Source organism: Carassius auratus, chromosome 27, assembly GCF_003368295.1.
Source record: "Carassius auratus strain Wakin chromosome 27, ASM336829v1, whole genome shotgun sequence".
Lineage (NCBI taxonomy): Eukaryota > Metazoa > Chordata > Actinopteri > Cypriniformes > Cyprinidae > Carassius > Carassius auratus.
The window spans coordinates 80,757-152,845 of record NC_039269.1 but is presented as its reverse complement, the minus strand read 5'-3'; the positions used below and the strand labels follow the sequence as shown (position 1 = coordinate 152,845).

At 39.0% G+C, this 72,089-nt stretch overlaps 1 protein-coding gene across 4 annotated transcripts; it reads right to left on the bottom strand.

Annotated features, from left to right (window-relative positions):
* Positions 1–13,108: 13,108 nt before the first annotated feature.
* epha4a (eph receptor A4a) lies at positions 13,109–50,544 on the bottom strand. Of its 4 annotated transcripts, none has more exons than XM_026205003.1 (18): positions 50,311–50,544; positions 48,962–49,029; positions 45,458–46,121; positions 30,486–30,641; positions 26,743–27,078; positions 24,939–25,063; positions 23,738–23,897; positions 23,178–23,289; positions 21,076–21,134; positions 20,704–20,841; positions 20,362–20,547; positions 17,489–17,550; positions 17,165–17,374; positions 16,738–16,914; positions 16,464–16,657; positions 15,762–15,920; positions 14,522–15,413; positions 13,109–14,161 (listed from the first exon to the last, which is right to left on the bottom strand). In XM_026205003.1, the coding sequence occupies exons 1-17, from the start codon at positions 50,408–50,410 to the stop codon at positions 15,299–15,301; spliced, it is 3,021 nt and encodes a 1,006-aa protein (XP_026060788.1). In that variant the 5' UTR covers positions 50,411–50,544; the 3' UTR covers positions 13,109–14,161; positions 14,522–15,298. The 4 variants fall into 4 exon arrangements, with proteins under 4 accessions (XP_026060788.1, XP_026060790.1, XP_026060789.1 ...); XM_026205005.1 differs by having other exon boundaries at positions 16,738–16,887; positions 50,311–50,543; XM_026205004.1 differs by having other exon boundaries at positions 20,704–20,817; positions 50,311–50,543.
* Between the last annotated feature and the right edge of the window lie 21,545 nt (positions 50,545–72,089).

The following is a 72,089-nucleotide window of genomic DNA, read 5'->3' as shown; positions in this document are numbered from 1 at the left end:
TTCCCGCCGATCTTTGTCTGAAACATTCATTCATTCATTGGTTCATTCAGAGAGCTGCAATCAGGCAGAAAATCAAGCTTAAAGAGAGGGGGTGCCAGTGCAGACATAGGGTTTCCTTCCCAAACCTAATCCACTTTTTGTTGCAGGCTACTAAATTGCATTCCTGTAGGCGAGGAGAATGGAGTGGGACTTTGGACTGGGTGATGCAGGGGCTGAAAAGACTGAGATATGGGAGTCGTTAGTTACACTGGTGGCAGGAGATGTCTCCTGACAGCAGCTGTTAGGACATGCCAGCTCTGTAATGCTGTTTGAAATAGTAAGAGTCACTGCTTTTCTCCTCGGCTAGGAAATGAATCACCTCGAGACATTCTCAGCTTCAAGATACAGAACGCATACCAACAACAACAAGTTGGATATTGAAAAAGGATAAAAGACAGTCTTGTACACTAAGTGGATGTATGCATACTCATGTATGTGAAATTTATAGAATAACTGGTGTTACCAATCTAAATCCTACTTATGAATGGTGATAGACAGACAGACAGACAGACAGACAGACAGACAGACAGACAGACAGACAGATAGATAGATAGATAGATAGATAGATAGATAGATAGATAGATAGATAGATAGATAGATAGATAGATAGATAGATAGATAGATAGATAGATAGATAGATAGATAGGAAGCAATCTGTGATGGTTTGTGCTCTTTGAAACTGGACATTGTCTGCAGTGTTTCAAGACAGTTCCTAATTCTGTATTCAGTCTGTGTGGGAGATACATTAGGGACAGGGTCGGCTCTAATCATTATTGTCACGACTCTCTTTTCCATTAGTCAATGCTTACGTCCACACGCGCACCACATACACAGACACCAGGCCGCACAAGACTGATTGAAGCTGGGCGCAGTACGTTAATGAATGCATGCACAGCGAATACAAATAAGGTTCCTGCTAAAGTTGATCTAAACTACAAATAAACAGCATAGATATACAGCAGCGCAACTGAGGACAATCTCAGCAGTGGTCAAATTATTTAGATTTTCTCAAGGAAGCAACACTATGGTTGGAGACATGGCCTAGGGGTTAGCCTACAGTCATTTTTAGGTTGTACTTTAGGACATCAGTTGAATTATTGCTTTTTTTTTTTTTCTTTTGGGAAATATAGCACAATTACAGAGCTATAACATTATAAATTTGAAACAATGTCATACAAAGTGTTTGAGTTCATAGAGAAATCTCTTACTTTTGATTGTAGAGTATCTTGATCAATCATAGATTTGAAACACTTTTGAGATCTCTTTTGAAAATCTAGACGAGGCAATTGTGTGATTGCCAGGGCATTTCAGGGAAAATGGAAACAATTGAATGATAAGTGTTTGAGTTCATATAGAAAAATCTGACATTTGATTGAAGATTCTGGTACCTTGACAAATCTGAGCTTTGCAAATATAGAGAAGACACTTTTGTGATTACCAGGGTGTGATTTTGATTGTAGATTTTCAAAGTAGACTTTTCTTGATAAATCTGAGCTTGAAATGTTGCAATATTGTTTTTAAAAATCTTTTTTGAAAAACAGTCGTGTGGTTCCCAGGGTGTTTTGAGAAACTGGAAAGAATTACTTTAAATATTTCATTTCATATAGAAATATCAGACTTTTGATTGTAGACTTTTCGAAAAAAAAAAAAAAAAAAAAACAATTGTGTGATTAACAGGGTATTTTTCTCAGGAGACAAATCCGAGAAAATCTCCATTAATTCAAGAATCAAACAGGGACCCCAGCCAACAACCCCCAACTGACCACCACCTCCACCTCTAGAACTGGCTTGCGCAAAGGCTGACACCTTAAGCCTTAGGACTCATGCAGGCAATGTGGGTCCTCACTATAATTCCCTGACCTCTCTATACTGCAGCAAAAAACCCACATCAAAGTCTTCATGGAGAGTTGAGTTTTGGAGTTATAATCTGATGGACAGTGACTCCCTGCTACAGATGACCTGCTGCACAGGGCCAATGAGATGCTGTTTCAGGCCAAGAAAAACAGAGCGAATCTCGACACAGAAAGACTATCCTTGCCGACCTGTGAGCTGAACTCATCAACTCTCAGCTACCAGCCTTGGATGAATGAAATCAGACCCCTGCAGCCCTCAGCAGGAGTTTTATCAGTGGTTGGCCGAAGGTCCACACACGCACACACACATTCCGAGATCAGCCTGCGCAAAGCTGCCTGTTATCTTCAACCATTTAGCTACGTCCTCTTTTTCATTGCCATTGTCTTTGACACCACTCTCTGTGTAAAAGAGCCATTCATTTCAGCCTCAGCTTTGTTCTTCCATTCCCCCGTCTCTTTCACTTTGTCCAGGTCTTCGTTCATTCCCGTGGCCTTTTCTTTTTACATCCCTCTGTCTGTTCTTTTTCACACCCCTTCCATTTTTTCATGTTATTTTGAGTTCCTATCGAGGGCAAAGTGTGTGTCAAAAGGGATGATTTTACCTCCGATAGCACAGGGGGAATAATTGTGGCAGGCAGAGGCAGAGAAAGAGAACAAGATCTGTAATCTGTTTTCCTTGGATCAGAACTTTATGAATACTCACAGGGCTTAGTGAGCTGGCGAGATGCATAACGCAGATACTTCCTGCTGTCCCCAAACTGGACCGCCCGCAGGCTAACAAACCTTCTCTGATTCACACACACATAGTACGCTGCAGTCCTGACACACACACCACACCAGCTCCTCTTAAATTCCCTCGACTTCCGCCTGCACAGATCAGCACAGTGTTTGTTTAGCATGAGAGAAGAGAGCTCTGCCTGCTGACTAGCTTATGCAAATACACCAAGCAAAGAATATTAAAACCCAAAGATTTATTTTTTACACTACCCCAAAACTTTCCATAGAAACAAAATAGATCCGTTTTACTTTTAATATGCATTTGCTATTAGATGCATCTCATTCCGAACAAAAACAAAAATATTTTTTCTGCATTTCTTTAAATAATTGTTTTAAATAATTCACTTTTATAGTGAGTGAAAAATGTTTCTTGTGAAGAATATTCATTCTCTTCTATTGTGGTTGTAATATGAATAATAAGAATTTACTTGGGACATACTGTATTTGCTATTAATGAAATCTGTAAGCCTTTTTTATTTTCATATTACTAATGTTGTCATGTGGACTGTTTGTTTGGGCATGCAAATGTAGAGTTTCTGATATTTTAAAATCTGAGTGTGTCTCATAAATTTTGCAATTTTTTTATCATTATTATGTATCATTTAGTAACATATTAATAAATGTTAATTTCCAAGTTTGGGTTCATTTTAAGCAAGAAATACAAAAAAAAAAAAAAAATTAATTAATAGTTGTGTTAAACAACCCAGAAGGCTGGAAACATTTAACCCAACCACTGGGGATACAAAATGTAACTATGTGACTGTTTTTGTAGAGGTCTCTGTTTTCAAATTTTGGTCTTTCTCAATTCTGTTTTGTAACACATTTTCACAATCCAATTACAATACATTTTCTATAGGCAAAATCAAATCTTAACCTCAATTTCTTTGAATGTCCTTTTCAAAAATATGACACATTATAGAATGAAAATGGGCTGTGAACACAGTTTCACATCGACCTGAAGAACACCTAGTCCAGCAATACTGGACTCTGAATCAGCGTGTAACAAGCTGTTGTGGTGTGATGAGAATCCAAATTAAATTCCATTTTCCAGCAGAGAAATTATCCAGCCCCTTGTCTCTATTACGATGGTTGACCTTTTTGGCCATGTGGCCACTTTAAGAGATTTGAGGTTATGAATTTTGAATTGCATCGATCAAAGCAACATCACTCATCATGAAATCATTCTTTCTCTCCATCTCCCTTCACACTCCCACTCTCCGACAGCTGATAACACGGGTGATGATTAGCCGTGGCGAGTGGCAGCAGAAGGTCACATGTCCGAGTGCGGCTTCCTGTTTCTCCCGCGCACTCGCAGATGGTGGTGATTAGGGCGAGCAGGACCGTGTGCGACAGCGGAGATGGATCAGGGACAGAAGAGGAGATAAATAAACCGGGCTGTCTGCGTCCTGATGCTGTCAGCAAACCCACAACAACCGATCTATCAGCACACAGAGAGAGAAAGAGAGAGAGAAGTGAAGATAAATGCAGAAAGGGAGAGAGAGGAAAAGTGTGAGAGACTGGTGGGTGGAGGAGGAACAACCGAAACAGTAACAACCATTGGAAGGAAAGAAAATCACAAATGAGATCTCAATTGTATCTGCTAGACAGTAATACATTTAGAACAAATTAAAACTTGTCTACTGAAATTGAAACCTGCAGATGGGTGGTCACAAAATGTCTATGAACTGTATCATCACATGATGACAATATGGCGAATGCATCATGTCCATATACATTTGACTGTTCTATATAAAACATGCTTTTCATTTCATTTTTTAAAATAATTATCTACCCACAGATTATGAAATTTTAGACTGTTTGTCTATGTTTAAGATTCAATAAATACAACTGGCTTACAAAGGTTATTCGCAAATGTGTGGCACGAGTCCTAAAAGTGAAGCCAGAATGTTTTAATGGGACATCAAATTATCTTCAAATACATTTTTCCCAAAGATGGTTTCTGTCATTTTAGGTAGTTCTTATTGTGTTGATTTATGTTTAAGTGTTTGTTTTCCTAAGTTTGCTTTTAGGTAGTTATTTGATGCTATAAAAACGGCGTTGTGATGTCATGATTGTGATCTTTTGATTGGGTCTGTGGGAGTTTGGGCAGGACTTTGATTCCGCGGCTCCACCTCACAACACTATTGTGCAGAGTCTGGCTCCAAACTAATCTCTACTGTGCAGGCTCAGGCTCCAAATGACGTCATTTTCTCAAGATGGCAGCAGCCATCATGTTTTGGCTTCAATTTTTAATAATGGAAGGAAGTGGAGACGGGTAGTCGATCTTATTTTTACAGTCTATGGTTATTCACATGAGAATCGAATTTGGTCGCTTTGTACAGTTTGTTAGTGGTTTATGAAAAAATAAAAATAAATGCCAGCATATAGAAGTGATAGTTCGGGAGTATGCTTTGGAGGAAGAATCCGCGTACAGGAAATGTTAGTACTACTCTGGAATTAATGGCAGCTTTCATTGGCTAAGGCCCGCCCATGAGGCCGTTTGACTGACATGTCAAACAACCAATCACAGTTTGTTTCGTTCATTGTCATTTTTTTACATACTTTTGAAAATCCCGCGTTTAGTTGATCCTGATAAGCGCTCATCATCACACAATGGCTTTCTTCTTTCATGAAGGAGTTTGGCGCAGTGGTATCTTTGTTTCCAGGCAGAATGTTAAAGAATGTGACACATTAGTCTCGAGGGACATCCTGTAGAATTTAACCAATCCGATGACGACTTCGATACTCCTGAAGTGCTTCCACTTTTGTGTCCCTTATGCATCAGACGTTTAGCCAACGTCTAAACGTTAGTTGGCGTGACGTCTGAGGCTGAGACTAAGAAAACATTAACATGTAAATCATTCTGTATTTTCTTCATCTAAGCAATTAAATGTTCTACTTGGAAAATAGGATTATGAACAAATCATGCATTAGAAACATGTGAGCAGATAAAAATATTTCTTAAAATTCTGTCCTGCAGGACTTGTACCGAACTTATTTGGTAGTTAGAGGGGAAGAGCATGGGAGAACTAGGAGAGCACAGAGAAACCTCCAGCCATGAAGAAGACTCAAAGAGCATAGAAATTAAAAAATGAGGATATTTATATCACATATTGGAGTTAGTCGGAGCCCGGGGGACACTGACTGAAGAGCAGAAGTCTGGAGTAAAGTGGGAAAGATGAATGCGGGGGAGGGGTATGAACATACATTGCAAGATAATAAATTTTAGAGGAAGATAACATTATTAAAGAATGGTCAGGGAAGATAATGGAGCAAGGAAAGCACAAACACAAAGAAGCAGCCTTTAGGTTTCAGTCGTAGCTGGCGATGGTTAATTCTGTCTTCATTTTGTATGCATAATCTGTTCCTGCTCTAAAATGGAGAGCAGTACTCCTCAGCAACTTTCGTTTGATGATGGAAAGTAATAGAACTCTGCAGACTCAATTGGTCCATTCATCATTCAACAACACAACGCGTGCAGATTTCTCCCTCCCGACCAAATTCAGCCTAGCTCAGTCAATGGGAGGTAGATTGGTATTCACTCACGGATGTTATCTTATCAGTAACCTTGAATGTGGAATCAATTTGTTTTGTGCGGGCAGGGCTGGTGAATATTTATGCCAGTTTTGGAGCGAGGCAATTGGCTCCATATTATCTCTGTTACCTGCACCGAATGGGAATGTCAATGATGTACTCCAAATAAAGCGTCCTCCTTGTAAACAATGGCCTTATCTCTGCATTTTCATGGTCAATTGTGCAGTCGGGGCCATGTCGTTTTGATACAGCTGACACGATGACAGAACTGTGATATTGGCAGTTATTTCTTCTGAAACAAATGACAAGTGTTCTTAATGTGAAGTGTTTTATCTGTATAAATAAGTAAAAAGCAGTGGGAAGATAATTAGCGGTCAAATGGATAACACAACTGGATTTTAAATTTGATGTGTTGATTGTTATTCTATAAGAATTATTTTTATTTTTTTTTCACACTGATTAAATAGAGAGCAAATTGTGACTTCATGACAAATAAGATCTCAAAAAATAACATGCTGGTCTTTGAGCAGGGAGGTTTGAGATCAGATCTCAAAAATATGTCAAATTGCATAGAGCTATCAAAAAGTACTCCCATGAACAAATTATTATTTATTTTTTTTATCTCAATGTATGTCAGTGATAGTATGATTTATTTTTACTTTTAATCAATGCATCTAAGAACCATTGATACTACAAAGAAACAACTGTTCTCCTGAGCTTTGAAAGAGCAACCTTACAACAATGAAATGTTCCTTTGGGATGTGGTCATCTTTTATTCGGTGTATGTGTGTGTGTGTGTGTGTGTGTGCTGTTTTGGCTGCCGTTTTGTCACCTGCTCATAAATGTCTGGTAGCAGATTGAAGTCACTGTAGCAGAATACCGTGTGCATTTGTTTCAGTCCAACCTGGGTGAGATCATTACCTGAGGCGCTACGCTACCTCCTTCAACCCTCTCTCTCCTGCAGGTTGTTGTAATGCAGCAGATGGCTTCCCTCCACCGCTGAACGTTTCAACAGAACGGCTCACAGCATCCCTCTATGTCCCACTCTCCCTCATGCTCTTCGCCTTTCTCTCTCTCTCCCTCCATTTGCCCCCTGTCCCCGCAGTCAGAAATGGACACCGGCCAGACCACTGCAGACGAGCGGAGCGTCCTCTTTTGCTCACTTTGGAAGACGGATTTCAACAAAAACACGGGATGGAAATACCATTTGATTGCAGCGTGTGTGTTTTGGTCGAGAGATGTTTCACATGCTAGAGATAATGAGGACGGTCTGTGCTTTACTTCTTCCAAAGTTGTGGGTAATTCATATATGTTTTTCCTTTTGTATAGAGTTCAACTATAAATCCCTTTTCATAAGCTCCAGAAGTTAACAAAGAAATAGTTTTGTAGATATACTAAAGCCCGCCTCAGGCGAACCTGAAAGCCTCAGAAAAGTAATGTGTTTGCACTCGGCGCAGGGGACTTTTGGCATGGCGGTCTGTATGAATTGTCCTGTGGTGCACATGCAAACCGAGGCACTAAGCTCATGGCCTTGTCCAAACATTTCCCTCACTCTCTTTGGCTCTTAGTATTTATCCCTCGCTCCATCACTATCTCTATCTCTCGTTTCTGATGAATCACACAAGTGTTCTCTATATCACACTTTGTGGTTGAAAAGGTTCCAGGGCTTTGTTGCATTATAGAGATGGATCTGTTGAACTTTTCCTAAGTTGAGGATTTCAAGATTGCTGGCATAAGCCAAACCCCCGCTTGCGTCTGATTTATACTGCTGTGTTTTTCTAACACAATCTCATAAATACTTATTACTGGACAGAGAAGAAATTAAGCGGACTGCTTTTTGGCCGCAGTGGTGTCTGCACCGTTTTAGCCTGATAGAAAACCAAACTTCATTTGGCGTGTGGTTGAGGATGCTGTGTTGTCAACACTGTAGAAAATGGCTGCCTATCAGAACCTCATGTTGGACTAACAGCATTTTTAGGGCAAGTGCATCTCAAATACTTTTAAATCTGTTGCTTGTGTTTAGTGTAGTAACTCAACATCAGTCCCTAGAGAGAAAGTCAACTGCCATGTTCCAAAACCAAAAGTGAACTATAGACAGTATTTTATTCATAGAAATGGCTTTATAAAGTCTTGTCCAAACTGTAGGCAGTATGACTATTCTACCTTTTGAAGACACTTTCTTTTCAAAGGGGAACATTATGTATTCAGTAAATTAGCTAATCTTAAAATGGTGGACAACATGGGGGGGGGGGGGGGGGGGGCTGATTAAACTAATAAGGTATTAGTAAACAGAGTTTAATTGATAAAAAATAGACTACTGACCAACATTGAAGTATTTGTGTGTTTAGAATATTGTTAGCTTAGCAACATGCTAATGGTAAACAAACAGACAATTTTTTTACAGACTGAGATGAAACTTTCTCCCAAAAAATAACATAAACCTAGCAAAGGGTTTAAATTTTTTATAAGCATACGTTTGTAACACTGTACCCTGGTAAACTGCAAAAAACTAGTGAACACTTCTGCAGATGGGTTTCAACTTTCTCTCTTTTGGCTGCCATAATTCATCTTCTTATTCATTTATTTTGGAAAAGGGATAGGAAACACATGGAGAAAACCAAAAAAAAAAACTAATAATAATAATAATTGCTGTTGGAGCAAATGGGAATGCAAATGTGGTCTCCCATGTATAGAAATTTACCCAGTTTACATTTTCATTACAAGCCTAGAAATGTGAAAAATGTTCATTAGTCTCTCTCATGTTTTAACACTATATTTGTGATGTGCAGAGATGCTGTTTATGTAAGTGTTCCAAATCAGAGGATCCATTTCAGTAAGTATGCTATGTAGAAGACAGACAACTAGGCAACTTACTAGGTTTTGAAAAAGAGCTTGTATGTGTTAAACCTAGAGAAAGCTCGGTCATATCAATCAAAAATCCTCAAGAGAGTGGCAAATGAAGAGTAAAAGTGCAAAAGAGTGAGCAATGAAAACACTCACTACATACAACACGATGACAGTGGAGAGACAGTGGGAAAGGAAAATAAATTGAAGATTTTAATTGCATTGAACCCCCCTGCTCTCTCTCTCTCTATCTCTCTCTCCATTAGATGTGTGGTTCCGGTAAAAGCCTGTGGGTGAGTATGACACTGTTAAGCAAACCTCATTACCTTTGTCATCTCTTTCTCATTAATCATGCAGGGCTGTATGAAGCTCACCACAGCATGTGCACACAGCCAAAGTCAATCACTCACTCTTATACACCTCACATATTAATAGGCATGAAATGTCGATAATGTATTGAACGCAATCCAGCATCAAGTGATAAGTTAAAATCAGCTTCATATATTTAGAAGGAGGATGAGCAAAGGTCACATTTGAAATCTCTGCACTGCAAAATTGTTTTTCAACAGGCTACAAATATTAAATAAAATACAATGGCCAAGAGAGCTCAACACAGTGCAACTGATGAAAACACATGCAAATAGTAATAAAACACTAGCAAAAAAAAAAAAAAAATATTAATCAGTTAAACAACATGTACAGCACTCACAGCACATCCAAATATTATGTGGCAAATACTCACAATGCGACCAAATACATAAACGTGCTGCAATTACTGTACAACAGACCACAACAGAAATGTGTCAAGGTGACCCCAACAAGTTACATATTTACAGTTCATTGTCTGTATTTTGACAGATTATTTAGGCTAATAATATCCAAACGAATAAAGGATAATACAAACAGTATGCTAAATAAAAAAATTAGGGCCGGGACTTTAACGCGTTAATTGAGATTAATTAATTACACAAAAAATAACGCGTTAACTAAGATTCATTAATTATAGAAAAAAAATTCCCGCATCTTTAATAACTTATTTTTGCACCGCGGAACGTTTCTCACTGGATGAGTTTTGGCGGACCGATTATACTGGAGCACCAACTAGCGTTCGCACATCACCGCAGCACATGATCGAACCTCAAGTATCACCTCAACGCAAAACATATAGCAGCTAGCGTGGACTTTACACTTTATGTTGAATTATCTATTATTTTGTTGGTGCAACAGTTTTTATTGAACTCTTTATTGTTTTGGCCAAGGTTGTTGAGAGTTGGACTTAGTATGTTATGGCCTCTGAAGCAACAGAGAGATGTTTTCTAATAGTCAGTGTTTCCAATGTTCTGAATGTATTTGACAGTATTGTGTTTTACTTAAAAAAACACTTTACAGAAGGTTCCAGCACCTATAAGCTTCCTGAATTTCTGAAATGTACCATTTCTAAACTGTTTCTAAATATACTATTGCTACACTTCATGGCAAAAATTGCACTGGTCTGCTAGACTTGGTTGAACAAAAATAAACAATATTTTGTTGCTTAAGCTTATGTATTCAGTCATTATTCAATGGTATACTATAAATCCATGTGAAAAAAAATTACTTCTCACTGTTCTCAGGTCAAATATTTATATGCGATTAAAATGCGATTAATTTTGATTAATTAATTACAAAGCCTCTAATTAATTAGATACATTTTTTTAATCGAGTCCCGGCCCTAAAAAAAATAAACAAACTGACAACACCAGCGAGTAGACACTGAACAAAGCATGTCACAGTCAGGTTCGTCACTTGTTGTATTCCCTTGAAACATTTCTGTTGCTGTCTGTGAATTGCATTTCTCTCTTTCTGTTTTTTATTTAATTTAATTTTCTTAGTTGCCTTGAATTTACAGCTCATTCCTGTTCAGTTCCGTTGTGTGTTTGCAGTACTTGCTTTTCTTAATTTTCTGATGTTTTTTTTTTCTTCTCTGCAAAAAACAAGATCAAAATACCTGAATAAGAAAATTAAAATAATAACAAAAATTGAATTTTTAATATGTTTTTGTAGTGACGTCATGAAATGCCACCTTTATCTAGAGCCAGAGAGATTCCTTCAGTTCAGAGGGAGGTCAAATCAACGGTATTCACACACACACAAGACTTCTGTTTGTTTAGGGATTAATGGACCATGGTCTCATACAATTTAAGCCAGATTATGGAAATGCAAAATGCAAAAGCTCCCACCAACCGTTTGTCAAGAGCTGAAAGGATCTCTTTTGATAACTTATTATTTAACCCCAACAGCCATGGGCAATATGGGTTATATTTTCTGGGTTGTGTTACCTCAATCTTGAACACAGCAAGAAATAAAAAAAATCAGTGTATCAAACACTAAATATAATACATTTTTTTTTTCATTACATTTTTTTTTTCTGTTAAGTGTTAAAACATCTGCCAGAGCCACAGTCTTTTTTTTTTTTTACCTGAAAAACAAGACAAAGGTACTTAAGTGACCCTTCCCCCTTCTTTCTTCCTTTCTTTCTTTCTTTCTTTAGTAGCGGCAACTCAAGACATTTTCTATGCTTGTCTTGGATAGGATGAGATGAAAGCCAGGGAATGAGTTCAATTGCTGCTGCTGCTCCGAATTTCGATTGTTAATATTTTCCTTGTTCAACTATTTTTCTTCTTTCTTTTCTAAAAAGCCATGTGCTGTAAATTGCTGAAAAGAACTGATAAAGTGGCTATTGAAAAATACTGATATCTAGCTGATAAAAAGACGCCAGTACTACAATACAGATATCTCACACAGGACAGATACAGGACACTAGAACAGATTCATATACCTGGCGTATGTCCTGATGGTCCAGATTGTTCTGTACCAAGGCTTAAGGATTAAAACATGGATTCAGGGTTGGTTTTGTTGCATGACTCTCTTAAGACTGAAGGTTGTAAGCTGTTTCTGGGTCCTCAGACAATACTTTGTCCTTCACCACCCTCTTAGGGTCTAAGTCCTGGTCCACGCCGTTTCTGTTAAACCTCATTAAGAGCTATCAAAACATTCTAGTTCCTGTTCTCTCTCTCTGTTCCTGCTCTCATCCTGCTGGAATGCTGTTTCTTTTCCTCATTACATATCAACCAGATTCAGGCTGGTGAGTCTTTCCTGAGCAAAGTTTAAACTTCTTTTCTTTTTGCTCCATCCTTCCTTTTTTTCAGGGTGACGGGCGTCTAAATACATGCATAATGAATGCATCTCTCATTAGAATGATTGTCAGAGGAAAAACATTGCTTGGCTCACGGCAGGGTTTTCTGGGATTCTAAAATTACGTTTTCTCCTCGTCCCCTCCCTCCTTTATTTATCAAAGGCTTTCCACAATCAGCCCTCATCGCGACTGGGACGGCTGTGGGAAACAGATGTTTACTGATTAAGCAGGCGTACCGTGCCAAAGCGGCTGTATTACAGCCCATTCAAAGTACAGAAAGGACAGGAAAAAAAAGTTTAAAGAAAAAAAAGGAAGGGGAGAAGAAAAAAAAAGAAAGGCTGACGAAACGCAGGCGCTCATGGGCAGCCCCCTCTTCAGCCGCCGCTTCAACCATAATATGGTTTGATTGTTGAAATTGTTCTTCTAAGGAGAATTTTCTCTTTTTCTCTCTCTCTCTCTCTTATTTTGGATACGCTTTTAATGTGTTGGTTATCCCTGCCAAGCCGCTTTTACTCAGAATCATAGTTTACACAAACACTCACTTCAAGCTCAGGCTGAAAGAGACGAGGAGAGGAATGATCGGTGAAAAGGAGAAGAGAAACTCAAAGTAATCTGAATGCTACTGGCAAGGCCAACAAACCTGTTTATACCACCACATTAGAACATTTAGTTTCAACTGCAGCCAGAATGCAATAAAAAATATGTGACCAGCATTGGAGCCAACTGTCCGATCTCACCCTCAGCTGCCACTTTATGTGGAAATAAACACAGGATCTGTTTCTCTCCATGTGAGAATACCTCATCAGACGGCCAATTCAAGTACCTTTCCAGCAATCCGTTTTGGGGAATTAGTGGAATTAGCCACATAAATCACTTTAGACATTAATTACAACGCACTCGGCAATCATTTATTTCTCTCATAGCTCTATTTTACAATTTACAAACTAGATAAAAAAGACCATAAATAAATGACATGTTTCATGTACCTAATTTCATCAAATAAAAAAAAATGGAAGAGAAGGAAAACGATGACACAATTATGCACAACATTAAACTTAAAATGTCTAGATCTGCTGGGAAAAATGTGATTTGTTAGTGTCCCTTCCAGAATAAACTACATTAGGAGACTTGGCACGGTACATTCTATTGGATTTCTCTCCTCTCACATTCATTGCATATTCCAAACAGGTCCTAAACAGGTAAGGAGGGAATATTGAAAGATGAAACGGGAAGAAAGTCTCTTAGATTGGATGGATGGATGTGGTTGATATGAAACAGAGCACACTTGAAATCTTCAACTTTTTTTTTTTTTTTTTTACCTTTTTATAAACATTCCTGTAATAAGTTTATTTTAGGTACAAACAACGTGCTTCTTCTTGCAGTCCACATTCAGACTATTCAAATTAGCGTTGAAATCTTTTAGGTTGGAGTCAAACGACCCAAATAAATGTGGTGTTTTTTTTAGTTACAACCTCCGGCATTGGTACGAAGCGAACAACAGCAGTGGCTTAGTGAATATAGCAAACAACTCCAGTATGTCGGCCTCCAGAGAGTAGCCACAAAGTTCTGCAGTCTTAGCACACATCATGTGCTTTTGTCCTTTGTGTATGCGCCTCAAAACAAACCGTCATCCTTCAAAGAAAACAGCAACACGCTGCACTGGAAACGGAGAGTTTTTCCTGTCAAGAGTGAGACCAAATGAAAATGTTCATTATATCTCTCATTGAATCTCTTAGGAGACAACCGAAGGGCCTTCAACCGCTCCTCTGGTTGTTTGTCATGTTTTCAGTCTGCCGATGTGGAAGCGTTCAGCATTTGCTGGGAATCATGGGAATTGAAGTCCTTTGTCCCAGTGTCAAGTAAAAGTAGTTATTGAAACTGCAATGGATGCGAGTCTGAGCAGCAAATATCGCTGCGGAGCAGATGTGTGAAGGTGAGTCTGTGGAGGGAGAGAGAGAGAGAGAAAAAGAAAATGATTATGATTCTGGGATTCAAAGCGCGTTCTGTAAACAGAGCAGGACAAACAAACGCAGCATTAATTGAAGTAATCCACAGAGTATGGAAACTGAAATTGCTCTGTTTGCTCTGTTGCTGGGGAACATGGGAAAACAACATTTCCCATTTTGGGCTAAGTTTTCATTTTGAGCTCATCCCATCAAACGGCACCAGTATATATCCCTTGTATTCATCTGTACTGGTTCTAATCCCAACTAATGAGCGGATAAATAACTACAGGGGATGGAGAGGAAGTAGAGCAGATCCTATAAACATTGGGTTGGACTTGTTACTTTGTGCTTACCTTAGCTCAGCCCTGTTGGAACTTCCAGCAAGGGAGACATGTGTTGATTTCACGGCTCGCCGAAGGTCTCCGGAGACAGAGAGGCGAGGAGAGAGAGGGCATTGATGGAGCGGGGGGAAACCGTGGAGAGCGAGGTGCAGAGAGAAAGATGTAAACTGAGGGCCGATTTTTCTTTTCCAACACAGGCCAAGTGAAGTGGTGTGGAGAATTGTGGAGTGGAGACAGATATTCCATTCTGAGGATGGGGAGACCTGGAGACCTTCCAGAGCTGGTCTTCCATTGTGGACGTTGGGAAGATGAATGCCTCTCCGTAATCTCCGGAACAAAAGCGTTAAAGAGTGCATAAAATCTTTATCTCCGACGCCTCCATTTGGAGCGGAAAAATTCCACCAGGTGCCGCTCACTCAAGTAACCGTGAAATGGCAGGAGCGGACAGAAAAAAAATAATCCAGTACTATTTATACATTTACTTACAGGCACATACATACAAAAATCAAATAAACGAACAAAGAAACTCCTTCGTTGTTTCATTGAAATGAAAAGCTTCCTACAATCATATCCAGAGCATCATTACAGCGCAGGGCGATCCTCTTGACTGGACGACAGGGATGGCGTTATTGAAAGAAAAGTGCTGTATCGTTCCTCTGAAATCTGTTTTTTTATTTTTTCAAAATTTAATTTAAAGTGCATGGATGAGGTAAATGGATTTTCTTAGAACCAAAATAAAAAAGGAAGTCCAAAGTATGTTTCGAGTTTGTGTGTTCTGATCCCATGGGCTCAGACAGGAACCATCCTGTCTTGCATTTGTTGCATCTGGGACAGCATTCCCTGCGCGCTGTTGAGGATCTTATCCTGATGTGCGGCAGAGGAGATCCCTATCCTCGCCATGTCTCTGTTCCAACGAGACACAAAGACAGAAGTGATGAGAACATGTTAGATTTTTTTTTTTTTTATCCCTCTCTCCTCATTTGCTTTTAACATGAAATCTAAGAACTCGATCCTGGCTGAACATTTGAATGCCAAAGTAGAAGTTCTCAATGCTTCGTTGGCATCTACACAGGGGTTTTGCACGGAAATGTGACTACTGAACCCATACGTCAGGATGTGTGTCCCAGAGCGCTGATTTAAGAACTGGGTTTCTTTCTCTTGTGTTAGTCAAAAGCCCTCTCAAAGCCAACATACACACATTACACGTCTCCTAACACCTTAAGAATGCCCAGTTTTTGTTCACGTGACTCACTCTTGTGTCATGTGGACCACGGCCTCTGGTGTGGTGTAGCCAGCAGCGGTGAAGTTGTCTCTGTAACGTTCCATGTTTATGGCTTGCAGCCAGTCGGCAACTGATCCCAGGGTAGATGTGAATTCTGGGCTGCTGGGCTCCAGGAGGGTGGTGTTGGGTCTACAAACAGAGAAAAGACTTGGTTAGGAGCCCCAAGAGCTTGGGCTAGCTCTGTGTTGCCCACTTTGAACAACATATAAAAGAACTATAAAAGATTTTATAGCCGTGAGCATCACTTTATTGGAACACTTTTATATAACACTGCAAGTCATGCATGTAACATGCACTTATGTGCCACAGCTAAAAAGTATTTACACCAATTTATCACCGGTAAAAAAAGAGACTGGAACCAAGAACATGACTTATATGAGAAGAGACATGCCCATTCAGACTGAGCTAAGATTTTAAGACAAGTGGATTTTAAAATGAGCAAATATATATATATATATATATATATATATATATATATATATATATATATATATATATATATGGAGATTGCATTAAAATTACATTAAAATATGAAATGTTTATCATATCAATGTGTAAAATAATGAATGGAAAGGTATAAGACAAGGGAAAAAATTGCACCAGAACTGTGATTGGTGCCCTTCAAAAAATAGGTGCTAGTTGCACCTTGGTTTATGTGGCTAATTTTATTACCTGGCTATCTCTCCTCCTGTCCTTTTCAGGCTGTTGGGGTTGCGGATGAGTTTGTCCAGCATGTTGACAATTTGGCTGAATTTTGGCCTTTCGGCACGCTCTTTCTGCCAGCAATCCAGCATCAGCTGGTGCAAAGAAACTGGGCAGTCCATGGGAGGAGGCAGTCTATAGCCTTCCTCAATTGCCTTTATAACCTGAAGCAAAGAAAGATCCAAATGGTGTTAAACGACAGTCGAAAATGGATACACTGAAGCTCACTTCATCCAACACTTACATCCTGGTTACTCATGTCCCAGTATGGCCGTTCTCCATATGACATCACTTCCCACATGACTATGCCATAACTCCATACATCAGAGGCGGAGGTAAACTTCCTGTATGTAATGGCTTCTGGAGCGGTCCAGCGAATAGGTATCTTGCCTCCCTGTGATTGATAGGTTCCTGTTATTTCCTTTCAAAAGAGATAGCAAACACATGCATGGAGGTTAATCACACACACGCATGCACATACACTCACACACACACACAAACATGCGCTCGGCACTCAATTTTGGGGTTAGTTTGCTAATTTCTATTACACTAGAAAATATACTAGCACTTCATGTAAGCACAAGCGGGTTAAATGCTGAAGATAATTGGTTAAAGCTTGTGTTAGGGCTGCAAACGCAAGGCTGCAAACAAATAATATGCATCAAACTTACCCTAGTAGTGTAAGCAGCATCTGGATCTTCCTCCAAAACTCGAGACATGCCAAAGTCAGACACTTTACACACAAGGTTACTGTTAACCAGGATGTTGCGTGCAGCCAGGTCACGGTGGACGTAGCTCATGTCAGATAGATACTTCATTCCTGAAGCGATTCCACGCAGGATGCCAACCAGCTGAATTACAGTAAACCGCCCATCGTTCTTCTATAAAAGAACAACATGTAGAGTTAAATGATGTTTAAGCCAATACAGTACGCAAGAGCACTAAATGAATGGGTCGAAAAGATGTGCTTGAAATACAACACAAACAAAACCCACCCTGAGAAAGGCATCGAGGGATCCATTCTCCATGTATTCAGTGATGATCATAACTGGCTTACCTGTGCAGAGAGAGAAAGAAAAAAGAACATGTAAGTGAAAAGTGACTGTAGAGACATTGATAATGTTACAAAACAATTATATTTCATATAAAAGCTGTTCTTTAGAATTTTCTATATATTTAGAAATTTAAAAAAAAGAACGCAACACTGTTTGCACAAAAGTAATAAGCAGCACAACTGTTGCTCAAATATTGAGGACCAAATCAACATATATATAATTTAAAATGCTAAACTATATATATGTTGGACCTTTAACATATGAAAGCATTTCATTTGCTTAAACTTAATTTCCGCTTGAATTTCCAAATTGGAAATCCAACTTCCATTGAACAGAATGAAGCAAGCAAATCTTTTGTAGCTATATAATAGCCCTTGACTGGCTGCAGTTTGTCCTATATAGAACCAATCAGAGTTTGTAGAGTTTGTCTAGGTCCTGAACCAGTTATCCGCTTAAATCATCTGTCTCAAAGAGCAAAAACAGTCAAACAGTGACTGAAAACTTTAAGTGTACTGAAAAATGCATAGATTTCATGTTTTTTTTTTTTTACCGTGTGCACTCAAGGCACTCTGCACACATCAGCACATTTGAATGACACTTCGCAATCAAGCTCTAAAGTATCCGTCTGCTAGCCCCTCCCCTTTTCTCACCCCCCCTCCCCACTCTTCCTTTTCACTCCTATTTGCGAGTGGGATTTCTGTGTGGGTTTGTTTACTGAATGCAGCCGTTGCTGGAGGCTATCAGGGCTGGATTCCCACATTACCTGCCAGTCAGTACCGAGACAAGGCAATGCTATGGCAACGCAGGCCCCTCTCACGGAGCCGAAAGGAAGAAGCGCATGGGCTTCACAAAAGAGGACAATGGTACACACACACACACGCACACACACCTACACACAGCCACTTACAAACGCATACGCACATACGAGCTTCACCTCAGAGGAATCATTTCAGTGTTCTAGCGGTGCCTTCATTATGCAAATACAATCTTGCATTTAATGCCAGCGCATAAAAGACTGTGCCCACCAAGCCCGTCTGTGAATGCGTTCTGCGGAGACGGCTGGCATCCTGCTTCTCTCGCGCTCTCTGAGGCTTAGGGGCATTTTGTCTTTATTTATTTAGGACAATTTCTAGATCATTAGTAATTTATTTAACAGGTTTAATTGGCCCGGTTGGAGGCGTAGGCTACGAGAGGGCTGCCATTGTCTGTTTGCAATAACAGTTATCCTGAAGACACTACTTCTGCCATGCTGAGGATTATGGGAGAAGGGCTGCTTATAACAAACAGCACTCCAAAGCTTTAAACCAGTCCTTTTAAAGGAAAAAAGTTCTGATCACTATTGTTTCATACATTTTCAAAATAAAATAAACTAAAATAAAATAAAATAAAATTGTTTAATTCAGTTTGCTCCGGTTAATGTGCATGTATAGCACAAACAAACTCAAAATGGCAGATGGCTCATGTAATGCATACTTCAATTCCTAGGATCGCCATTTTAAAAAACTATTTTATGTATTTTTACATGAGTGGTCTCTCTCTTGCTCCTTTGGTCTCGGTTTCATTCTTTTTCACTTTCTCTCTCTGTAACCCATCTGCTGGCATCGTCTTCACTAATACATCAGAGATGATGGGGATTTGCCAGGGCTGTCTGGAGAAGCGATGTGACTCGGTGGGATTGTGGGATTGTTACATGTCTGCAGAAGGCCATGCCTATGAATGCAGCTCTCTTCCATGCAGTCTACCAAAACAAACTCCAAAAAAAACACACACATCTTCATCTTTGTGTTTCTCCAGAGCTCCCGAGCTGCCAGACAGCACAAAAGCCATCAGCGTCAGAAGACACTAAGGGTGTTCTTCAGTCCAGCTGTCAAATGCAAAGCCATCTAATGCAAATCCCAACTCCACGATTACACACACACACACACACACCAGGTCCTCCTCATATTTGTTATGCACAGTGAGGTCTGGCCACAACTACACCCTGGAGGTTTCTTAAACACACATATGAGAGAGTCAACTTTCAATCAATAACAAGTTATTAAAAGGTTTGTTGTCAGGTCTGCCAGCCAGCCAAGATTCCGTTCTAGTAAAGGGAAGGGTGCATTACAAAAGACAGGGTTGATTTTCATCAAATTAAGAAATGGAGAGTACGTCATTTCTTCAGTGTGGTTATAAAATGCATTTAAGATGCAAACAGGAGGCAGACAGCAACAGTAAAAAAAAAAAGATGGCTAAAAGTCAAAGCAAAAGTCAAAAACCTAAAGAAATGAAAACCATCAGCTCTACAGCAGAGCTTCAATGGGTGGCCAAATAAGCTGGCAACACAGCAAGCAATACTTTTCTTAATAAGTATTTTTGCATTGTTTTTCAAGTAAAATATGTAAACATATCAGGTGTTTGGCATACAACAAAATGGTTGTTAAAAGTTATGTAAGAAGCAAAACCACATACAACTTTATTACGCATTATTTTGAGGTAATAAAATAATTACTATGAATAATAGTCTTATTTCTTGTTTTAAAGCATAGATCCTTTCAATTTAATGAAGTTCATGCTTTAAAGAAGAAATAATGAACAATAAACAAAGAGAATTTAATTTAATTAAACAAAATGTGACAAAAATCATCATGCATCATCACTTTGTAAAAAGACTTTTCATGAAAGATGTCTGTAGAATCAACCCAGCTTGGATTGTGAGATCAGCAAGGTCACGATTTTCAAATGACATGCAAAACCAGAACAAATCTGTTTGAAAGGATGTGGTCACAGAAAACGAGCAGCTTGTTCATATGAAAAACACTCAAAAGACTCACATTTGGTGACAACTCCCTCAAGTCGGATGATATTGGGGTGGTCGAACTGGCCCATGATGCTGGCCTCGCTCAAAAAGTCCCGCCTTTGCTTGTCTGTGTATCCTGCTTTGAGGGTTTTTATGGCTACGCAGATCTCACGCTTTCCAGGCATTTTGAGACGACCGCTGCACACCTCCCCGAATTCTCCTTTAAATGGAAAAAAAGAATCAGAAATGTCTGTGGTAAATAAAGACCCATGAGATATCCCCTGATCGGTGGGCTAACATTTCACTGTAACAGTTGAGGTCTAGCTACACTCAGTCTGAGACAGACGGAAAGGAAAACAGCAGGTCGTTTGCTCACCAATGCCGATGACCTTTTCAATCTTGATGCAGGAGGCGTCGATTTCTTTAGCGAATTCACGGACTGCTTGGTTGGGGTCCTCATAGGTGAAGGGGTCCACATAGATCCGAACCCCTGTGGAGAGACGGAGAGAGGTGCCTACATGTTAGGAGGTTGAAAGAAGAGGAGGCGAGGTTAGTTGGCAGACAGAAAAAAAATGAATATCCAACAACTGTTTTCCATTCTCCTCCCTTTCTTGTTGGCTTGTCTGTCTTCTACCACATTGAGAGCATTCAAAGTTCTCTTCTTTTTTACTACTTTAACTTTAAGAGGATACATGCATATTAGAGAATGTGGCATTGTGTATATGTGTTTACATGGCTGCAGCATTACCTGGATGTAAATGTCTCTCCTCGTCAGAATCCTGTTTGGCTTTGCTGTATTTGCTTCTCCTGTTAACAGAGAGTTGAGAGGGATTTTAAATCACATAAAAAAGAGAAATTACAAATAAGTGAAAAAAAGTGTGATTGTTGCAAAAGTCAGATGGGTAAAGCATTAATTTTTACATAAATTATGACTTTTAACTATTAAAACTCATCCTTACACATGCTTTTCACCTTCAAGGCTAGTGATGAGAATATGTATATATTACATAAAATAAAAAAAGACTAACTGGCACGTGTGAGACATGGTGGGCTGGTACATGAAGGAACATGCTGTTCCAAGTCATTAAACCAGGTCAAAGTTTTCAATAACCTTTTAACCTTTTCTTTAAACGTGGGGCTGTAAAAATCTGTAACGCTAATCAGGCTGCACATAGAGAGAGTACACCATATCAAAGTAGAAAGAAGGTTTGTTCACGAACCAAGTCCACTGGCCTTTCATCTGAAATCATTTAGAGATTTACAGATAGAGAACAAACAGGAAGGAGGTAAAGAGATTGACAGATGAGTAAACACACACTCATCAAGTAGCCAAAATGGCAACAAAATCCCATTTGAAACCACTCCAGCTCTTCCCCTAAAAACATCTCGCCTCATCTGTCCACAATGACATAAAGGAGCTAGTATTCACAAACTTCAAAGTTACCATTTCACCCAATCACCTGCTGACCCCTTAGGGCCAACCACTGAACCCTCGGCATGGGTGCAGGGAACAGAAGAGAAGCAATGGAACGGATAACAACCCCACCCACAATGCTGCCCTAGCCCAAGACTCCCTGCTGGGGCTAGGGTCACCTGCCTGTATATAGAGAGTGGGGGCTCAGCCGGGAATGCACAACTGCTGTTACTGTTTTTCTAGTGCATTCTGGTGTTGACAAAGGTCCCCAAAGGTTTCAGGACTAATGAAGTAAGAACAGGCTAGAGGAAGGGAGAAGGGCATATCCACAGGTAGAACAGGAGGAAAGGGCCAGGTTTTAACGCCTGAGCGCTTTGCAGAAGCTGGAAATAGCTCTGCCTGCAGGGGGCCATGACTTCGTAGGAGGAGGCCCTGCCATTAGCCTGAACGGTCGGTACACGTTTATTTTAGGAACAAGAAGATTATCAGGTGTGCTATCCAAGTACCGAAGCGAGGAACCCAAGGTTTTGTGCAAGGCTGTAACCCCCCTCCTCGCTTCCATAATCGAGCGTTTGCTGTCCCCTCAAGGTAGAGAAGAACGGGCAAAAGGTGAGAGCTACTTGGGATCTGTAGTCTTGTCTCCCGTTGAAGGGCTCCACTGAGGAAGTGCTTAATGGCTGCTTGGCCAAAACAAAAGCCCCATTCATTAGCTTGGATTGTTATTTTCACCCTGAATGAGCGTGATGCTTCTCTTCAGGGACTTTGAAAATGCAGAGATGATTATCTCAGCTGATAATGATACAATGTCACTCTCACCCTGGTCTTGGGAAACTACGATCGGACACAAAAGGAGGAGGCCTCATGAAAGGGAAATGTAGTTGATTATAACCGTAGTGGAATAGGAGCATAGCTGGCTGAGAGTTTTGCAAGAAAAAGTTGTTTGATTAAGGCAAAGCAACCATGTCATTTTGCCTGTGGGAGTATGACAGCCGCTCTGATTGAGTACAGTACACAGACGTACACGTATGCGCACATATGCTGTCCTGCCGTGTGTCTCGGCTCTCTTGGGAATGGTATGTGTTCCCTACGGATTTCAACACACACGGCACAGAGACCCGTAGAAGCACAGCGGAGACTAATCAGGCAGAGCTGCCAGTGGCCTGTCACAATACTACTAGCTACACCACAGGGAAAAAGAGAGTGAGAGAGCGGGAAAGAGAAGGAGGAAGGGCCGTGAGAACTAGACTGATGGACAGGTAGAGAAAGGGGAAGACAGCAGGAGAACAACAGATAGAAAGACTGATATAGGATGACAGACAGGGTGAGGGAGAGGTGACGGAGATGCCCACAGGGACAAGGGGAAAGACGGAGGAATGCTTCCAGATTCAGACAGTATCTGTGAGACGACTGACACCCAGTTGGGTCTGTTGGCTTACCTGCGGCTGATGATGAAGACTCCGATGAAGATGAGCAACAGAATCACACTGCCGATCACAGACACCAACAGAACGGTGGAATTAGCGCCATCTCCGATGATGGGAGAGGGAACTGAAAGTAAAAACAACATTAAAGTTAACATTAAAGTTAACTGAAAGTAAAAACAACTTTAAAGTTAATCTCGTATGCATAATTTTCATTTAAATTGTCAGATTAAATTTGTCAGCCATTTTGAATTTGCATAAAAGAGCTTTGTTTCATCAGTGAGGAACAAATCCAGTTTTGATGCTGAAATGACCTAGTATCAAAGCTCCAAACATTCCACTCATTACAGAGTTTACTTTAAAGTGCCTTTAAAAATACCAGTGACTTTGTAGTGAGCAAACAAAGAAACTATCGTAAAGAAAAGGAAAACATACATAAAGGCTATAATTATGTTACTTTAGAGAAATAGTTTCCGGATGAATGGTTGATCCACCCTAAAACTCAACACGAGTCTCTAATTTTGGGAACAAAGACTTGCTATTGTCGGTTCAGTAACACGCACGTGGAAACCTACCTGAATTGGTCATAAACTCGAAGGGGGCGCTGAAGTCTCCATAGCCAGCGGCAGTGCGGGCACGCACATGAAACACATAAGAGGTGAGCGGGCTCAGGCCTTTGATCTCGGCACTTCGGGACGAGGTCTTCATTATGCGATAGCTGCGCTCGTTTTGATCCTGATTGGATGAGAGGAACAGGAAATGTTGAACCAACTTGTGGAATTGGTCATTAGGATTGTTTTATTTGGAATCAAACCATAATAAAACAAAAAAGGAAGAGAAATTTGTTTAATGTCTGACACAGAAACTACAGCCAGGCTTTTGTAGGGAAAACCACAACCTCGTTGTACAAAAACAAGGTTGCCATCTTTGTTTTCGCTCGCTCCCTTGGGTGTTACCTGAATTTGCTTGTTCAAGATTCCCTTGTTTCATCTCTAGATCCAAACCACTTAAACAATGTCAAGTTTGAACCAAAACAAGCAAAGGAGCTAAGTTTAATTGTTTTCTTTTTTTTAAGATGTCCCCTAATGTTTGAGTTGTAATTGTTGGATCTCAAAACAAGAACATTTGTATCTTGGTCTTGTGTGTGTGTCAGTGGGTGTTTGCAATGGAAAACCTCAGAGTGTAAGCGAAAAGAATCTGACCACTGCTGCAATCTGTAATCAGTCAGCCAGAAGAAGACGCAGCGGGAGCAGAGAGAGGAGAATGCTGTTATCCTCTCTGTATCCCAACGGCCTGTATGCTTCACCCTAGGTCTCTACATCCACCCCATGCTGTTCTGACCTGCTGGTTCACCAAACTCCTGCTGCGAATGTGAGTGAATCTGGTCTAGCCATGAACTAAAATGCAGCTCTCTGGTTTGATGTACCTGACATCATACGGCTCATGTTAAGAACTTAAATGAAAGCTTCACCTTGATTGCTACATCTTAATCTGCAGTTTCAAAGAAATATCTCTCCTCCATTTATAGTTCCTGTCAAGTGATGTCACTAGGCCTAATCCTGAACTATATTTTCCAAAATATGTCCCTTATCTCATGCTATCAGGATGGGAAACCTCTCAAAAACATGCAAAATTAAATGTTTCCAACCAGCATGGTACTTCTGGCAAAGCAGGTTGACCAAGCCTCATGGGGCTGCATACCCATATTCAAAACACAACATACTGTATACAAAACATACAAAATATTGGAAACTGCTTTTCCATGAATCTTCTCACCTTCTCGTAGTACTTGACCTCATACTCAAGAATGACCCCATTGGGTCTCTCAGGCTGTTGCCATGCCAAAGACACAGCGTGTCTGGTGATGTCCTTGGCCTGGATGGTGGTTACTGGAGAGGGAGCTGGAGGAGGAGAAAAACACAAAGAGAAAAAACTTACTATTGCTAGGAGAACCACCCATCTGTTTCAAAGAAACATAAACATGTTAGTGCTATAAAGCAATGATGAAGTATGATATTAAATATATTTGTGTTGTCATACTGAGAAAACCTAAAAATGAACTAAACACAGAAGAGAGTAAGCAGCCTGCGTCAGCTCATATTCTCAAAAATGGCACTACGGTGATGTAGGGAGAGACAGAGAAGATGAATTGTTGAATAAAGTCGTTATTTTTTATTTTATTTGTTTTGTACAAAAAGTATTCTTGTCACTTCATAGCATCACGGTTGAACCTCCAATGGCAGGTGGGCTATTCTGATGATGCTTTTCTTACTTTTCGGGACCTTGACATTTTGTACTTGACCGTCACAATCCTCCTGGTTTTCACCAAAAATATCTTAAATTGTTTACCGAAGATAAACAAAGCTTTTATGTGTTTGGAACGAAATGGGGGTGAGTGATTTATGTCAAATTTTTCATTTTGGGGTGGAGTATCCCTTTAATTCCACTTCGCTACTACAGAAGGTCCACTGATATAGTCATCTAGGGAGCACATGCTTATCTGTAATCTTTGGGGTTTTAGCAATGACTCTCTACAGTTATGAAAGGGGAAGCCAGACCATGAAAAAATCTTGGCTCAATTCCTCAGGGCAAACAGAAATTATAATTAAAAAACAGATCAGTGATTCATATTTATTTATTAGCTTGATTTTTACATTCTCTGACAAAAATCAAGACAACTTGCTGCTATGCAACTTCACTTTTCCTTCCTTTTTATTTGTTTGATTAGTTAGGTTGCTTTTGGGAGTTAATATGTTATATGTTTGTTATGTTGGCCTTAACCTCTCCTGAAGTTCTGTTTGCTTCCTTGTGTTCAATAAATTTTCTTCTGTTTTGCATCGATTATGCTGTTGTGTGTGAGTCAGTAGAAGGGGAAAGCTCCCTCCTTTTCTCCACCACTTTCTGTATTACTCCTTCCCATCCCTAGACTGGGCAGGTATGTAATAAATTGAAGTGGCTGCAAAAGCAACATTAGGTGGTTACTAGGGCAGCTGGTAGGACATTCTGGTGGTGGCTAGAAACAGCAAAAATATTAATACTGATATGGCCTTTAGCAAACACTAATAGGTAAACACAAATAGGTGTTTCAGTGCTATATATTCACCAAGACAATGATGGTGGGAAAGACTCTAGAAAGACCCCACTCCTGGGTGCCCTACATACAAAATCCCAAAGCCAGACAAAAAGTCAATTCCTGTCTCATGCTTTCTCAAGAACCCGAAATTAAACACCTTGTAAAAGTTAATAGTCCACTCAGCGCAAACAAATGTGAACAGCCAACAAATGCACATATGCGCAATCTGACCCGACATGTGGTTTAAAGTCATAAAAATCCATTCTGACAGACACCGACAAGGAGTAATTAGAAATTTCTCTGTGGTGATATAAGACAGAACGCTCTCACAGACGGGAAGCTGATTACAGACTTGATGACTGTGTTCTGTATCATATTGTGGTGACAAATTCAACACATCAGCCTGTGACCAGATCACATGACGACATCAGCCTGGTATTTACTGTAGTCATAATAGTAGGAATTTCATGTTCAAAAGTCATTTCTGAACATAAACCACACACTTACCCGCTTGGTTGGTGGTGACCGTCACAGACACCGCCTGTTCTGGTCCGGGACTCTGCTTGGAGACCCCATTGACTGCCCAGATCTCAAAGGTGTAGTTGGTGTGAGCCTGCAGGTCATTTATGGATACCCGGGTGGTGCGTAGACCCAGCTGCTGAGGCGAAAAATGGATGCCGTTGCCGCAGGGCTGACAGCGCTGACCGTCAGAGCTGCACCGCTTGCATATGACGTTGTAAGCGAGGTCCTGCCTGCCACCGGAGGATGCTGGTGCAGTCCACTCCAGATTCACAGAGGTCTCGTTCACATTAGAAATAAGATGCAGAGGAGCAGATGGGGGCTCTACGAAAAACAATTTTGGGAAAAGAAACAAAGTTTAGAAACACTATGACAAAATATGCACATGATTTATGTTTCATTTCCGCAACAGTTATGTCTGGAAGTATTGGAACAAACGAAACAGGATTATGACTGTGGCAGAGATTGATCTCAAAATACACCCTTGGCAAGGAATCTTCAATGGCAAACAAATACAACCCCCCCCCCCCCAACACACACACAAACACACACTCTTTTATTGCCACTGCAGGCAGATGATGTTACAGCCTATGTCGGATACAAGCCTGTTTGTGTGCTTGTGTGTATTTGTGTACATTTGCACAGTTTTTCTCTGTGGTGTTTTGTTTTCACAAACTAGGCATTGCTGAATTTTAAGATAATTACAATTATGACAAACCAGCACCACAGGTGACGCAGTGCTAGCTGTGCAAAAAGGAAATACACTCAACCCACGAGAGAGTGAGAGAAAAAGAAAGAGAGAGAAAATGATTACATCTCCATAATTGAGCAACTTGCTGATAGGGATCTGATGAGTGCTAATTCGGTCGCCCTCATTGCCATTTCTGGTTTAGAAATGACGTTCTCATCGTAAATATGGTTCTCTAAATCAGCAATTCCAGGTTGACTTTCTCACAAATGTTTGCCCGAAGGAACATTTTATTGCTCAGAGGTTGCTCTTTTATTGCTCAGGTGACTTAAATGAGCTCTCAGTTATGTTATATTCAAGTGTGAGCTTGAATACAGATTGCATATAGATTTTTGTTCTAAAATCCCTTAGGAGAAATAAACATAGAAAGAAGTGATAGAATTGTTAACAAATTGTAGTGTTAGATTATTGTATTGTTATATTATAGCTATATTATTCGAAAATGAATCTGGATTTGTGAAACCTGGATGTGAAATGTATAAAATCAGATCGAAATCTCAAATCTTGACAACCTAAGAAAATGTTGAGATCTCTATTCAAACTCCAGATTATGCGAGGTTGTTAGCGTCTTTATTATCCTGATGAAATCTGAGAATGATCTTTTCAATGTGGAAGCAAGTTATTTCCTGTGACTGTATGAGACTTCCGATTTATTAGCTGCAATAGGTAAATAACTAAAAGAATAACAAAGATCAGTTAACATTAAAATGAATTATGCCACAAACTAGTGTGTTTTTGATTATGATAATTAAAATAATAGCATACTAGTTTGCAATAAAAAGAAACATGACAGACTGTTTTTGCACTGAAAACCTTACAAGTCTCCACATGGGTCTGATTTAAATCGAAGTCTTGTTCAACTCACACAGCTGATAAAGCCATTTTTAGTTGGCATATTTAGCTGCCACTTTGTTAAAAATGACTAATTTCACTTTTTAAAAGATCTCATTTGAGATTTTTCATTCCTATGTATAGCCTCAAGTACCACACGTTTAACATCAAACTCGAAGAAGTGAGTGAAGAGGACAAACCTTCAAACAGGATGTGTCCCATTATCTCTCCTTGAGGTCTCTCATATGGCAAAGCTATCTTCAAATATCTCCATATCCTCCAAATCATTTAAACACTTCAAACACATATCTGACCAAGGTCTGGATCAGATTGAATTCCCCTTGGCTGTGCTTTAAGTGTAAATGGTCTTTAAACTCTGTTTAACCTGTATTAAGTATGTGGCTGCTGTACCCACCCGGCAGAGTGGGGTGAACCAAGCACGCTCCCACGGTGGCTCGGTGCCACACGCTCTGTGATTGACAGGAGCTGATTAAGTCGACTGGCTTCACTGCATTTTAATACGATAAGGTGAGAGAGAAGCTCAGCACGGCAAGCGTAATGGGGTCGTTTCTTTCGTGCCTCTTCACTGTCTGTCTCCCCACTTTTTTGCATTTCACCTTTTTTCCCTCCCTTGCTACCTAGCTCCTTTTTATCTCATTTTTTTTTACATGTGCCTTTAGCGAATTGGCTGTTGAGTATGTGACGGGTGCTTCTGGGTGAACGACAGACGGCGATATGAAAGAGAGCTCCAATTAAAGAGGAGATAGAAGCAAGAAAGACAATTCGATACGTAAAATGCACATCTGGACGTCCGATAGGTTCATAAGAGCCCTTTCCCCCCACCTGCCTTCCCTGATCATTCAGATCTGGAAAACCTATTAAATCTGACACTGTGAACACATCTGGTCTGAATGCCTCTCTGCCCTTTTCCTAGAGATCTTTAATAAATTGATCACGTAATTTTTTTTTTTTATCACACTGGCTTGAGGGTGTTTATGTGTGTCTGCAAAAACCTGAGTGATTTGTATGTGAGAAAGAGCATTTCATGAATGACGTGTGTGTTCGTTTTTTAAGATTAACCCTGTCATCTTTGCTCAGAGCTGTGACACGTCGACTGTTGGTGCTTCAATGCAGATCTCTATTTAACAAGCAGAACACTGTTATCAAGTCTATGACTCACCTCAGGGTCTGACATATATCTATCTTTACTCATCATGACAGGGCTCCTCCCAACTCACTGCTACACACACACATTTTCAGTCAGTCACCAAAGTTTTTGATTAGGCAACGCGTGAATAAAAAAAAAGACACAAAATAACATCCGCTGCAATTAAATGTCCAATAATTTGTCACTGTCAAGCATGTTTTTTGTCTTAAACTTTGGTAAGTAGCCTTTTGGAAAACAGCTCCACTGGTGTGTGAAGTGAACAGCTGTAGTCTAACACGAATCCAGGCGGTGCTGGTTATCCTGAGTGATATGTGCTTCCTCTGTTCAAAATCCCTGACCTGGTCTAATGATTACTTACGTCCAGGGTGGTTTGTTTACATCTGTGCTTTTAGTCTCACGTAGCTGACTTTTGACTATAGGCATAATATGGTCCATAGTACAGCTTATTCTGGCCAAGAACGGCACACTTAGGAAGAGACCATCCAAAATGTGTTTGAGGTCAGTATATATATATATATATATATATATATACTTTTTTTTATTATTTTTTTTAAGAAATCAATACTTTAATTTAACAAGGATGTCTTAAGTGACATTTATTAGGTAACCAAAAGTTTTATTTTAAATAACTGCTGTTCCATCATGTTTTATGCAAATACATTATGCAGCACAATTGTTTTTAATGTTGATAATAAGAAATATTTTATAAGGACCAAATCAGCATATTACACTGAACTTTGAAGGTCATGTGATACTGAAGACTGGAGTAATTTCATGTTGAAAAAAAAAATGCAGCATTGATAAGCATAAGAGACTTCTTTCAAAAACAACAAAAAAAAAAATCTCAACAACCCCAAACTTCTGAATGGTAGTCTAATTTGGAGTGGTACAAATGCTTCAGAAACCAGAGGTGCACAAAGTTTATATTCATCAATGGAGTCAGTGTGAATCCAGATAAAGTGAGTGAAGGTTAAATACACTTACGTGTGCATGGCATAGAAGCAGGGTCTGTCTCAGACCTGAAGAAGCCTTTGTCACAGGCACAGGATGTGGATCCCTCCCTAACGGAGTAACTGTGCAGGGGACACTTAGAGCAGCTGTCGTCTGTAGCCAGTGCTCTGTAGTAACCGATCTTACAGGCTGCGAAGAGAAAGAAAGTGAGAGAAAATTGAGACGTTAATGATCACGAAGTATTTAACATATATTGCTACAGTAGCTCATCATTTTGAGATCTTGAAACTCTTAGTCTTTCACCTCCAGCTATCATAACGACACTCAGTGTGTGAATGTTTATGTCAGGCCTGTGAAACACTCAGGCGTGGTGTGAGTGGTGTAGAATTTCTGAATGATAGACAGCAGTGCACGGCTTTATGACATGTTAGGAAGAGAGGAAGTGATACTAGAGGAATGCACTGTCATTAATCCCAACACCCAAGCCAAGCCCTTTCTCAGCATTTGTTCTCTAGCTGTTTTCTTCTTCATTCTCTTTTCAAGTTCGTCCGCTTTCTTTTATTTCTCGTCCATTTTTGTACTCCCTCCAGCTTTATTATTTTCTTCTTTTGTTTGTTTGTCTTTCTGCTTCCTTCTTTTTTTTTTCCTGTTGCTCCTTCTAATATGCCACACACATACAAACACGCAGCATAATTTCCTATTTACGGTGACAGAGACAAAGGAATGCTTTGAGGTCTTTTATTGACTTTTTCTCTACAAAGGCATCAATACCCGCACAAGTACAGATAGCATTTGAACATGAATAAAGCCGCTACTTATGACATTTATCTAAGAGTTTATTGATCTGAAGATAGTTTACAGATGTGTTTCCCTAAAAGGTCTTATCAATATAAACGCTCCATGCGGAATATCACAAATCATAATAATGCTCTTAGCAATAATCATACATGCTCTTAGCAAAACATTATGGAAAAGAAACACAAGGCTTTTATATGACAAATAGGACAAACAAGCTTTCATGTGTCGAGAGGACGGCCTTTAAAGGGCGGTCACACTGGGCTTTGTGTGACATTCACTTACATTCAAATGAATGCGAACAAATGTGAAGAATATTTGTCTTTCACTGCCTACAAAAGTTTTGGTTTGGTGAACTATGACCTGCAAGTTCGCAAAGCAAAAGGACGTTAGACCAACAGAAGATTCAAATGTCACAGACTGGCCTCTTGGATGAAAATCAAACATGGGGGAAACATTTTAGTGGTTTTGCATCCATAACAATATGAACAAAAGGAAACTTCAATTTAAAAGACACTCGTTGGGTTGCAGTGTTGTAGAACAAAAGGTACTAATTTGTCAATCATTTGAAATACTGTACAGTGAATTTAGGCATCAAAAATATAGTCCAGTCCAAAATATAGATGCATATTAAACATGCAATACATTCTGTTTGTGATTTTTTCACACAGCATTTTCACTTCAAATGAGAACAGAAAAGTTCCCTGCATTTCACAAATATTAAAGTGTAAAAACTGAAAATTAACCTGTGTTTTACTCAACCCCCAGGTATATATGACTTTCTTCTTTCAGACAAATACAGTCAGAGTTATATTAAAAATTGTCCTAGCTCTTCGAAGCGTTATCATTGCTGTTTCGTTTCTTTTTAACAGTCCAAAACACGTTGAATAAAGCACATACACCCATAATAAAATGTGCCTCACTCTCTTCCACATTCTCTCTTATTTTATCTCTTTGCTGGCCAATTCTTTTAATCTCACATAAGTGTCTGGAACCCTTGGGGCCGCATTAGCACTCGCCCTCCGGAATCACCACCTTCCACTTTCTCCATTTCATCTCTCCCTCCATCACAGTCTGCCCAGGGGCCAATCAGTCGCAATCATCCGCAATAGCACACTTGATCAGAGGAGAGAGTTAACGCACATCTTCTGAGAGGAGATTAACACAGTTTTGTCATCTTCTAAACAAGATCCATAAAACGACAGTAGGGGGTAAGGGATGGAAAGATAGAAAGAGCACAGGAAGAAGAGATGCAGCCCTGGGTCACAACTTCCGCTGGATAGTGTGCTTTGTTGCCATGCGTTGGAGGGGAATGATGGGAATTAGAGCTGGAGGTTTCATCTGATCAGCTTTGGTTCATCTTAACACCAGCTGGAGCACAGAGTTAATTGAAGAGGATTCTTGGGAAGCTTAAAACCAGAGGTGTGTTTGAGAGATCAAGAGACTTCGAGTGCAGGAGTTTCAGTCTTGTTTATAAGCGAATGCACTCGTTGACTTGTAGCACTTTTCTTAAGCACTTAGGATATCTAACACCCTCCACCTGCTCAAGTGTCTGAGTGTTTTCTCAGTCCAATAGCCTTACGGAAGACGACCAGCTGTCCCCTCCTTTCCTAAGTCCTCCATCCTAGGTCCCTCATGAGACCCCTAACAGCTCCTGGTTTCAATTGCACACACAGCTCTCACACCCCCCCCACAGATCTGACCTTTCCACTCTCTCTCCATGAAGCCTATGACCACTGGGCTGGACAATAGCAGGACAATCACAGTCTCATTGTCCACTCTGGTGGACGACTGAAGAGATGAGCTTACTGCCTTTGACATAATAGGGTCGTAATTACCAGTCCATGCCCCAATATTCAGGGTCAGTGCTCTCGCCTATACCATCCACCGTGAGGACAATGTCCATCTCAATGATGGCACAATGTTAGACTGAGCTCTGAATGCTTTTTGTGGGCTTTATACCTTAAAACAGTCACCTGTTGTCCTGCATAGAAAGACAAAATGCAGGGTGGAGTTGAGGACAAAAGCAGGTCGGGGCATTGTGTTGGGAAATGAATGAATTATGGAATTCTACAAGGTATGTGTGGCGGTTTATGAGCATTGAAAGATGTTCCAGGCGGGACAAAAGGTCTTCAATTAGATGCATGTAATCTGAGGACGTTTGGTTAGACACGTAAAGAGGTCTGATGATACTTGCGTCAACATCAGTGGTTTCTATTCAGACGGCTGCAAATAAATAAATAGCGGACAGAGGTAAAACTGCAGGAAAAACAAATAGAAATGTGAGGAGAAGTGGAAAGAAAAGAATGAGAGAGTGGGACAGGAAAATGAGAGGGGATGAAGCTTCAGCACTGGGTGGTCTTCAAAGCGTGTGTCCTCTTTTGGAAATTTAAAACTGACTTAACTCTGCCAGGTTATATTTCTCTCCTCACACACACAAGTGAACTGAGACTCTTTTTGTCTATATCTATCTTGGTTTCTGTCCTTTTTTTTTATCTCCATCACATCTTTGCTGTTATTAATTCAATTAAGAAAAAAAATGGCAAAAACTATTTGTGAACAAAAGTTCCTGACAAAGTTCACTTGGAAATTGGAGGGAATTAGAAATGGAAAAACTAAGCAACTAGGAATTTTTTTTAGGAAACGTGCTTTCATAGCGGTTTAAGCAAAGGTCTTAAATATTATTTTTGCACATTTTGGTACTTCACATTCTTGGTTTATATTTTTTAATGCATTATAAATAGTGCTGCTCATAAACAATTTAGCAAATTAGAAAATGTGAAATTTATTAGAGTTTGAGCATATTGGACAATTTGGCTGCTTCTTAGAAGAAGAAAAAATAAAGTATCTTTCGCACGCACGCACACACACACACACACACATCCACCCACATACACACACTCACTTGCCGTAGGCAGTGAAAGTGAAGTCAAGACCTGTGGGTTTGCGTGAGCTAAAGGCTAACATATTTATGACACTTTTATGATGTTGGCTTATCTCTGAAGCCACTGCTCAGGAGGATCAACAGTGGCTAATCCACCTCACACATGCACACGCACACACACAGACACACACACATACACACATTCACATTATCTCACGAGTTACCAGGTTCTTGTCAGAATATCAGGGACTTTTCATGACATTTATGTAGTTTATAGCCTTTTATGCAGTTCTTTGCTTCCTCTCATCACTTCACAGGCTTATTATTTTACTCTCAACAGACTGTTAAATTCTTGAACATTATTTAAATAATATTCTACATGATATATTTTTATTTACATATTCTCATTTAAACATATGTGGTGTGTATACACATTTCTTCCACAAAATTCCCTGCTTTTACAAACTCTGCTTTTACTCTTATCTGATGCTATGGCTGAGTGAGCTGGGAAAGAAGTACAGCAAAAAACAGAACGAGAAAAAGAAAGACGATTATCATCTCTGCCCTCTAGCACGAACACACAAATTCCCTCATTGATCGGTTCCCGCCTTCTTCTGCTTATTAATTACATCTGAAGACTGATATACCTTGATCCACTCGCTGCATGCAAACATTCCTCATCTCCGCAGCGTGAGTGTGCGAGATGATGCCGTGATTGATGTGGCTCTAACCCCTGAGAAGCTCGTTTGTCAGCGAGGGGCCAAGCTGCGTCAAAGCTTACTGGCTTTAATCTCCATATATTCGCCTAGGTTTTATTTATCGCTCTTCTGTCTGTCTCTGCGTCGACGTACCCTTCCCTTGCCCTCTCTCGCTCTCTGATCCCCACAAACCTGTCAAAAGTTCCTCAAACTTTTCTAAAGACAGTCCCAAGGTCTTACCGAAGTAAGGTATGGAGGTACAGCTAGAGGCGAACATACACAAAAGACGTGTGTTAACCTTTATGTGCGAGAGCTCCGCTCTGAGGTAAATTATTACGTGGCCATCTGCTATACAGAAGTGTGTGTGTGTGTCGCTGTGTTTTATATAGAGAGCTGCGTAAAGCTTTGAAGGAAAGGCAGAAGGGGGCAAAGCAGCATAGACAACAACTCCAGGGTAGGTCTTTCTGAATCACATCAAGATCCCAGCCAGTGGTTCGGATCTGATAGACAGGAACTCCACCTACACAAACACTCACGGCATTTCAGGAAGTTTTTATGAAGGGTTGGCTCAGGCAGGTGATAAGAAAACACTCTTTTCTACGCTCAGTCCTCGGTGGGGATAGGGACAGTACAGCAGCAGGGATGTGGAGGTGAAGTCTTTCTGAAATGCAGCTCATTGTCTTGTCTACTGTCTTTTGAGGGGAATGGGCAGCTGAGAGAGGCAGGGGGCCAAAAGTCTCACATTCTTAACAATTCCTGCATAGCAAACAAGGGGGAGCTGCCTTGCAATGTGTGTGTATGCAAAGGCAAGGTTCATCTGACAGATGCAAATGCAGTCATTACTCATCCTCATGTCACGAAAACATACAGGGTTAGATATCTACAAACGTTATGTAGCAAAATGAGACCACAGACCACAATTTAAGCAATTAAGCTACTGAGGAATTTTCTTCTTCAAAACTATGAATATAAGGAATATAGTGGTACGAACTATTTTGTAAATGTTATGTACATTTTAAATAGCATAGTACAGGAACTTATGTGCTGTGGTATTTGCATGCAGTGTTATTTTTATTAGCTTTAGTAATTTTATGCATTTTTGTCATTTTTATTACTAAATTGAATAAAATTTACTATATCCATTTAGTTGTAATGCAACATTGCTATTCTATTTTTATTTAATGTGTTTGCATTCATGTTTTTCATCTACTATTAATATTAAATTTACTTTATTTGAGTTTCAATTCAACAAGCTACAACTACAAATTTTGCATTGTACTCCGACCCTCAAACACAACAAGAACTATGTTTGAACTATTCTACAGTGATGCCATCAGATGGTAATACTACAGTATGGCACATTAAAATATAATATGGTAATGATATGGAATTTACATGTTAATCTGTGGTATTTGGCACTATGTGAGTAGCATAGCACTTAAAAAAAAAGAGAATAGCATATCAAGATACTGTACTTCCAAAAATATGGTATTACTAAGGTAAAACCTCAAAAACCATGGTAGTATCATTTTATATCCCAGGTCTTCTCTTGACTTATTACATTTTCCTTAAGCTTTATTCAGGTTTCTCTCACTGTCACTTTCTCAGGCTCTTGTTCTTTTTTCATCACTTTCCCTTTTTTCTCTGTTTGTGTCTATTTCCACTACTCACTCATGGTCATAATTGCCTCACTTCAGAGGGCACAGAATCATTGTCCCCTTATTGCAAAGCCAACATTTTTCCCCTCACTGCAAATGCTCTGGCCTGCAATTGCTTTTCTGGCACTCCATAAACTACCCCCTTCAGCCCTGTCTGTCTCTTTCAACACATCTCAGAGGCAGGATTACTCTTACAATCATTAGCAAATAGCAGGCTTGGCAGTGGGCTCTCTCACTGCTATATTAAATTCTGCAGAAGGGGTCGGGGCGGTGCATTCGGCATGAACCCTGTATAAGTGGTGCTCTCTTGAAGAGCTGATGCTGCCGAGAACGGGTCTTGTCCCATCCACTTGTTTTGTTCAGTGGCCAGAATGCAGAGACTGCAAAGGGGCTACCCTCAACTGGGTCTCAGCCAGAAGCGGCGGGACATGCTTTGACAGCTCATGGTGAAGACAAAAAGAAATTTGCCAAGACAAACCCCTTAAGACCGCTACATTTTAAAATAGAAACTACGGTTAAAATATGGTGCTCATGTGGAGAACAGGAGTTTGAGTTTTGCTTCTGATCCTATTCCACTCTCCTTCCTGATGACTTCCTGTTTATTTGTATTTTATTGTTTTTCCTCAAATAAAAATCGAAATTTGCTAAGTTCCAGCATCAGTTTTCCAGACAGCACCTATGCAAAATTTAATGAAATGTAGGTCTGTACGGTGCTGGTTGATGCCAGAAAGGGTCGTGGCCTTCGGGTAGAGATATAGCTGGAAAGAAAGATAGAGAATGAGAGGGAAAAGGAGAGATAGAAAAAGGCCCTTATTGATTCTAGGAGCTTTTGACATGCTAATGTTCTCGCTGTCGGCTTCAGTCCCCCACCTCCTCTTAGCCAAGGGCCTTCAAAGGGAGGCTGCCACACAAAGACAGGGAGAATGCACTGTGCTGTCCGTTGAATGGCCGCTCTTGCTCAGCGAGCAATCTGTCCCTTAAAAAAACTACTAAGAACAGCTCATGACATGGAGAACATTGCAGTGGAGAAACAGGCAGACTCTTTAAATCTCAAACGGAATGGATAAAATCTAACTGTTTGATTACATGCATCAATTCAGAGCCAAAGACAGCAGTAACAACTTACAGTGAAAATAAGCAACATTAAGACTATATTTTTTTTTTTCCTCTCAAGTGAGTCAAAATTCTACACAGCGCAAGAATTCCTCAGATATACTGAATGCACATGCGAAGGGTTATGGGTTGTGGTTACTGTGAGTGTGCGGCCACAAGCTCGTGCCTCGGAGCAGAGGTGTGTGTGGACGAGGTGGTGAGCGAGCAGAAAACGTTTCTGGGTTCTTGGATTAATGTCCAGGAGAGGATATTAAAGGGTAAATGTGTCAACGCCACTGCAACGATGAGTGAATTACACTTCGCAACAGTCTCTTTTTTCAAGTTACTGCTTTGTTTTTAGTCACATGTGTTGATTTTTGAAGGTTGGGGAGTTCAAATATAAATGAGAGAAATGCATGTGTGGTTAGATTGGGAAAGTCTATGTGTACACACACATAAATGCACTGGGAGTCTGTTGAGAGTAACATACTCAGCTTATTTAAGTAAGCCACATGTGTTAGAGGAGGCCAATAACATTGTAATCCTGTTAAAGGTCATTCACACGCCAGAAGGAGTGTGTGCGTGCTAATTATAAAATGCATGAGTTTGGTTCCTTCCTAGCTGATCGGATTAAACATTGTGTTGTATTAACTTGTAAAGAAATCTTCTCCTGTAGTGGGTGTTTTATGTTGTATGTTGTGTAAATGGAAGGTCACTTTATCTGCATGAAAAAAAAAAAAAAAACTTCTCTGATTTAAGTCTTTTTTATAGTGAACACTTGGAAAAATGCAGTTTTCATCTTGTATCACCTGCTCTGAACATGACAGAACATTGGTATTATTACTGTGCAATATGACATACTGACATGTGCGCAACTGTGCTCACGGCGACCCAAGTACGATTCCTGTCTTGAGGTCCTTTGCCAATCCTACCCCCACCCCTCCCCACCTAATGCTTTCCTGTCAGCTGTCTACTGTCCTTTCCCAATAAAGGCACGAAACAACCATAAATATAACTTAAAAAAAGAAATGAATTGAACTAAAAAATTACTTTGTGCATTAGCATTATTTTGCTACAAAACAAAGGAAATTGCCATGCAATTCAACGTGACAGCAGCTCAGCATTTCGTCAGGCAAACCTGTTAGTTGTTGAAAACGTCAATGAAAATGTTCAGCTGAAAATGCTGCAATGTTTCGAAAACCGCTGAGCTACTGTCAAGCTAAAAATGTAGCTAAGATTTTCTCCTCAAGGACACTGAATTACTGTGATAGCGAGAAAAACTTCTAAGCAACAACATGTAGCTACATTTCAGTGCTTCTATATAAGGCTTCTATCCTATGTTTCGAAATTCCTTGGTGAGATTTACATCTACATACCTGTTTCAGCAAAGGCTCTTCATCTTCCCCTCCTGCTTTCCTGTGTCTTTCTCTCAGTGCTAACAAAGACATAAAGTCAAAACTAATTGCGTTCAGTAACAAACTGAGTGGCTTTTTCCACAGCAGCTGGTCTGAGAGAGACCAATCCACTCTAACGAAAACCCCAGGAATGGAATAAACCCTCAAGTCTAATGGCAAGCATTAGATTCAGCCATGCTTCAACCCCTCCAAATAATTACAAGTATTAATGTGCATTGTGAAGTCGGCGCTCTGACCCCTCCGGGCTAATCACTAGTGTTGCCTTGCATTGTGGAAACAGGTCTGCCGACCCCCGAAATAATCCCATTACTAAGTCTGTCCTTTCTCCAGCTCCCGTTCTCGTAGACACGCTCTCAGCTAATTGACATCTGTTAACTGACGTCCTATCTAGAAGTGCCGAGAGAGAGTTTTGCGAAGAGCACTTCAGTCAGGAATCCCTGAGTATGCTGCCGAGTATGCATGTTTGTGCAATGGAGAGTTCAAAAAGTGCTTTTGTGCAAATCTATGAATAGCTTTTCTTTCATTCATGTTTGCATATTTACCTAAGTGAGAAAACACTGAGTCACTTCAGTTCTTGTCATTCACAGTGCAGAGAAAATGGTTTGTCATTTAGTTTGAGTTTCTTGCAAGAAGATTAATTTGTGACATCAATCATCATGAATCAAACCATTCATATTGGGCCTTCATAAACACTTCATTAGTAGAAAAGAACAATAGCATTCATGTGCTCCATCTGGTGCATTTGTACAGAGAAAATTTTGGCAGCGTCCTAATCGAACCTGAAGACAAAGAAGCACAGCAGCCACACTAGCTGTAAAGTTAACCGTGCCCCTCTTGCATAAAACAGGTCAGCAGCTTCAACAACTCTTTTAGAAGAAAATGATGGCTTGGGCCTTCCTTCCTCCGACACAGGCTCAGTTCGACCTATGACCCTTTCTGGGTGGAAGCCAATTTAAAGGCTTCATATATGGAGTGGGAAAAGAAAGGACTAGGCACTAACTGATGGGGAGGATTGCATAAAGTAGCTGGGTTGGGTGCTCATGTCCACCGTTGATGGACATCTTGTCAAATGAACACAAACCCTTTGGCATGAAGCATGTGTGGAGAGCAGCATCTAAATGGATGCTGGGTTAATCAGGGAGAATGGGAGGACAGACTCTCAAGCAGTGAGTCAATAAGGCTCATCCACTCGAAAAGATATTTACCCTGCCATGCAGATGCTGAGACAGAGCTGTCCATACCTCTGTACCGGTGATGCTAAAGGATATCTATGCTCAGCTCAGCTCTTCTGATCTAATGGATCCAGACCACCGGTAATGAATGTGTGCCAGACGGCGTAATTAAAATATAATTAAACACCAGAGAGATGAGACTAGCGCTATCAGAATTTCTCAAAAGGGAATGGGGGCTATTTCACATTAGCAAAAAAATGCTTAGCGTGTAGTTTCAACAGACTTTTTTTTTTTGGAAATGCTGTTAATTTATCAAGAACACTGGATAGTTTCTACTTAATCTGGGTATTTCAGACATTTTGCCTTAGAAAAAAGATAGTATCATACTACGGTACTTTCATGAATACAATGGCTTTATACAGTCACTATTTGAACAAAGTGGGGACAGCCAAATTCCTGGAAAAGATAGACAACAGCATAGGCACAAACAGTTTGGCTAGTTCACATTAGTGTGTAGTTTCAACAGCCTGTGAATTTATCATTGATAATACATTATCAATATTCAGTGAAAATATCCAGAAATGTTACATTAGAAAAATGTACAATTATGGTATCAGAATACAATGGTATTTTGGTGTATAGTACAGTTCTGGATGACTGGTGTATTCAAACACCACTTAAACACAAAGAAAAAAAATAGAAAAAAACATCTGGTCACTCTAATATACGAGGTACTTTGAAGCGAATGGTAATACCACAATTTCCCTCATAATCTCTACATTTGTCACCTCATCTCAGTCCTAAAATAGCATTAGCATGGGTGCAAGTTTGGCTAATCTGCATTAGCAGTCACAACAGTTTCAGCGGAGAAATGCTATGCATTAACCGTTATTTTAAAATACTAAATTTAAGCTTAAAATATAAGAAAACAAAAATGACTATGGTGTTACAAAAGGTGCAGATATTGCATCAGAAGGTTATACTGTGGTACTTAAATAACATTTGAATGAACACTTAAAAGGGCATTTGTCACCTCATATATGAAACTAAACTTTATTAGCATGTATGCTAACAGTCTGTTAAGAGGGGGGCAGTCACCTCCATCTCTCACCCTTCCCACCAGTTCTGTCCTTCAGGCCATTTTCCACCCCTGGTGCATCCATCACAACATGACAACTGAAGGGCTGCGAGCTGTCAGGGGAGCTTCCGTATGGGAGCACCGGATGATGATAGACAGGAAGAGGTCAAGGAGAACAACACACACATGAGCAAGCAATTGCACACATACAGACAGCAAGAGAGCGACGCAGACAGACCAGAGTGTCTGAACTCTGCATGCAAAATGCAAACGTCAGACTCGGCTGATTCAAAAGATTTGGATTTAACCACACAAATCATATTATCCAAATGATTTCAAACATATACAGCACACTGCTATGATCACAGAGCGAAGAGGATGGACCCAACCTTTGCTCCATCTTGCTGAAAGGACGAGCCGCCCATTGTCTTTGAGAGACAAGATTCCTGGCTTTGCATTTCACGGACGAAACATGCAAATTACGTATTTGTTTGATATCAAAGGGCACCTCTCTCCATCTCTCTCCTTCTCTCTTTCCCGGGACAGCTGACAGTCCATTCAGCGGACGATGGAGGGGCTTATAGGGGAGAACTGAGGAGGATCATGACAGGAATCAACATATGTGCTTGCCATCAAAAGCAAAAAGGAAGCGATGAATATTCATAGGTAGGAGCATTTTGGCAGGCGGCGACTATTGTTTAACAAAGAAAAGAGCAAAAACGACACAGCTGAGGATGATGAGTCTCATACACCTGCTCATAATTATGACAGCAATGAGATACACATGCAAGCTTTTCTAATTAGGCACACAAACAACCGCATACAGGTGCTAAGGTGCAAAGTTTACACAGGAAAAAAGCTGTATCTCAACAATAACACAAGAACCAGATCAATACCTCTCCTCAAGTACACCAATTTGCTTAATGTGTGATTAAAGCTAAAATGTACTTTTGCTCGGCAAAGTCAATACAAAAGGCATTCTCTTGAGAGTCTATCTCGGTGTACATACATAAATAATGCCGTGTCAAGCATCATTTTCCTTCCAGTTACACAAGCCGCTGTCTGTTCTGATTCAAAGAGCAGTGTTTCATATTATCGCACCTTCCCATCATGCTCTAGTTTTCAAACCCTTTATCCTTTCTAATTACTTAAATATGCATTAGCTGTTTTACATTAGCACCCATTAAAAAATTATGTGGCAGCACAGTGGTTGAATGATGTATCAGATGGTAATTTGATATACATTATCGCACCCGTATTGCATTGTACATCAAAAACACCATAGTATCACTTACCAGAAAGTATCATGGTAGACCCATAATTGATTAGACATGGTATTACCATGTTTTGTTTGGACATTTACCACTTTTACCACTTCCTACTGTGGTGCGGTGACTTTGACATATACCATGGTGCAGAAATTAATTTACTATATTACTTTCGATGATACTGCTATGGTACATGTGTAAAATACCATGTAAATATTACTAAAGTACCAAAAATTATCATGGTGCTATCATGTTTTTTGGACATTTTGACAAGTAGTACCAGTGTACTAATATTTTAGATACTAGATACTATCGTGAGGATAATACTGTTTTTTTAGGGTGTATTAGTCAAAAAAGCTAAAAACTCACTACAGTTGGTTGGATTTTTCTCCATGTTTTCGTGCTTTTTCACTACACTGCGTCTACAGTGTAGTGAAACGCTGAGAGTGGGCTGTCATTCTCCATTACAGCCTAGCACCTCAGCGGGCTTTTACACGTCTCCAGCTCGCCGGACGCCCACTAACAAGTGGAGATTTCCTCTCTGTCCTCACCTCCTACTCAACACAGCAGATGAGCAGTGAGAAAACAACAAACTCTTATGAAGAAGAAAAGACACCGAATCCTCTGGCCAAGTCTCTGCTCCATTCACCAACCGAACGGCGGCTGTTTTGTGGCCTTCTCTTGCACTTCTGTTCTTGGACCTGTCTGTCTAGGCTGCAGCTGTCAAAATTTTGACGTCTTAATAAATCTCGGCCATGACCCTCGTCTCTCAGGGAGGAGAGGAGGATAAAGCCAGGGGTCACCCCTGACCCTGTCTAGTGTTCCTCCCCTCTCGCCCCATCCCCGATCACGACATCCCAACAATTGGGGATAGGCTCCCATTGAGGCCTTCTGGGGTATGGGGACTTGTATCCCTTATCTTCAATGGGCTTTTTCACAAGGTCCTCGGGCCCCATTGTGAAAGTTCTCGCCCTCTCCTACATCCTCACATTGAAGGTGAACCTCTGCATCCCTCCCCTGGCTTTGGCTGCACACACAGACTTATTAAACTGACAGTGACTTGCATCTGCATGCTGGGAGAGAAAGTCACCTTTTGAACCCGCTTCAATGAGGAAACAACTGCCTGTTGCCTTTCTGAAGACAGCATGTGATGGCTTAATCAGCCATTGATGACAGGCTCAAGCTTCAACAAGAGAGATATAAAAAGATGGTCTAAGGCTATATAAAAAAGTAGCATTGAATGTTTACTGAAATCTGGAATTTGGCTAAGAAATACTTTATAAACTGTGATTTGTTTGTATTGGCCCTTTTTCAAACTGATGTCGAAAAATATATATATTTGTTCCTGGTCAGTATTTTTAGCAATGCATTTTTAGTATTTGCTATATATATTTTTTAATTAAATTCTAAATTATATATACAAGGTATTAAAACATACATGCAAGATCAACAAATGTAAAATTGGCCTGAAAGAGCAATGAGTGATGGTTTTGTTCAACTAACCTGGAAACTCTTGACCAGAAGACTATCTTTATATTTCAGTCCTGTGCAGACCCAGAAATTAAACAAATTATCCTCTACATACCAGCTTTTGGGACTTAAGTTTTTTTTTTTTTTTTTTAATTGATGTGTGAGATGGGAAATGGAACCTGAAAACTTTTGCTGATGCCAAACAACAGAAATATTAAAAAACGCCCTCTTTCCAAATATTTCAGAGTAATGAAATCATCACTGCAAGCCCTGAAGTGATTTAAGTAAAACGTTCCACCAAATGTCTGTGTGGAAACGCCGTTCTGCTCTCAGTAAATTACAGCCTCTTTCCTTCATTTCTACATATCTGAACGGCAAAAGAGAGCAGAGGGAGAGAAAAGGAAAGCTAAGGAGCGAGTGGGGAACCCAGCCGCTGCCAGTGAGCTCCGCTAATAAAAGAGTGGCCAAGAAAAACGGCTAGACCTCTGAGAATGGCTTTTCCCAGTGTACCCCCTTCAACCACCCACACAAGCACATCCACTGAGAGAGATCGCCCGCGGTGAATGCCGACTGCCCCCCTTGAGCCCACAGGAGCCCTAAATTACAGCCCGTATTTGTCATGCAATTAGCCCGCTGAGATAGCGCTCATAAATAAAGGCCGTTAGACTGGCCAGTCGGCCGTTTATCAACCTGCTCAAGCGATGACCCTCTTCTGGACCAGACAGAAAAGAAAGAGAGGGCGTGCTCAAACTGTCTACATGCCCTCTGGCTCTTCCTTCTTGCCTGCACTGACCTCAGCATTACCCCAAACAGTATATCACCGCTTTTTCCATGCCGTATAGCCTGACTATGGACACTGGGAATCAAAGCCGGCATTGAGAAAGAAAAACGTCCCTCTGGTGACAGAAGCAATCTATCTGATCCTCTCCTTTTCTTCTTTTATCTGTCCAGCTTTTTCAGTGTTTTGCCAATCACGTCTTTTTCCTTTAATGTGAACTGAAAACCGTCGCACATGCTCTTGAGAGATAGCAATGGAGAACAAGAGCGAAAAGGGTACGAGAGCCTTGGCCCATGATCTAATTAAGCGGATTCTGCTCATAAGCCACACGGCTGTTGCTCCAACAAAATAATTAGTGCCAACATTTCTCATGCACAAATCCACAGGGAGGTGTTTTGATATCAAACAGGGCGATTCATAATCATAACCAGACCTCTCGAATAGCAACACTGGCTTAATCCACAGTGATCCTCCGAATACCCAGCTGTCTACATCTGAGTAAACTCTCACATCCCTGAGGGGGAAGAAGTTCATCCGGGTCAGCTTCTCTTATAATGATCTCATCTTAAATTATAGAATGTAGCACTGATAGGTGATCAGGGTATTTTTTACCTTCCATGTGGGAGGTGTGTAAATCTCGACTGGTGAAATGCTCTGTTGGAAAAAAATGGAGCGAGGGAGTTATCGGAGCTCTTACCTTGGCATGTTCCTCCGTGTTCCTCAAAGCCAGGGTTACACAAACAGTTTCCAATAGGCACCAGCCATTCTCCATCTGCTCCACAGTACATTTTAGGGACCTCACGTTCCTCCGAATTGTCCACACAGGATCCGCGTACCTCCACTAGCGATGAGGTGTCCGCCCCGGTGGTGGTGTCTGGAAACTGGGCCAGGTTGCGTACGGTGAGTGGGCATTTCTTATAGAAGATCCGTACGGATACTAGAGCGATGCAGGCTCCCACATCCTGGAACGCCAGGTAAAAGCCCTTCCGTGTCAAAATTCCCACATCCCGCACTTCTGTGTTCAGCTTCATGATGCGGTCTCCTATGTCCACCTGCGTGAAGCTCTCGTCGGCCGCGATGGTGTCGATTTTGGTGAACTGGTTCTCTCGAATGTACCGCTCTTTGTCATTGTTGGACTCGTAGTAGTAGAGGTTAAAGGTCTCCTTGCAGGTTCCCATGACTCCTGGCAAGCTGTTGCAGTCACGCAGAGTGAATTTGATCTCGATGTAGACGCGCTGAGCTCCGCCACGGGGGATCCAGTCTGTTCGGAGCCAGTTGTTCTGGCTGGGTTCCATTACGTTGCATACCTGGTACGTTCTGATTGGCGTATTCTTCTCATCCATGATGCTCACTTCTTCCCACTGTGAGAGAGATGGAGAGAAAGACAGAAGAGGTAAGTGGGCTTATAGAAATTCTACTGGGGAGACTTTTGTCACAGCAGGTGCACACAATTCCAGTCCCGGTGCTGGAGATGTTCCACAGACAAACAGCTGCAATGATGCAATGATTTCATTGATTATGATATGATAATGAGAATTTAATCACACATCTGCCAGATTCTGTGCACTTATTTGCATTTCCTGCTCCAAAAATTAAAGACTGTTCACCCAAAAATTTGGATTTGTCTGTAAGTCTGTAATGTGTTCAATAAAAGCCTCATGACCGTCTTTCTTCTGCTGAACACAAAACAAAATATTGTAAATAATACTAAAGTTGCATTTATCTTTTTGTGTTTCACAGAAGAAGAAAAGTCAAGGTTTAGAAAACATGAGGGTGGGTAAATGATGATTGAATTTTCATTTTTGGGTGAACAATCCCATTTGGACCCGTAGTTTTAATAGTCAATCTTTACACTGCTTTGCAAACAAACTCTTTAGCCATTAAATATTGTTTTCGGCATAATATGATTCTTCAAAGCACTATTAATAGGATTTCTGTACATCAGAATAGTTAGTAATATTTAAGCATTCTAAAATTTTTCAAAATCAGCTGTTTTGAGAAGTAGCAGGCAACGTGTAAATGGTCCCTGTGAGTGGGGGTAATATTTTAGTTTAAAAACCTTGAAACTAAGGTCAAAATATGGTTTTCACTAATAATGAACAATTACAAACACCTTTGAACATAAACCAAACAAATGCAATGCCCAGCAACATTTACAAGAAAGCGCTGACATTCTGGTCACCATTAATCCCATATTAGGCCATTGTAAAACTTTGGGGCCTAGAGTTTGATGTTTCCTGCTGGTGAGAGTTTCAAATGAGACGTTCGCAATGAAGGAGAGTTTTGAAAAGGCCTATCACGATCTATGACGATGTCTTTTCTTCTCGCTTTTTTACTCTTTGTAAGTCGTAAGTGTAGAAATCACAGCTGTCACACCAATAAAGCTGTACTTTCGGCCCATTTGTGTGAGGGAGGGGGCTCTGTCAGGACCCTGTCAATCAAAGGTGTCGTTGAGATAAAGCAGCAGAGGGTGGGGGGACCACATTTCCTCAAATGCCAAGTTCACCATTAAACCTGAAACCAACCAAAGTGGAACGGACGCAACAAGGAAGTCTAATCGCCCGATCAGACAGTACACATTTTTTTTTTCACGTTTCTGTTGGCAACGAGTGTTTTTGAGAGCTTTTTATGCATCCTGGGCGTATTAGCTACCTGCTATGCCTCCCGTTTTTGGAGGAGTGCTCTAAGTGCCTGAAGTTGAAAAAAAGCTATTCTGTGCGGAAAAGTGCCCAACGTCATTTGCGTTTTTTTTTTTTTTTTTCATTGTTCATTGTTTTCAAAGTTAACTGTCGCTTAGAAGGGCCAAAAACTGCAGTGATGGAGTAGAAACTTTTGGTGTCTCTCGCGGGTTACCCAGAGCTATATGTTTTAAGGTTTCTGCTAATATGACAGTTTACTTTACAGCAAAAACCAAAGATTTTAGAGCGCTCATGCTATAATCCTTCGATAAGACTGACAGGACAGCTGATTTAGTGGCTGCCTAGCAACATAAAATATACAGCACGTTGTTCTTTTCTTTTCTTTTTTTAATTCACCAAAAAAAGGCAGTGTCTTGCATGCTCAGACCTAAAAAACTTGTTCTGTGTGATTGGGGCCTAATTGTGGTATAATCAGTCAAATTGCTGATAAATAACTTCACACATGCTCAAGCAGATCGATTTAGATATTCCAAAAGAAAAATTTGAACAAAAAATAAAAAATAAAAATAAAAATGTTTAATGTTGTATATTGATGTATGCTATTTTTGACAAATACTTTAAGAATTGTTGGTTAGAACATCCATTTCACCTACTATATAATATAATTAATCACAATAGCACTAACAATAATACTGACTGAATACAAGGTGCTTAAGCTAATTACAAATTTAATTGCTATAACTGCATAATAATTACAATTAAGTATGAATATTAGTGTCAAGTTTGGCCAAAAAGTTAAATAAACATTTTTATATAAATTGCATAATGAGTGATTAACATGAGGAAATAGCACTGTCCTTTCCAAAGGAAAAGAAAAATATATTTTCATCTTAAAAAAATAGATATACACACACACACACACACACACACACATCTTAACACTTAAATTCTTAAATATCAGCACATAGCCTTAATACTGTACATAGCCATCTGTGACAAGTTTCTTTGTCGTATATACAAAAAACAGTACACCAAGCACTAGAAAATGCTAAAATTTTAAGACGCCAACCCATAAATGATGTACAGAAAGTAACATTATAATTACGAAGCATAACATTTCTAAATGAATTACCCTGAGCACAAGCACTTAAACTCAAGTCGTTTCTCAGTCTGTATGAAACATCAAATTATAAGAACAAAGCCATTTCATCTGTCGGGATTTTATAATTATGGATGTTTGTATAGGTTTCATTAGTCTTCTGTGCTTCATCTATGCACTAATGCAGAAAATACTGATTGCATACAGTGTGATGCCTCTTAAGCCATTTTCCATAATTTTTTTAGTGGGGTCTTGGCACAACATGAGGCCTTAGTTAGATCCTGTACTTTCTTATTTGTGAAACAAAAAATCTGCTGTGCTCAAAAAGGGTTCTTTTATTTCTCGAGTCTGCTTTTTCATGCGCAAATATGATTTCAATGACAATAAACACCTTCAAGTGTTGCTGATTTATCCACACAAATATAAAAGTAAAAGCAACATTGTCTGTTCTCTGTAGACTCACCCCTCCTTCCGTCGGACTCGCAACCCATTTCAATTCTCCTTGCACAGTTCTCGAGTCCAGCAGCGTCACTGCAGAAAGACAAAATGTCATGAGACTCTTAAGATGGATCATCAACCTCCTTATGACTAGATCAAACTACCTCTTAAGCCACAACTTGTTTCTGTTGATTCGCTTTTGTTCCAAACCGTACAAAGTTATTGCACTCTGCATTACCTCAATACACACCGATTTATGCTCATAAGTCTCTTTTTTTTTTGGATTTGGTAAAATAACACATATGATCATTTGCCCAAAATATGTATTTTATAATTTTTGATTGGAGCATGATAACGTAGGCTATTGTTTTAATCAATATTCCAAGTTGGCTATTGTCCAAGCAAAATTAGGACCTTTGAGAAAGGAAAATAATCAGTGCAATGAACATGCAAAGAATACATAAAAGGCTTGTGTTCACTTTTTTTTTTAAAGGTTTCAGAATTTAAAATGAGCAGACGGCAGACGCAATTAATGCAAATTTGACTATATATAGCCTATCGCATATACATATACATGCACACACACACACACACACACACACACACACACACGTATATGTGTATATATATATATATATATATATATATATATATATATATATATATATATATATATATATATATATATATATATATATATATATATATATATACACATACATATACACACACGCACATATTTAAATTTGCGTTTGTGTTATATTTAATACCACAACTAAGCCCTAGTTTAATTATAAGTGTGCAGTCTAATGCGACATTTACGAGAATTTGACTGAGACTGTAAGTCTATATTATACTGTATCTAGTGAGCGTCACTGAATTTCATAATTTTCGCTTGTAAAAAACACTCCAAGGAAATACTAAATCGCTAACTACTTACATTTCCCTTTCTGGTCACCCATGCACATTTAATGAAATATGATTGAATAAATAAACGTGTGAGAAAAAAAGAAAAGAAAATGATTCCAATAAAATTAGAAATCAGTTGAACCAGAGTGTTTACTCCCAATAGAGTCCGAGTTTAAACTTCGTTTGATGGAAAAATGCCTCAGTCTTCCGTTAGATCTGCGGATTCGGGAACCACAGACACTTGGAGATCCCCAAAGGGACTTTCGGGGAAACATTTTATAATTCCTTTTCGCTGACGGGAAAAAGCCTCATAATAATAATAATAATAAAATAATAAAATAAAAAAAGAATAAAACAGACGGCAGTCAAACACCGTGTCACTCAGTACCGTCCAATGTCGTAACCCAAACAATAATAAAAAAATAACTATTGGAGAGATGTTCCTTTGGTTTGGTAAATCCTTACCTTCATTAGGAGGGTAGACCCGTGCAGTTAATGCGAAAGTAGGTATCCAGATTATTAGAGCAAAAGTCGCCGTGAACACAAGCGTAGCCATTGGTGTCATTTCGTGTGCGTCTCCTTCGCTCCGCGCACGGACCGAAGTTGCGTCTGTCCCGGTGGAATTAGCTTTTCAGAATGATGCACAGAGCTCAGTTGAACACCGCCAAGGGGCGGATCTTTACTGCCTGACGCGCTTGTCACAGCCAGACACCAAAAGTCAACAGTCTGTCCATTCAGGTAAATAGCCAACCCATTTTTCAGGTATATGGTAAATGAAGAATTGTATAAGTATAAAAAAAGTATTTCTTCTTTGAGTCTTTTGCGTATCATAAAAACGGTGTGTGCCGTATGTTGTAAGGTAAAGCAGAGTGCGCGTGTGAAAAGCGCGATAAAAGGAGAAAGAGAGATCGGCTGTTTAATTGCTACTTTTACATACAGAACATGGTCCATAATATATTTGAAACACCGTGAACGTATGTATTATAACAGTATACGTCATACATAAGTCTGTATGGAGCGAGCAAGTCATTAAAATTAAGCTAAACAGCCAAATAGTGGGAAGAGTAAGTGCGCCGTCTAGTGTTTGCAATTTAGCCCATCTCTTATCCACACCACTCAATCACAAGCTAAGTTTCTAAACTTGCTAGGTCGTGTATAAATACTATCACAGCTAACAGACCATTTATTCAGGGGTAACGGAGTACTCCAGTGATTATTATTCAAACATAACAATCATAAAATATAAGAGAATGGGAAACCACGTTTGCATCCTGGTTTAAACTGCAGTGCTTTAGTGCTACAGTAGAGATAAAAGTCCGACTCATTTGTGAAAATCGTTTCTTTTATACAATTCCTTTTGAAGTGGTAAAAAAAAATAATAATAATAAGTGGCACATTACATAAGTTCAAAACATTGCCGTATATTTTGTCTTGACGTAGCTTATAAGCTTTATTATTATTATTATTAGTTCAGTCTATCATTTCCTAACGATTGAGTTAATTGTTCAAACCCGTTTTGCGAACAGGATCACTTTAAATGACGGATTCAGTTCTATGTGTTGCTGCAAAAACTCAAAGTTATTAAATGTTAGGGTGAGCCCATTTGTGCTTTTATCAACTGGACGCCTACACTTCGTGACCTCTCCTGCCCCTGTCAGTCAATCGTTTCACGACGCCCACAGCCAGAGTTGAGCACCAAATGCGTCTTTTCCATCGTTGAATTTCATCAATAGCAGCAGATGCATCGATTTCGCTTCACGCTTTGCACTGACTTAGTGCATGCGCCCACCTGATGAGCCAATCCACATCCTGTAACGGGCTCACTGTGTGCTGACAACTTTGACAACTGTGTGTTTGCATATGGATGGGCTGCAAGGGAGAGTAACTTGACTGGAGTTATTGGGTACCGCCCTCCAGGCTGATGGATCTGAAAGAGACAAGGCAGCTGTTTATACCTGAATTAACAGTTGTAGCAACACTTAATTGTTGTGTCTCTAAAGATAAATGTTCATGGACTGTTAATTCATAAGAAACTTTGTTTGTTTGAGATCTGTTTAACTCCCAGAAGAAGGCACGCGTTGGAGTTTTTTTTTTTAGAAGGTTAATGTGACCAAGCCATAATAATAAAGGCTTTTTTTTTTACTTTTGTAATTTAGAGTGCCTTGGAGTTCTTTTTCATTTTTGATTTTTGGCATCTAGTTTCCCATCCAAAGAGCACCTCTATTTTAACCAATTTTGGAGTCCAGGAAGCGCTCCTTTACCATTCCTTTTTTCAATAAATGTTCATGGTTAGAATAAATCTAGATATTTTGTTTTGCTTAAATAACAAACAACTATTGCATGATATAACTACAGTGACATAAAATTAAAGAAACGACAGGCACTTTGGCGTCACATGACTTTCTGAAAGCATTAAAGACAAATTATATATATTTTTCTCATTATACCTATCAGATCAGTTTGATAATTGTAATATAGAGTAGCGTTAACCCCAAAATCTCAATTTATGCTATATTTACAATCCACTTTACCATTCTGGTGTAGTTTTTTATTTAATTTATACATTCAATTTATTAATTACATATATTCTTTATAAACAGAAATGCTCAACTTGTACTCCTCTGCGATGCAGGTCCATGACTTCACGTAATACGAAACTACATTAAAAAGTCCGCATAGGCGGACACATATTAATTTTTTATTTTTACTTATTCATTACATGTTCGACTTGTAAACACCGAGTGGGTGCTTCCACCTATGTCACATGTGATCTTTTCAACGTGGTTGCATATTACATGAAGTTGTGGACGCACATCACAAAGCAGTGCAAGGTGAGCATTTCTGTTTATAAAGCATATACATTTATTATTATGTTTTTAGATAATGACCTAATGTTTCGGTAGATAAGATCCTTAGGGACCCTTATTCCTCGTCTGGTATTGTGTATATCCCTTTGAAGCTGGACTGAAACCCATTGAAGTCCATTACGTGAAGAATAATCATGGAATGTTTTCATCAAAAACCTTCATTTATTTTCGACTGAAGAAAGAAAGACGTAAACATCTTGGATGACATGAAGGTGCGTAAATAATCAGGACATTTTTATTTGAAAGTAAACAAATTCTTTAATGTTCAACATTTTCTAAAGGAACCTCTTTCCCTTAATATTTGTTAAGAAAAAAAACTAAACTTTTCAGTTTCATGTCCCATGACAAATGCACTTTTATTCAAGTGCTCACAGTAAAGAATATCTGTTTGGTTGAAGTCTGCTGGTTGAAAGTTGGCCCCAGTGGATTGGATGAAGACTTGAAAACATGTTCTGCCGCCTTCACAGACTTTAAGATTCAAGATTCGTCTGACCACAGCTAGCGTTTCCTGTTTATGTATAGGCCAGAGGAACTAAGTTTTTGTTCTTTTCCATATACATTGGGGGCCTCTTCTGGGATCTCTCGTTTTTAATAGCATTAGGTTGAGGAGCAGGTGACGTCCGGGACTTTGTCTCTAGGGCCACGATCGAAACGCTTTGTGGCGACACCGTTGCTCCGGCAAAACCATCTCGGCCAGCATAATGAAGTCAGAAGGAGCATCTGGCGTTTCGAGATGGGAGCCCAACATCGATTGTCACTCAGTTTGACGAAGAGAATGGCGTTTTATTTTCTCAATCTGCACGAAAGACTGCGCAATCATAAAGGCGCAATTAGCTGAGAAGGAGGCGGTTCGCTTTTAGCGGTCTCGGCCAATCGCTTCTGCTCCTATCAGCGAAGGCCTATTGATCGCGTTATGGCTGGTGGGCGGGGAGTCGCCACAGACAGGGGTATGTTTGTGCGAGGCTTTGCTCGGGGCCGTTGTGTTTGGTCATTTGTGTCACAGTTTTTTTGATTGATTACCGTCAGATCATTTTCCATTCTCTTTCTGGATTCTCGGGTCTCCTAAATGAATTCCCTGAACGGCGCCCCCACACTCGGTTTTGTTCTCCGAGCCCCAGATGGCATCTGCCCACACATCTGTATTGTGCAATGCTAACACAGGCCTCCAGACAGAGTGCAACCGGGCCCCCCCAAGGGACACTGTGCGGTGTGTAATTGGCAACTTCGAGCAAGACAACGCTCTTCTACTTTCTGTACGCCCTTAGTTCTGGGGTCTCTCAGAACCTTCCAAACATACACTCATAGCTGATGGAACTCAGCGCTAATGCGTACATCCTGTGCACATGCAAACATTGAATGTTTGATGGATTTGTTAAAATGTAGTAGAGGGAATGAATACAGGCAGGCCAAATTAAAAGGATGGGCTCAGCAGTCTGAAGAAGTGTGTGGGTGTTTGTGATTGAGAAACAAAGAACGTAAGGAGAGCTTTGGGCTGTTCAGTTCTTTCTGTATTCTGTTAGCTCTTAAATACAGCACAGGTGGTTATTTTACCTCAGCTCGATTGAGATGTGACTGAGAAGATTGATTGGTTTTCCATCTCCAATAAAGATGTACGCGTACTAGATGTTTCTATAGCCTTTCAGAGGAACCAAATGAGGAGAGAAGTTTCTTTGTTGGAACGTGCCTGTCTTTCAGCAAATCCAAAAAGACCTTGGTGAGGCTTTTGCATAAAATCCACTTTCTCCTTCTGATAAAGATGAGGAATGACTCATGGTCTCCCTTTCTCTGTCTCTATGCATGATTTTCCCAAAGACCTTTTTGTTTGAGATAGAGTCCTGTTCCCCCTCTAGTATGTGAATGGATTCCAGACTCTGCAAATCAAACACAAAGCTATCAGCCCTGCTCTGTGTTCTCAACCGCTCATCCCCGGGTAGAGGAGAAATCAATGGATAGCGTAAGAGCGACTAATGACCAGCAGCGGAGAGTCCCTGATGTTTTCTCAGCTACAGCATCAGATACCCAACAATCAATGTATCAGGCACTCAAATGGGTTTCGGACAGTTTTTATGTAAATGTTACTTACACAGTGAATGACATGCAGGGTCTCTACTGCTATTTGTTGAATTTGTTTTGAAGAGCAGGTCCCACATGTCCACTTCTTGGGTTCACTGTAGTGGTCGATAAATTATGAGTTTTGGTTGATATCAGTATCTAGAGAGCAGAAGCATGTCCTGTCATCATTTACTTACTTTCATGTTTTTCCACTCCTCTATACATTTTTATTTTATCTGCTGATCAAAACAGAAAGGAGGTTTTTTGAGAATGTTGGTTGACGGTAACTATTTACTTTGTATTTTTTCCCTATATTATGGAGATCAATGGCTACAAGAAACTGTTTGGTTACCAACATTCTTTAAAATATCTTCTTTTGTGCTCATCAGAAGAAATAAACGTGCACATGTTTATATCAACTTGAAGGTCAGTAAATAATAGCAGAAATAATAATTTTCTGTGAACTGTCCCTTTAGCATGCTTTGGCACCGCTAATGCATAGTAAATGTTCTTTCACCTTTTGGCAAAAGTGCATTAAATCTAATGAAATATATAAACTAAATCCACATTTATACAGCATCTCATACGATATCCTTCAATGTATCTCTCCTCAAAACTTTAAAAAAAGGCTTTGTTAAGCCAACATTCAAAGTTGTCTCGGCAAACTGCTTTATAGTTAAAAATTACACTTACAGGAATCTATTTAATTTGAACAAATTTTAATTAAACTTACATTAAAATTCTAATTGCAATTCTGCATTCTGCTTTCTACCTTACTTCAAATTCAGGAATTTAATTTGAATTTGAATTATGAATCTTAATTCAATTATGAATTGTCAAAAATCCTTCTGTACAAACATAATACATGAGATACACGAACTTAACAAAATGATTTAAAAAATAAATGCTGTTTAAAACTTATTGCATGCAGTATTTACTTAAGATTCACAAACAACAAATAATTTAATAAATAAATTAACTAAATAAATTGATTGTTAAAAAATGTACAAACTGTTTACTAAAGCTATCAATAGAAGAACTGTTACTTGGCCAAGTGAATGTGGTTTGTTTGCTGATTTGATCATCTCAAAATGGCCAGAACCAACCTGATCCTGAACTAGTTCAAAGCACTAGAGCTTTCAAGCCCCAGAAATCACCAATCCTGAAGTGTGTCCACCTTTAAACGAAGGAAACTGTTGCATGCTGTGGCTCTTTAATTTTCCAGACCTCCTTTGGCAAACATCCCACAGTGGTGTGGAATGAGTGCCACACGGCCTCAAGGTTTGCTGAAGCACGGTTTCTATTTGCTAATTCTTCTTCTCTTAAGAGTTTTAAATAACAGCCTATTGCCAGCCACAACCCCGCAGCAGTAAAGCAGGCTTCAGATGTGGCAGAGTGGCTGTTTGGTGAAGACGGATAGACTGTGTAATGGTGGAGGGTGTCCTACAGCACTTCAAAAATAAGTAGAGTCATTAGAATGGCGAAGGCATCACTGTCGGTCCCATCGCACCAGGCAGCTGTCACGACTGTGCGGAGCAAAACTCAGGATGAATGAGGAACGAAAGGGAAAGAGAGAGTCATCCGTGACTGTAAAACACATTACAATATTCGAATACTCTAGAAAGCTCCATAACCTCTAACTCTGTGACTTATGTATACCATTGCTCAAAGACTGAGACATCTGATCTGTCATGCAAGACTGCACTCCTGCCTTTTGTCATATGACTAAGCTAACTGCCATGACTGTTTGTTACTCTAACCTTGAATTATTTCAGTGCAGCCTTATATTGCTTTGTTTAAATGTCCTCTGCCATTTGTCTGAGAGTCAGCTCCACGCTCAGTGGCGCTGAGAGGTAAAGTTTGACATACAAACAGAGCCTCACAGCGGCAGGTGCTGGCAGAGAGGCAGGAAGACAGCGAGACATTTAGTTGTTCCAAACAAGCTGCTGTGCCAATTTCAGTGCCGTTATACATAAAGTTTAGTCAAATATATTCAGTTACAAGCACTATTTCATTAGTATTCACAGGTATTTGTATGGTATTTCAGTTTTCTCTCTGCTCTGTCATTAGAAACAACAACTGATTTACAATATCAACATATTCACAACGCCATGGTTACTGTTTTGATATATGTACAGTTTTGGAGATTCATAAATCTTTAATAAGCACCCGGAACAAGTTCAGCATGTTAAATACTAAGAGACAATACAGCAGGACACTCATTTAGCGCAGAAAGAAACTGAGAAAGACCCTTTTAAAAACAATTTGAATAAATGAGATCCAGATGGGAGTGATACAATTCAAGTCACTTGGTTCTCTTTGTATGGACTAAATTAATTATAATAAAACCACAACAACTATGAAATATAAGTGCACCGCTGTAACATTAACTTACTGCACTCATTATGCTGTTTTTACTCATTTAACGATGTGTGTGTGTGCTGTCAGAATTGTTCCAACTCGACTTTAAAAATCACACCGAACAGACTGTAATGTCATAATGTCAAATTAGGTAAATGCATTCACTGCGTTAAATAAATGTGATAATGTTAAGCATTCTCTAGTAGTCTTATTTATTATAAATAACATAAAACCAACCTATTCGTTCTCTGAATTCAATATTTTATGAGCCTCAAAGTATACATAAACATCAGTATGCCTATGAAGTTGTTCATACTCTATATAAAGAGTTTAATTAATAGCTATTGTTGTTGTTGTAGTAGTGTTGTTATAGTAATTATAACTAATAATAATAATCATTTAATAGTAATTATTAAATAATTTATGGTTTGTTTGTTATTATTGCAAGCAGTAAATAATAACAATAGCTGATGTTATTAATTTATTATTAAATTATATTATGTGTATTCTTATTAAAAATACATTGATATGGTGTTTCAGTGTCCATGCAAACATACAAAAATTAATGCATAATAGAACCACACCATAATAACATGACACACATGACATATGGAAAGTAACACAAATTCACACACACAGACACATTCAGAAACACATGCCAAGTAACAAACTGACACACACACACACACACACACACACACGTGAACCTGTCACACACACCCACAGAGAAGGACAGCAGACAGCCAGGTAGTGTGTTTCACCAGTGCCAGAAGCCTAATAAATCATCAGACGTGAGGCTTGAAGTCTTGAGACAGCAGTTGACTGGATCTTGGAGTGTCAGTCGCCTAGTTAGATATGTAAATATTGCATAAAGAATTCCGTTCACAATGCCTTCTCCCATCTGTTCCTCTTGGCATATTGATTTTTAAAGCAGCGCTTGGAACATGCCAAAGCCTCGGACTTCCAAGGCACTGCTTTAATTTGCCAGAAATTACAATAGCTTAACTGTACAAACCTTTCATATATCATTCTATCATTAGGTTTTTTATTTTTTACATGCTCTTTTACTAGGACAAGCTGATCGCCACAATAAAACAGAGCTTGCAGGCAAAAACACAGCCTCAGTTTTCAGCAGCTTAAATGATCGATTCCACTGTTGTAGAAAAAGAGGGAGACAGAAAGAGAGAATGTATTCTTCCCCCTATTTTACTTAGTTTTAACAGGCTTCAGTAGTAATGGAGGTGAGCTGCCCGTGCCTGGTCTGCTGAGATGAATGAGAAATCTATGATCTGTCTGAGAGATTTCATTAATAAAGGGAGAGATGGGGCAGCAGTGTTAATTACTGACAGTACGGCAGCGCTAAGCTGCCACTGATACATGTGATCAGAGCCGCTTTTAATTACCGCTGTCGTAAAGTGAGCCACGTTAACAGTAATAACATAAATATTACAGCATGAGGGGAGGCATCGCCTCACACTTGGTAATATTTTACGCACTGACTGCAGTAATTAGTGTGGTAATTGTGTTGGCATGCTTACTGATAACAAGCAAATTATTTTGGGTATTACTGTGAGCTTCAAAAAAGCCTGTGTTACATTTATCTAGGGTGAAATTGAGAGCATATGTGTGTTTTTATTAGAATACATCAAAGTTTAAATGATAGTATTTGGTTTACAGCAAGTCATTTACTAAGATGTTGAAGGAGTGTGTGCATGGCTTTTTTTTTAGGTAAGTCAGTGCTTGACAGCAGGAAAGGTACCAGTGAAAATAGACTTGTTGGTGGTCTTGGTCTTGTCTGACTGTCAACGGGCCGCCCAGCCGCACCATGAGGTCACCCCTCGACCCCTTTGGCTGCACGGCTTGGTCGGTTCCCATGATGCCCACTGATTCTCTTTTCAGTAACTGACCTGGCAAGGTGAAGGGCTGAGTTTCAGTCCTCCGGGAACTCAGATAAGACCCGCCTCTAAAAATACCTCTCAACAGCCCTGGAGAGCTTTGCTGTCCCATGTGTCCCCTGCAACCAGGAAAAATCATTCATCCAAAGAACACTGTCCAAACCAAGTGCAATGCAGCTTGTTTAAGTATTTTTTATGTACTCACTAAAAGTGCAAATCCAGCACAAAGTGACAGCCAATCAGAGCACATTTGAATTTTAATTTACTGCAAGCATTATACAGTAAGAGCAATGAGATGTCATTGTGGATCTAGAATGGACCAAGAAAACATTTCTGTGTGGCTGGACAAAATCTCAGAATAATATAAGTTTATTATTATTATTATTATTATTATTATTATTATTATTATTATTATTATTATTATTATTATTCATGAGTGGATATAGATTGGGATTTAGGGTTGGTATGATTTTTTTTTTAATGCTTTTAAAAAAAATCTCACCAAGGCTGCATTTATTTAGAAAAACACATTAGAAATAAAATAATGAAATAAAATAAACAGTAATATTGTGAAATGTAATAAAAAATCTGCTTTCTATTTTATTATATATATATATATTTTTTTTTAAGCAATAACTCTATAATATTCCAGATTTCTAACAACCAAGAATAGGCTAAATAACATAGTCCCTGTTTAACCAACAAAAACAACAACAACAACAACAAAACTCCCCAAAACAGACAGCTCTGGTATGACAGCACAGTAAGATGATTATATATCACATGCTTATAAATTTCTAGAATAGCCCAGGATTTAGTATGATTTATTCTGCATCTCTAACTCTAAAGTCTGTCTGACCTTTCTTGCATCGACTTTATTGCCCACCAGCAATTTACTGCAGGAATGCAGTTCCCTCTGCTTTGACTTCAAATTCCACTGTTTCTCATACGCTCTTTCCCTTTGGCTGTCTTAAGGTTCAGTTTCCATTTAATTGCTATAGTGTCTATCCTTCTCAGCGTGCCTCTCTGAAACATGACTCTTTCTACAGTCCATTTGTTTCCCTCCACCTCTCCTTACCTCGACTTCGCTCCAATTAGCTCCCATTTGCTGAAGTCCATTAAAATTCTTTAGTCCAATTTTGGGTGAGCGGTCCACAGTGAAAGACTTTCTTTGCCCACTCCAGGCACTCGGACACACTTCTGTGGAGACATGGGTTTGGCTGTATTACATTAACATTTCTGTCCACTTTCTGTCCACTTAACAGTATTTCAGTACACTTACTGTACAAACAAGTAGCTATACCATATTTTGGTCCCATGACTGTTATACTCCTGTATTCTTTATAAAGCTCCTTGAGGGAAATACCATGCATTACTGCAGTAGTCTATTATATGAAGTACCATAGTATTAAATTCATAGCATTTTCCAAGAAAATCTATTGAAAACACAACTAACATGAACCTCAACTGTTAGCACCCATGCTAATGTAATAGGACATGTGCCATTACCATATTTACCATAATTGCAAAACCGTGGTATTCTTTATATGAATACAGTGCCATGGCATATCATAGTACCATTGTATTAAATTCACAACATTTTCCACAACAGTTTATTGAAACTTCATAAATAAAGTAGCATTTTGCTATAGCAAACTGCCCACAGTGTTAGCGCTCATGCGAATGTATATGTGACAGTAGTTGTTTGTAATAATATAGAGAAAAAAACAATTGCAGTAGTGAGGGGGTAAAATAACAGTCGCTAAATGTAAGTTATGAAGTACTTTTGCATTGGCTAATGCTATCATTGTCATGTCATCGGTGCACAGACATCTTGAACTAGCATTTTAAAATCAAATATGGCAAACAAACTACACATACTGACTAGATGTATTGGTATGATGCTACACTCCTGGAAATAAAGGTTCCAAAAGGGTGTATTCAAAGCAATGTAATATAACTTTTTTGTGAATATAAAGGTTCGTTATTGGCATCGATGGTTCCATGAAGAACCCATAGCATCCACAAAATCTTTCCACTGGACAAAAGTATCTTCATAGTGGAGAAGGGTTCTACATTATATATATATATATATATATATATATATATATATATATATAAAGATAAAAAAAACTACATTAGTACTAAAATAGCATTTCTAGATGTGCAATAAAACAACAACGACTGTACACAGTTTAGTGAATCAATCAATGTTTGAGCATGAAGTGATGTCTTTAGGGTTGTTATAGACCTTTAGAGTTCTTAAGAGGCTAATAAACCAGATAGTGATAGGCTATTTGTAACCTATATACTCAAATGCTGAATGTTCTCCACTACAGCAGTGTGTTTGCACTCTCTACATACTCTTGAAGTCAAACATTTCACTTCCCCCCTCTCGTTATACATCTCCCTTCCAAGTTTACACACTGCGCATTCATCCCCACTGGCTAAAAGAATGTACTTTAATACTCATCTGTCTAGCTTGTTTGAATTGTGCTGGTGATGAATGATATTTATTCTGCTCAGGACCTTGAGGTAGCCACATTTTAGCAGCCATTAATAACGTTGATGGCATGCCCTGGCCACAGAGGGGCTTGTAATCTGTGGATGGGTGTGGGGAGTTGCGGTCTAGGGGTCAGTGTGTGTTTTCCAGTTCATACTTCCAATCCAATCCGCACCCTAGTCTGATACCTTGATCTGCCATTGGATAGAGGCTCCTATGGAGTCAGAAAGAGTGAAAGAGCCAGATAGAGGGATCACGGCAGGGTTGTTTTGTTCTGGGCGGAGAGTGTTTAAAGCTTTACCCAGCACCAAAATGGGGAATAGAGGGTTTTTTTCAGCTGTCCTCCCACTCTCTGTCCCGGCTCTTCCTGAAGGGAGGGGGGTAACAAAGAACAGCCTCCCCCCCGCGGTTCTCTTCGGAGGATGTGGGAGTACCTGCAAAGAGGCAACGCTTGTCTCAGCACAGATCTGTGCTTTCAGATCTACAGATGAATTTTCCACAGTTGTGTCATGACATCTGAGTAAATATCTCCATATGGAGACCCAAACACAGTCACACACGCTCACACAAACACTCGGACCAGAGCGCATGCAGTCGTATAGCTGAATCACAAGAATGCCGTACACTGGTGCCACTAGACATTTTGTGAGTTCAGCCAAAACATACACACATGTACACAAACACAGGCCTGGCCTGAGCCCAATATTTCTACTCAGACCAAGAACCACTTCCATCTCAGCTAGAGCTGGCATGCAGTCGAAAAATTGGAATGTGGTCTAAGGGGAACACACAAACCACAGCAGCGCTGGTCCAAAATAAACTCAGAAGTGTCACACACACACACACACACACACACACCGACAGAGAGCGAGAGAGACTTGGAAACACAGAGACATTATAAATGTACATTACAAGCACTGTATTGAGAGAGAGAGAGAGAGAGAGAGAGAGAGAGAACTCTTAATCAGTATTTTTGTCTTGGTTTCCATTAAAACATACTTAGATGCAAAATTGCCACAAGACTTGTTTCTAGAGAAAATATCCGGAATATTTTGTTTGTGTACTTAAAGTTCATCTGGGTAGTTAATATTATAGGTCAGTGTGATGTGATATGATACAGTACTTAAAGGGTTAGTTCAACCAATAATCAAAATTATGTCATTAATAACTCACCCTCATGTCGTTCCAAACCTGTGAGACCTCTGTTTATCTTGGGAACACAGTTTAAGATATTTTAGATTTAGTCCGAGAGCTCTCAGTCCCTCCATTGAAGCTGTGTGTACGGTCTACTGTCCATGTCCAGAAAGGTAAGAAAAACATCATCAAAGTAGTCCATGTGACATCAGAGGGTCCGTTAGAATTTTTTTGTCTTGTTTAGTCTTCTCTTCCGTGTCTGTTGTGAGAGAGTTCAAAACGCTGATATATATGTCAACTAAAGATATACTAAACTATATTTGATTGTGCTAAAATGTAAATACTGCAAATATTCTTCAGGTACACTTGAAGTATTTTACATTTAAACACAAATATTACATATTATATAAAATACAATGATCATCAATAGTGAGATTAAACACACATTTTAGGCTTAATACTAAGAAATGTGCAATGTGCAAGAGTAGTACTTCAAATAAAGTTAAATTATAATTTGTATAGCAATCTCAAACAATGTCAGTAAATATGTTAATAGATTTAAATTGTGAAATAAATGTATTTTAAATATATTCGTTTACTATGGTTAAACGTAAACCTTATTAAATAAAGCAAACTTATTTTTTTTTATTATTATTATTTCTAACAGCCATTTCCTACACTATATGTTTCACATATTAACACATTTACAGATTTATACACTTCACGTTAGAAGAAAAGCATTTGCTCTTTCTACTGTAATGACATATTCATGGTTCTCTTTCCTCGGCCTGGATTCTGAAGTGAAATCATGTTTCTGAGAACAGATGCGAACATGTACACACTCACAGTGAGGGAAATTCAGTCTCTCATTTGCACGTTTCTCAGACCATTAATCCACTGTAATCTCTCATTTCATTTAAGATGATTGTCATGAGCTCTTGAATACAGGGTGGTCTCTTAGCTCTGTCGTCATTCATGACAATGGCTGCACATCTGCACTGAGCAAACATGAGTTACGAGCAGATTACAATCCCTATTCAAACCCTGTGTAATCTTGGGTAATCAGCATCAGGCTACTGCACAGTCCATCCATGTACCATAAAGCATATCATTAAGGTTTAGGGTTTATGGCTCGGTGCTTGTTCAGAGGGTGACCTATTGACAAACAGACAGATTGCATGACAACTACATCACCTCAATGTCATTTCCTGTCCCTGTGCAGAGGGGGTTTAATGTATTGCGGGTTTAGCAACAGCACACTTTGTTTTTTAGGAAGTTAAACACATGTCTGTGACACCTCAAAAAAATAAAATGAATACATTTAAAAAATGAAAACGTATTTTCAATTATTAATTATCAAATGAATTTATCTTTATAATAATGGTCCTTAACATAGGCAACATCTTCACTTCTTTTTCTTTTGAGATTTTAATGACAATTTCATCTGCATTTCACATGGCTGTGATGCAAAAACAGACAGTAAAATGTAAAAAAAAAAAAAAAAAAATGTAATATTGGGATTTATACTCAATATTAAATATCACTGGGGATAAAACATAAATATTGGCATCAAAAGAAAGCAGTCCTTTCTAAGTGTGGTATTGACAAACTAAGAACAGTTTGTATTGAACTACAATCCACAAACTTTTGTTCACAAATAAAAAGTGATTTTTTTTTTTAATTTGTTTGTTTGATGTGCATGAAATATAAACAAATATGTTTCTGCAATGGTCTATCATCAGAGTGGAATTGACAAACTAAGTAAAGTGTTAAACTGGAATGCACAAACAGTGGAATTTAATGAGTATAAATCCAATACTACAGAGATTTCATTCTTAATTAATTCATTTTTGTTTATTCTTTTTTTTTTTTTTTTTTTTTGTGGACCATCATCCTTTTTTTCATAAATAAATAATAAATGCATTTCCTTTATGAAAATGCCATTTGTAGTTTTTCTTCCCCCTCTTTAATTTTATGCGGAAATACAAACCGGACATGTTTTCGTGACATTGACTCAACCAAACACAGCTTGCTAATGTGCTGGTTTTCATAGAGCTTATAAACACACTTCAGCTTGTGAACACAGTAGAGAGACATCCTCTATTTATACAGGGCTCTCTGACTGTCTCTTTCTCTCAGCTTCAGTGACACAAACTCATGATCGAGCGCCATCAAAGAATATACATTCTGTCATGGTCTTTTATACACAAACAAAATGGCTTTCCTGCATACATAAGCAATACATCCAGACAGACACACACACACACACACACACACAGACACACAACAACCCAAGCGCAGACTCACATACACACAGATCTTGAGCTGCCGCCCACATCTGAGCAGAAGGGGGAGGAAGTGACAGTTAGCTGTGGAATTCCTGCTGTGTGTCTCTCACTTAGCATGCACTTTTTGTTTCTTTGCCATACACACACAATGACAAACACCCATGGACTCTCACAGAGAGTGACAGGACCCTCAGAAGTTTCCAGCATGTATTCTGGAAGAGAAAAACTTAATGTAATATGGTATATCCTCCTTATGTGGAGGCCCTCAGAAACACCTGTCATTCACAAACTTGTATATTGCATGATAATTTAATCAATATTTTGGCTTCTTATACTTGCTTTATTGGCCTATTGCAAAATAGGAAATTCTTTTTATTTATTTTTTTTGTATAATGACGACTAAACTTTAAATTGTATCTTTAACAATGTTTTATTGTCATGTATCGCTCAAGGTCTCCTCTATATATGGTCTACAATAAATACAATCTTGAACTTAAATTAATATTCCATGACCATTTATTTACTATTTGCCAAGTTGACATAGTACTTAGGATAAAAAAATTAAATAAAAATTTATAATAAATAAAATTAATAAAAATAATAAAGAATAAATCTAATGTTACTACATATGGAAATGAAAAGAAAACTTACTTACATTTTTTCTTTAAAATAATTGTAATAATCTTAACAATTACAATTTCTTCAAGTATAAAATGACGTTTCATGTTATGTAGCAGGCCTACCGGTCCCATCACAATACAAATATTATATATGTATAAATAAAATATAACTAGTAATACACTCTTTTTTTGTGTCACCAAGGTTAAATGTATTTATGTAGTAACAGTAATATTGTGAAATGTCACTACAATTTAGTGTTTTCTATTTTAATAGGTTTTAAAAAAGTTAAGTGTTCCTGTGGCTCAGTGGTAGAGCATTGTGTTAGCAGTGCAAAAGGCTGTGGGTTTGATTCCCAGGGAACACATTAGGTAAAAAAAAAAAAAAAAAATGTTAGCCTGAATGCACTATAAATCGCTTTGGTTAAAAGTGTCTGCTAAATGTAAAAAAAAAAAAAAAAAGTAATTTATTACTATGATAGCAAAGCTGAATTTTCAGCAGTCATTACTTCAGTCTTCAGTCACATGAACCTTCAGAAATCATTCTATGCGGATTTGATTCTTATTACCAATGTTGAAAACAATTTTGAATTTTTGGGGGATTTTTTTAAGTGTGAGGCAATCATTTGAATTTTATTTTATTTTATTTATTTATTTATTTATTTATTTATTTATTTTTGTGAATCTGTCCTCTAATAACCCATTTTCCCATGTTTAAATCTATCCCGCAAAATTCAGCACATTTCACCAAAAATAAAAATAAAAATAAAATATATAGCCAGACCCATCCATGGGAAATGTTCCTGTGAGTTAATATAAATCTGTTGTAAATTCATTCCAACATAAAGTCATAGCGCATTAACACGCATGCTGAGAGCTTTAAGCAATAAAACACCAAGATAGCCAAAGAAATATGTAAACGACCTCTCGGCATATATCTAGTTTATGGATTTCATAATTGCCCACAAAGACACACCATGTGAAAATGAAGGGCATCAGCACACACATTTGGAGGAGGATAATATACAATCACATCATTTTTGGCCTCTCTGACCATCTTCCAAACCACTGCTCATGTTTCTAACTCTTTGGACAAAATGGCCCATTCATCAGATGCACCATCTTCCTCCTCCATCACTCCTCCCACTGCTAAAGAACACTTGCGCAAATGTTATTGTGAGTGTTTGTACTATATACTAGCAAAACAATTATCAAAATCATAGTTCATACTGTATTGCTAACAAATCATTTCTGCCGCTCTCTTTGTCTAACCCGCCCCAATGCGGCTTCGTTCCCATTCTTTCTGGAGGTCTTCTCAGAAGCTTATATCTGTGATAAAGCTAAAGGTGACATGATAAGCTGTGCAATCATCTAGGTCTGAGGTGACCAAATCCCTGCCTAAGCCCTGTCATAAATCCATCTGTTATCTGTGTTATTCCTCTGCTTTTAACAACAAAACACAAAGCACCCGCACCGAGAACCCTCTTGTCAAGTTGCATTCTGCCTACAGATTGTGTGTGTGCTGTGTGTTGGAGCTGGCACTTTGATTTATTGTGGCGCTCTGGCCCATGCTCCTCTGGGCCAGCAGTGTGTTTGTTTGATGCACAGGAGGACAGTGTTGAGCAAATTTTAGCATGCTACACAGAGCACTAAAGTTTTGCATAAGCAGCTCTACAATAGCAGCAAGACAGAGAGTGTGTGTTGACTAGTGTATGTCCTTCATTAGAATTCCAAGGGATTAATTATTGTCATGATATATGGAAATTTATATGGATAGTTCATAGTTATAATGGATAGTTCAACCAAAAATGACAAAATCTGTCCCCATTTACCCTCAGTTTGTTCTAAACCTGTATGACAGAGGAAGATAATTTGAAGAAGTTTTTGTCCATCCAGCAAAAGGCAACACTGGACCTCAAGGAACCTTTTCACAGACTGTGATGATGCATTGCCAACATCAAAAATCTAGTAAAGTATTTTTTAATTAATGGACATTTATAATAATATACTTTGTATATTACTGTGGCATTAAATTAGAGAAAACTAGTTAACAGGGTCATCAGATGTCCATTTTCCACAATTTGATATGATTCTTTAAGGTTTTAATGAAAACTCTGTAACATAGTTTGGTAAAATTTTCTCAGAGGTAGTGTAAAAACCCCTTTTCAGCCTGTCAAAAACAGTGAGTCGTTTTGTAGCATTTTCCTTTAAATGTTAATGAGCTCTGCTGACTCCACCCCTCTCTTCAGAGTGCTCACAGAGAGACTGTTTAGCCACATTCATTGTGAAACTTGCTAATTAGCACATTGTTAGGAAAGGTGATTTGCAAAGACTCATTAAAAATCCTTATACTCACTTTGTCTGTTTAGGTGAAGCTGGACCATGATTTGCGTGAAGATAGATGCATTTAGGTAGATCGGGATGCATTCCCTTCAGAAACAAATGTAATCCACTGCGTCTTCAGCGGCCCAGATGTCTGGAGTAAATGATGACTGCTATGTTCATTATTACATCCAGCAACAGAACATCTCAATCTGGTCTGGCATCGAAACAATGGTGGACTGATGAAAGCTCACTCAGGGCGTGTCTAAGGTAAAACGCCAGTCCAGTCTGTGCTGAAATGCTACTGTCAATCAAATGATTGTGGGAGGGTCCTGTCTGTGTCATTTCACAAAGACTGAGATCGGCTCGATTTGAGTAAAGGGTAAATATTTTAGTAGAAAAAAAAAAAAAAACCCGGTTGGATTTTTATCATCATAGGGTTGCTGTGTACACACACTGTCAACACACATTTCAGTTCAAACAACTTGTAAAAGTGCATGTAGCATCTGATGACCTCTTTAACGCATGCGGTGTGAGTGTTTCTAATACATCACCTGAGGGAATGATGGAAAATTTTACATCTTTCATCTTACTCTTAACAGACCAACATAATCAGTCTCTCTCTCTCTCTCTCTCTCTCTCTCTCTCTCTCGCTCTCTTTCTCTCTTTAAAAGTGTTAAATTGGCTATTGCATATTTTCTACTTTTGCTAAAAGAGCAAATGGAAATACAAAGATTTTTTGCCATTTCTGTTGTACATAAGAAATGCAAAAAGGACTCATTGTCTCATGCTTTAGTATTTCCTAATAACAAATCATAATAAAGTCGCATTAATGAGTCATATTTTAATTGCACATTAGTCATATTTTAGGAACTTATAACTTTCAAGCTGTGGGACACCTTTATATCCAGATGTCCATACCGTTTTGTTATACAATATATATGGAAACTCATTTCTGCCATTTGAAGTAAAAAAAAATAAATAAATAAATAAGTCACAAAATTTAATTATGACACAAAAAGTCAATATTAAACATATAAACTAATATAAACTAATGAGTGCTCTTATGAAACCTTAAATGACAAATGGGACACCCTATGGTCTCATCCAGGGCTTTCTTAGTTCCAATTCAGTTACACAAATCTGCTCACTCTTGAGTCTCTTATATTCATTTCAAATGCAGGACTGCAAAGGACTCCGAAACTTTTACACTGACATTTTTATAGAGTTAGAACTGTGCAGTCTATGGAACAGAGCCCTCACTGCAGGAAGTAGGGCCTTAAATAATCATTCATTCTTTTCAGTGTCCTTTACATCTTTCATAGCTGTCATCTCGTCGGCTTTACTGGACAGAATTTATCACAAACTACAAAAACCTCCCCTAGAATGAGAAATACTTGATTACTTTAAAGTTGGAGCATGGCCCAAATTTGAGGGAGAGGAGGAGGTATATGTTGTGTCACTGACAGGGTGCCAGCTGTTATATTCGTCCTCAGATTTATGGCTCTGTGTCCACTCTGTCTGTCCTCTTTGACAAATCTTCTACTTAAGCAGACAGTTTTTTGGTCAATGCCTTTGAGGTGATTTTAATGTTAAAAGCATTTGCGTGTTTTTTTTTTTTTTTTTTTTTTTTTTTATGAGATGACAAAACTGAACAAATACCATCAGGAAATACCTAATACAGCTTTATTCAGCCTGGTAAAAAAATGGTCCAAGTAGGCAGAAACCTAAACTTTTTCTGAAAACAACAACAATAATTTTAGTGATATCCTCAATCTCATTTCAAAGCAAGTCAAGGAGGAACAAAACAAACCCATCTCCATATCCTCTGGCGCCCCCTGAAGGGAAAGAAAAAAGAAACCTCACTAAAATGAGTGTATCTGTAGTTTAGAATGAGCAGAGGTGGAAAGAGTACAAAAATATACTACTCACGTAAAAGTACCATTACATTAATGAAATTTTACTTTAGTACAAGTAAAAGTACCAGTCTAAAAATCTACTCAAGTAAAAGTAAAAAGTAGCTTGTTTAAAATTTACTCAGAGTAAAAATTGCTTAGTTACATTTTAACAGTGATGGGGAGGCAAAAATGGGACCAAGGGTGTCAGACTCAGTTCCTGGAGGGCCACAGTCCTGCACAGTTTAGATATAACCCTAATTAAACAAACCTGATCCAGCTAATTTAATCATTTAGGCTTATTTGAAAACTACTTGATATGTGTGCTGGAGCAGGGTTAGAACTAAACTCTGCAGGGCTATATGGCCCTCCAGGAACTGAGTTTGACACCCCTGGCACAGGCCTATTAATCTCAAACTAGTTGTTTTTAATTAAAGAAATCAGTTATTTAGAATAATAAGACATTTGGGCTGTTACCAGGCAAATCAATATCAACAAACTCATCTTTTCAATGCAGACGAAATGCAGAAGCTTCATCGGAAGTGGCATTTAGATGTATTTACACACTGTTTAGTGCAGGACAAGAATGCATTTAACCTGCAGTTACAAATGCATGAATAATGTTTTGATATACAAGACATAAAATGTTGAATACTCATTAGAAATGATAAGAAATAAATTATCTAAAGATACTTTAATTGTGAACTTAAAATGGCCAGTATGTGTCAGCAAGTCACTGTTAATAAGTGAGTCACTGGGATTGAACTGAATCATTTAAACGGTTGATTCATTCAGGAACTAAACAGTCATGTTGCTCAGAGATGCAAAACTGTGCTTTGGTGGTTATGTTTGGAATTATTTTTTGTTGTAAAAATAGAGCAAAAACAGGCAATATGGTATCTAAAACGCAAGTCTCTTAATTAACTTGTTTACTGACCTGTTGTAAAATATATATATATATATATATATATATATATATATAAAATCATGATGATTTTTGGAGGAAAAGACGGCATTATTTGTGTGATTTTGATTTACTATATGAAAATTATATATGTAAATTTTCTGCCCCTATATCTTCAATTTTGTGATCAGTTTAAATGCATTTTAACAGACTGAATTACACAGTGAAGTGAAGTGAAGTGAAGTGAAGTGAAGTGAAGTGACATTCAGCCAAGTATGGTGACCCATACTCAGAATTTGTGCTCTGCATTTAACCCATCCGAAATGCACACACACAGAGCAGTGAACACACACACACACTGTGAGCACACACCCGGAGCAGTGGGCAGCCATTTATGCTGCGGCGCCCGGGGAGCAGTTGGGGGTTCAGTGCCTTGCTCAAGGGCACCTAAGTCGTGTTATTGAAGGTGGAGAGAGAGCTGTTCATGCACAGTGAAAGAACGCACTGTAAATGCGCGCACATTGTTAAAACAACAATGATATTATAGCAGACGATATCGCACACTCCGCAACAGTCTTTTTGGCTAATTTGTGCAAAACCTCTTGCTAAAATGTCAAAGCTTCATTTTAACCACCAATGCAACGTTGCAATTATTTAGCTTACCTCTACATGCTTGCGAAGGGTTGATGTCGAGATTTTATAAGCTGCTAGTTTGGTCTCTCTAGGTAAGCACAGCTTACACTGCATAGAGCATAAATATGGCCAGGGGTTCACTTCATTTCCTTCGAGTTCAACTTCAGAATATGACGGGGTTTCGTTTTCATTGGTGTCTGCACCACTAACGCCTGTTTTGTCCGTCTGCATCTTTCTTGTGATTTTAGCGCCAGTTTGTTCTCCTGCCCATTATTTACTGACGTAGTTTCCAGGGAGCGAATTATTATTATTATTATTTTATTTTAATTTTTTTTTACTCAGTAATTAATGTGTTTTAAAATGTAGCGAAGTACAATACTTCAAACAAAATATACTTAAGTAAAAGTAAAATTACAGATTTTAAAAATTACTTTAAAAAGTAGAAGTACACAAAAAAGCTACTCAATTACAGTAACGCGAGTAAATGTAATTCGTTACTTTCCACCTCTGAGAATGAGACTGTAAGAAAAATATCTTATAGTATATTACATTGATTTCTTCCATACATTTAAAATTTTAGCTGTAAATTACTGTAAATGGCTGATTGTGTGTGTGTGTGTAATTGTGATTTATATATATATATATATATATATATATATATATATATACATATACATATACATATACATATACGAGTCATATTTTGACTCATATATGTATATATGAGTCAAAATATTATCCCTTTATAAGGGATATATAAGGGATATATTGTC

What these genes read in the sequence shown, in the direction of transcription:
- epha4a (XM_026205003.1), bottom strand. Translation starts at nt 50,410, where the DNA reads ATGACACCAATGGCTACGCTTGTGTTCACGGCGACTTTTGCTCTAATA. An exon ending in CCCTCGATGCCTTTCTCAGG is followed by an intron (nt 17,375 to 17,488) that starts GTGGGTTTTGTT and finishes GTTCTTTTATAG; the next exon opens with AAGAACGATGGGCGGTTTAC. An exon ending in GGGACATGAGTAACCAGGAT is followed by an intron (nt 16,658 to 16,737) that starts GTAAGTGTTGGA and finishes TCTTTGCTTCAG; the next exon opens with GTTATAAAGGCAATTGAGGA.